This window comes from Phaseolus vulgaris, chromosome 2, assembly GCF_051622355.1.
Source record: "Phaseolus vulgaris cultivar YP4 chromosome 2, ASM5162235v1, whole genome shotgun sequence".
NCBI classification, from domain to species: domain Eukaryota; kingdom Viridiplantae; phylum Streptophyta; class Magnoliopsida; order Fabales; family Fabaceae; genus Phaseolus; species Phaseolus vulgaris.
Genome location: NC_143499.1, coordinates 11,847,961 through 11,920,049, shown reverse-complemented (window position 1 = coordinate 11,920,049; position 72,089 = coordinate 11,847,961). Strand labels below are relative to the sequence as shown.

General features: G+C 33.3%; 2 protein-coding genes and 1 long non-coding RNA gene across 3 annotated transcripts; 1 reads left to right on the top strand and 2 right to left on the bottom strand.

The window, feature by feature from the left end:
- Nucleotides 1–45,482: 45,482 nt before the first annotated feature.
- LOC150028997 (uncharacterized) lies at nucleotides 45,483–46,142 on the bottom strand. Its single transcript, XM_090297842.1, has one exon. It carries the CDS (start codon nucleotides 46,140–46,142, stop codon nucleotides 45,483–45,485), a length of 660 nt encoding a protein of 219 aa, XP_090153968.1.
- Nucleotides 46,143–50,473: 4,331 nt separating this feature from the next.
- On the bottom strand, nucleotides 50,474–51,711 carry LOC137809615 (uncharacterized). The gene is made up of 3 exons (XR_011080789.2): nucleotides 51,559–51,711; nucleotides 51,333–51,407; nucleotides 50,474–50,555 (listed from the first exon to the last, which is right to left on the bottom strand). It is a non-coding gene; the product is annotated as an uncharacterized LOC137809615 (long non-coding RNA).
- An 8,986-nt stretch (nucleotides 51,712–60,697) lies between these two features.
- On the top strand, nucleotides 60,698–64,367 carry CYCD1;1 (CYCLIN D1;1). The gene is made up of 6 exons (XM_068612051.2): nucleotides 60,698–61,136; nucleotides 61,270–61,356; nucleotides 62,169–62,267; nucleotides 62,453–62,654; nucleotides 62,936–63,066; nucleotides 63,153–64,367. The coding sequence occupies exons 1-6, from the start codon at nucleotides 60,882–60,884 to the stop codon at nucleotides 63,381–63,383; spliced, it is 1,005 nt and encodes a 334-aa protein (XP_068468152.1). The 5' UTR covers nucleotides 60,698–60,881; the 3' UTR covers nucleotides 63,384–64,367.
- The last annotated feature ends 7,722 nt before the right edge of the window (nucleotides 64,368–72,089 follow it).

Below are 72,089 nucleotides of genomic sequence, written 5' to 3'. Positions count from 1 at the left end.
GGGATCTTTCGCTACATGATGCGTAGCACCGTTGTCTGGATACCAAAGCAGATCCTCAGTAGTGGATTGAATTCCCAGAAGAGAAGCATCGTTGGTTTTTGTATCTAAGATTGAAAGCTGGGAAAGATTAGCACGAGAAGGTGGACTGGGTTGATGTTCATACCATTTCAACACTGAAGAACATCATGACCATATTTGTCGCAAACTTGACACACTGATCTAGAAGAATTCCAAGAACCACGAGCTTAGGAACGAGAACCATGAGAGAAATTTTGTGAGCGGGAAAACCCACAACCACCACGAGTACCATGAAACCTGGATTGACCTTTTCATGAGTGGAATGCGAAGGCGTCTAAGATGTGAAGGGTACAATTGCAGGAAAACTGAAAGGATCGAGTTGATGATGACGTTTAAGAAGTTCTTCTTGCACAAGAAGAATAGCTTTTATCTCTCCAACCTTATAAGGACCAGTTCTAGGAAAAATGGATGCAACAAAAGAATCAAAATCGACTAGAAGACCATCAAGGATGGTTTCGATATGATCCTCCACAAATATAGGAGTGTCTACAACAACAAGCGCATCCACAATGAGTTTGATATCCAAAACATATTTGGAGATAGAACGATCTTTCTTTGGATTCTTTAAAAGAAGTTTTAATTTATTTATCTACGCACGAGTATCAGATGAAAAATGAGTGTAATGTATTCTGGATCTGAGCTACAGAACTAAGACCCACCATTTTGGTTAAAAGAGGAATGGTCATGGGTGCCAGAGGTCATGCAACCACCAAATTATTTTGTTGCTTGTAAGAGATGAAGGAAAGATTGTCACTTATAGTAGGCAACATAAAGACAGTGTGGAGGAACATGAGTCCCATCAAGAAACAAAGAAAGCATCAAACCATTAATAGTGGAAAGAACCTGATGTTTCCACAACAACAAAATTTCGTCATCCAATTTTAGCGAAATAGAAGTAGTAAAATGATGCAAAGAGGATCTCTTGGTGGAGAGGTCCTGGGTGGAAGAAGATGATTGTGGAGAGGAAGCAAAGGAAGCCATGAAAGAAATGAAAAAGAAAAAAAAAACTTTCTAGCTCATGATACCATGTGATAAAGATGAGAGAGAAGAGAAAAGGTTTTCATAGAAAACTGATATTATTGCATACTTCTAAGAGAGTACTCTACTCACCTATATATACACAAAGTACCATAAATAATATATACATGACTACATATGGATACCCTTAACAAGAAGAAGATGAGAGAGTTGTTTTAGAAATCTTATTTTAGAAGTTATCATTTACTTTATAAAAAGTTTATTCTATAATTTTTTTTTTAAAAAAAACCGTTTTAAAACATACTTCATGTATTCTGAAAAAAATTGTTCTAAAAAAGTCATTTTAAAAAACTCTTTCTAAAATGTATATATGTTTTAGAAAACTTGTTATAAAAATTCTCTTTTAAAAAAATCGTTCTAAAATGCATTTCACGAATTTTGTTCTAAAAAATTCCATAACAGATAATCCAAAAGTGAATCGTATGGAAAGTGAAATGGTTGTTTTTAGAAATTATGGGGTGAAGTTATAAAATATGGGGGTGGAGGAAGAAAAAGGCGTTATAACATTGAATGTGGACTGGGTCATATTTTCATGAAATTGGTAGGGGTGGGCTTGCGATGAGATCTAGATGAATCTCACACAAACATAAACATTTGAGCAGAAAGCAGGGTTTTGGTTTAGGGTCGTTTGAGTGATAGCAGCAGAAATGATTTGAACCAACACACACACACACACCCTTCATTCGATCAACTTGGAAATGATAAGGTCGTTGATGATTTCACCCCATGTCTTTCTGAGTGCTCCCAATAACCCCCATCTTGACTTTTCCCAACATCATAGCCTACCCCTTTTGGTCACATGCTCATTACCACACTCTCTCTTCATGTGTGTGTCCATTTGCACATGTCTGCATTTCACCATTTTCTGATTATACCCTCTCAGAACATTTCATCACTACTTAACAGCCATGCATCTGTGTCGGCTGATACCATACGATTTCACTAACATTTTTCTGCTCCCTACCAAACACTATGCATCCTGCTCCATGTCTCATCTCTTGCTTCAACTATTAATAATGAACCCTCCCTTATCTTCCTTTCATTCATCAAACACTGCCCAAGTAATAATTCTTCACGCCTGTCATCATCTTAGGAAACCTAAACACATAACTCAAAATCAATAACAACTTTCACTCCTAACCTTTCCTCACGTTAAACAGCGACAACCATACGTGACACCATATATACACTCAAACTCTGCACGTTTGTGGGGGCGTTCCAACTATTATTATTCATCTATTCTATTACACTTCACTTAGGTGGAGTTTTCCATCAACTGTTTGATAAAATGAAAATATGTGTTGCATAATATGGATCAATGGTAGATATGTAAAGAACACTAGTAGACAAATCCATGAACCTTCCTGCAAAACCCCAACCCTTTACTCAAATTCTTGATCATGCAACCTTTGAATTTATTACCTTAGTTACCTTATCCATCCACCTTGTTTAATTATGCTTCATGTGTGTCATATATGATATTATTGTTTTTCTAATAAATCAATCATGATTCCATATCTTCAAAATTCACACATCACTTATATATATTGACAAAACTCTCAAAAAACACTATATGTAGAAAGAAAAAATATAAAAATAACACTCAAACCACATTTATTTATTTATTTAACTTACACTACAAGAAAATCATGAAATAGAAACCAATTTTTGGAGACCAAAATAATTAGTTGCAATAGTAATTAAATTAGAGACCATTTTAGAAACTAAAATAAAATTTGATTTTTAAATTAGTTTTTATTATTGTTAAATAGTTTCTAAATTGGTATCTAATTAACCACCAATGTTTTTGTTACCAAATTTAGAAACTAAATAATTGGTAGTTAAAACTTTGGTTGTTAATTAGATACCAATTTAAATAATAGAAACTAATTTAAAAACCAATTTTTTTTAGTTTATAAAATAATGGTATCTAATTTAGTTATCATTACAACTAATTATTTTGGTCTCTAAAAATTGGTTTCTATTTCATGATTTTTTTGTAGTGCGTAAAATTTGTTAAAATATATCTATAGGAAAAGTGTAAAATTACTTGAGTTTTATTTTAAACAAAATCTAAACAATTGTATATATACTTCTTGATAAAGTATGGTGTAGGATATTCATTTCAGAGTAATTAGTAATTATAATTTTTATCAATTATGTTTATGGTTTTTAACACACTTATAAATAAACTATAACATTTTATGTACTTTTGTAGACAGATTATTTGCGCATACTAAATATCTTTTATCTTATGTTTCATTAGCTTTTTATGATAATATCTTCGCATCTAAATTAAAAAATAGCTTTATATTTTTTATATTTTTCAATTTAATTTTACATACAACATGAAAATAATATTACTTATATCACCCTTTTAAGTGGTTTAATATGGAGAATAAAAATTGTTCTTGGATTGCCTTATACATGTTTTATTAAGAAGTCATGTAAAAAAAAATTATATTTAATTATTTAAAATTAAGTTTACTCTATTTCAAAACAAAATAGATACTAGGATTGTTGATTCATGCCAGTTGTAACTATATATGGGAGGATCAGAAAGGTACAAACAAATATGATGACCAAATCATAATCTATCATTCGTGTCTTCCATATATAAAAGAAACTTATTCGAGTTAAATAGATCTAAAACAAGTGATAATAATATTTCAAAATTATTTAATACATTTAAATATTTAAGATTTAAATTAAAAATCATTAATTAAACTAAAATAATTACTAACTCAATGCTATACAATAATATTAGACTTTGGGAGCTATAGGAGAAGCACCAAACTCGGACACTTATCTTAAATGACATGTCCGTGTCGTACACACGTATCGGTGTCAACACTCGTATGACACTTATAGGTAAAGTGTTCAATTCAAAATATATTTGTTGGATTTCTGACAATTCTAGCATGGTTCTAACACAATTTTAAAAAGGATAAATACAATAATTTTCTAAAAACTCAAATTTATTGTATAAAATTTTATTATGATTATAAAAATAAGAAACAATTTTTTTGAACAAGTCATAAAAAAACATCTTTTTCTCCAAAAAAAATCTGAAACATACTTGTGAACATAAATATTTATTGTCAATTTATAAAATTTATAATTATATAATATATAGATTCATGTTCACGTGTCCTACATTTTAGAGATTATACGTGTTTCCGTATTCATATCCGTATCATGTCAATGTCCATATTTGTGTTTGTCGTAAATAGATCTAAAGCCTAAATCAAACCTTAAATTGGAATTCATGTATCTGGCCTCATTGAAATGTGTATATGTAGTGACAAAATAGAACATTATTTATTGAAACTTCCATAATTTCATATGACCAAACCTTAAATGGTGCTAGAGAAAATCATAACATTCATTAGCCTAGTAATGCCTAAATTACTCTTAGCCTTAGATTTATAATTATATATACACAATTAATTAAACCCCACAAACTCATTATCTAGCATATAGATTATTAGAATTAACTATGAGAGATGGCTGAAAAAGAGTATTGTCTCTATCCTAAGTCGCCCCCTCACTTTAAAGCACACAATGGGACCTATATTGATATTTTTTTTCAAGCTTCTTAGCTAGAAACTAGTATCATAATCCTTAGCACTTATTTTGAGACTCAATTGCACTCCTCTTAATTTGTTATAAAATAATTGCACTCACCTTAAGCTGATTTTTTTATTGTCAGCAATCAAAAGGTATATAATCGATTCAGTCGAAGAATGGAAAAAAGGAAAGATATAGAAGTAATTATCCTTCAGTAAAACAAAATATAAAAGGAGTACACTACCAACCCACATGACCCACTAGCTTAAAAACACAGCTGGTAGGAAAAACACATCATTCATAAAACCTGTTATTTCTAAAATCAACTTTTAGGATTACTATCTCAAATTGCCATTCTTACGGCTTTCAAGAATTATTTTAATCCCATGAAGCTTATTATCTATGAACCATTTTTTTATTCTATCTTAGAATAATTTTATAAAATTAAATTAGACTTAAATCCCAAGTCTCGATATCTTAGAAATCTCACGTTAATTATAAATAAAAGTATTTTATAATTAAGTAAGTAAATTTACACTTTTTAATATATTCTTATTATTCCAAATACTTTTAATAATATTATTTTTTATTCTACAAACTTAATTCCTCCATTCCCGGGATTATTATGTCTTCGATGAAAATTTTGTATGACATTACAAATGAAAAACAATACTTATTTCCACTCATTTGTAGCAAAAAATCAAACACCATAAGATTTTTTACATATAAAAAACTATGTTCATTTTATTTCCAAAGGCTTAACATGATAAAGGAGATCGGTTTCAATTTTAAAACTTCTAAATTCATCTGCTTAGACAAGGAAAGAAAAGGAAAAAAAGAAAGAATAATAAAGGTATAAATAATAGAGCGTTGCTGCCTGGGATATCCATATGTGTGACGTGAAAGTGTGCAATAAAAATAAAACAGAAAAGAAGAAAACCGTGTTGAAAATGATGTTCCCACTTAGTAAATTTAGGCCCCAAAGAAAAGCAAATCTTCATGTTTGCAAGGAAAATGTGAAAACCAATACAATAAATTTTAAAAAACATGGAAATTAAAAAAAAATTGCATTCAGAACTTTCTTTAAATTTTTTAAAGAAAGTTTACACACATATATATATATATTTATGTAATTAATTAGTTATAATTTACTTTCTTACTCTTTTATTTTAAACTAAAATTCTTATAATTTTTTATTTAAAATAGAATTTCAATTTTAATATAAAAATATAATCAAAATTATAAAAAAATAATAATTATAAAATAACATAATTAATCATATTATATATAATAAATTATAAATAAAATTAAAATTAAAAATATTTTAATAATAAAGAAATAAATTTATATAATAATTATATTAATTAAAAAAGTAAAAATAAAAATAATATTATTATTTAATATAAAAATAAGTTTTTATCAAATATTTTAATAATATTAAAAATAGTTATAATTTATAAATAAATCAATCAAATTAATTTTTTAACAAATTTTAAACATAAAAATAAATTTATAAACTTATATTTTTATCAATAAAAAATATAATTTTAATTACTTAATCTAATCTATATCTTGAGTACTTATTTCAAACAAAGCTTATTACTGAGATTACTATGAGAAAGATAGAAACAGTGTAAAGTGCAAAGAAATTAGCATCCATGTGAGAGTTGTTGGATTGGAACATATCCCAATTCTCAACCCGAATAATAGGCTTGTGTTATTAGGGGAGCATTCACACTGTACATTTATTAAATGCTTCATCAAAATTTATTAAAACATTTTCAAAACCCACAAATTAATAAATCACAAAAGAAAAGGAGAGAAAAAAAAAAACCATGACATCACCTTCACGCATTTATTATATATACAAGAAAGCCTATGGTTTTCTATTTATTTTATTATTATTTTTCCCAGTAAAATTGGTCTGACATCTCATGATGAGATTTGAGAATTTTGTAGTTAAAATCATGACAATGTTTATATTTAATGTTATAGGTTAAATAATAGCTAGTAGATTGCATAGTGTCACCTATGAAGTATTAATAACACATTTAATTTCCATATTATTTAATCATATGAAACTTTTTTTCTTCTTATCTTTGTTTAATTACTAGATGCTCTAGTGAATCACAAAAGAAAAGGAATCCGTTATTAATAAAATAAATACGTGATAAAATTGATGATATGTAATGACATTATAAAATAATCTGACTTTACATTGTTGTACAATTATAAGTATGTATAATAAATTTGTTAATTTTTATACTGGTTTATTCTTAAATAATAATATAAAACGATTTTATTATGTTTTACAATCTAAATGTAAATGTTTTTAGATTGTGGTTTATAAATTATTAAACGTACCTTCTTTTTCAATGTGATGGTACGGAGGTAATAATTCAAATAAATATTTATTCACTTTTAGAAGATATAAAATAGTAATAGTACATAAATTAACCATACATAGTTATATTTTGAAATCTTAATATTTTTATATACATTATACTTTTTTAAAATTGATTTCTTATATTGATATATAAGTATTTTAATTTTTTTAACTATTTCTTAGAGTATAAGGGTGGGAAAAAATCTAATTTTCTACTGCTCAACTTTTTCACTGCTTTGATCAATTGAAAATCTATTTATTTAAATATAATTTTGTTTATATAAATTTTAAAAATTGAATAATCCAAATTTTAGAAGTAATTTCTATTTCCAGTGTCTCTACCGAAATCACTTTTTTATACTCTTTTATTTGTCGTCCCCTCTTTCTCTCTCGTGCACCTCTCTCCAACAACTCTTACTCACTTTTTGAAATTTTATTTGTTCTCTCACACATGAAGCAATCAAGTTTTATACATTTTCTTTAGAATTTTATTTGCTCTAATATTTTATTTATTCTAATACTTTATACATAATAAATGGATATAATATTTTAAAAGTTTAATTTTTTTATTAAATTATAATTTTATTATATTTTCTTAATATTTATATAATATTCAACTTTTTTTTACATATTATTATATTAATATTATGTTTAGAAAACATGGATTTTGATTTAAAATACAATTCACTTTTTTTTTCTAAAAATATGGATTTTGATTTAAAATTTAATCCAAACATCTGGATTTAGATTTTTAAATTGGTTTTATAAAAAATAAGGATTTGAATTATAAATTTGATCCAAATATTTGGATTTGGATTATCCAAAATCCAATCCATAAACACCCTTAATATTTAGTATAACATCTTATTTTGAAATCATGGGTCTCTCAATAATACATAAAATATAAGATGTCATTATTTTTTTTTCTCTTAGTATCTAAATAACTTTTAGTAGATTCTATTAGAGACTTCACAAATTAATTTTCATTTAAAACTTAATTTTAAAATTTTAATTAATTAATTAAATTTTAACAACTAAAATATAAAAATATCAAACTAGAAATATTAGTAATGGATGTTTTAATCTATAATAACAATGATTATGAAAATAGAAACATTAGTCTTTACCAACTTAAAATATAATAGCTCGCAACTAAACTTTTTTGTTATACATATGAAGGGCTTTGGTTAGATGTCATTATGACGTTTAACATCTTAGTTATATTGTACCTCAGTTAGACTCACATCTCAGTTAGACTAACATCCCAAAGTTTACCAATCATATGACTTGCAATTAAACTTCTTTGTAATACAATTATATATTAAACACGTGTATAATTTACATTAATTTACAAGTGTACTGGCAGCAAAAGAGGGTTTCATGACGTGTATAGGCATTGATTTAAGCATGAATGTCATTTACAAAAATGCGGTTGCAATTTTGAAAATAAGATCAACATATAGAATACGATTTTAATTATAACCTTCGTATATTTGAAAACAACGCATATAGACTACGATTTGGTGGGCAACCGTTGCCTATAATGACCACTATAGACTATGGTTTTTTAGGCAACTGTCACCTATACCTGTGTCTACCATATAAAATATGATTATTAGGTCATAATCGTCATCTATATGTTTTTTAATTTTCCATTCCGAGCCTTTTCATCTTCATGCTTTTTTCTTTGTTACTCTCACTATTGTCTTCTCTGCAACCTTTCCTTATTGTTATTTCTCTCATTCCTTGTAATGTGTCTTCCTTATTGTTTTTTATGTTGTTTTTCATACTTTTTGTGCTTTCTTGATGGATTTTTCTCCATTTTTAGTGTTGAATTGGTGGGTTCCCAAGTTCGAAACTACTACTTGTGTTCTCCTCATCATTGTTGTTATGCGTCACCATTGAAACTCTTGAGCTCCTTTACAACCTTTGTTCCTTTACCACAACCTCTTTCCACCATCTTGAGTTTCCACAACCCAAAGTCGTTCACTCTCGAAAATTTCTTGACATCAAACTTGGTGGCCATTTCTTTATCTTCTTGACTTTCTTTTCTTGTCCCCACAAATGGTACCAATTGTTGGGTTATCAACAATAACAAAGTAAGAAAATATTTTTGAAGAAAACATTTTAGGGTCTCCTATGCTATAGGCAACGATTATGTACATGATTTTTGCCTATAATGGTCTAATAGTCTACGATTGTGTGTTAATATATTTAATTTTCTAATTTAAATTATTGGGCTTTGTTTGTTTGCCCAACTTTCCTTTTCTGTTTCAGCTAGGTCTTAAGCTTTTTCTTATATATACACCATGTATTTTACTCTCTAATATACAAGTGAATAAAAGTTTCTTTTATATTTATTTTTCTCTACAATTAGGGTTAATCAAAACCTCTCTTTCTTCATTACGATTACGTGCGATTACGTACGCTACATTAAAGCATCACATCAGACAAGGAATATTCATCTTCATTTACTGTAATATGGTATCAGAGCTCTTCGAATGAAGAGTTCTGCTGCGCTTCTCTCTGATTTTTATTTCCCTCTTTTCTGTTCTTGGTTATTTTTTTCTGTTTTCTTTCAAAATCTTGATTGGTTTTAAAAATCTTTTAGGCAATGTTTAATGAAAACCTTAGTCTTCATAGTCTTAATAGTAGTCACACTATTACATGCAATTTTTGTGGTAAATATGGTCATACTGAGGCTGTTTGTTTTCGCAAAGTGGGTTTTCCTTCTGGTAATGTTAAAACCTCAAAGTTTTCTTTTACTAGAAAAGTCTGCACTTTTTGTAATCGTCTTGGCCACACTATCGACACATGTTATAAAAAGCATGGGTTCCCTCCTGGCTACAAATTCACCAATTGGACATCCCAAGCCAATAATATGATTACTACTGACACTTTTTCTGAGCTTTTTCCTAAAGAACAGGATGTAAAGGGGATTCAACTTACATCACAACAGTGTCAATTCCTTACCAACATTTTGCGTCAGCAAAACCTTGAGGATCTTGCCCCTCACACTCAAATTAATCAAGTCGGCACCATCTCTACGGATGAAATCCCCAATACTGAGCATTCTTCAACAGGTAAGTTTCTCTCTTCACTATCTTCTATAAAAGAATCTTGGATTATTGATTCTGGTGCCACTGATCATGTTTATCACAATTTGAACGTTTTTACTACTTATACTAAAATTAAACCTGTCTTAATTAGTCTTCCAAATGGCCAAACTGTTTATGCCACATATTATGGTTTAGTACGTTTTTTTGATAAGTTTTATTTGTCTGATGTGTTATACGTGCCTCATTTTCAATTAAACTTAATATCTGTTTCTAAACTCACACACCAACTTAAATGCACTTTAACTTTCACTTCAACCCACTGCATTATACAAGACAATCTCACCCAAGAGAGGATTGGTACAGTTAAAGTCACTGTTGGCTTGTACCTTGTCACTACCTTGCCTACTTCTAGTCGTTCTAAACCGCATTGTTTTGCTCCTTTTATTAATTGTAATATCACAGACAAAACACTATGGCATTATAGACTAGGACACCCTTCACTTGAAAGATTACATGTCTTAAGCAAACAATACTCTTTTATTACTGTTGATACTCATCATGTATGTGACACTTGTAGTCGTGCAAAACAGAGAAAACTTCCTTTCACTTTAAGTAATACTGTTACCTCTGCTATTTTTGTTGTACACTTTGATATTTGGGGACCATGTTCCATAATTTCTATGCAAGATTTTCGTTATTTCTTGACTATTGTTGATGATTACTCGCGTTATACTTGGGTTATTCTGTTGCATAACAAATCTAAAGTGCGTCAGCACATCATTAACTTCACTGTTTTCGTTTAAAATCATTTCAAAACTAATATCAAAACGATTCGTACTGACTATGGTGTTGAGTTTGCTATGTCAAATTTTTATGCTTCAAAGGGAATTATACATAAAAAATCTTGTGTTGAAACACCACAACAAAATGGCATTGTAGAACGTAAACATCAACACATACTAAATGTAACCCCGACTTTACTTTTTCAAGCAAATCTTCCTCCTATTTTTTGGGAATTTGCTGTAAATCATGTTGTTTTCTTAATAAATGCTATTCCTACTCCATTACTTAATAACATCACTCCTCATGAAAAGTTGTTTGGAAAACCATATGACATTTCCTTTCTAAAAGTGTTTGGTTGTCTCTGTTATGCTAGTAGCATTGCTGCACATCGGAAAAAAATTAGATGATAGATCTATCAAAGGTATTTTTCTTGGCTTCTCGCAAAATACAAAAGGTTATATTATCTTAAATTTAAAGTTTCATAGCATAGAGATATCAATACATGTAATCTTTCATGAAAACCACTTTCCATATAAATTGGACAGTGACTTGCCTAAGGACCCTAACACTTTATCTCTCCCTATTTCTAATGCATATAATTCTTCTTTTGATTTTTTTTTTTTTGATACTGTACCTCCTGTCGAACCATGTGCCTCTACTCCTGCACCCAATACTGTCCCTCCACCAGCCTCATTATCCTATGATCTTCCAACAAATAGTGTCTCTGCTCCTGCATCCAACATTGCACCTCCATCAGAATTATCACCGTCTACATCTCCAGGAAGCATCTCACCCCAATTTCCAAGAAGATCAGCTCGTCCTCATCGACAACCTGCCTATCTTGCAAATTTCCACACTGCAACCAACACTGTAAGTAGTAGATATCCTATTCATAATTACTTGTCTTACAATTCCTTATCTTCCAATTTTAGAAATGTTATTTCCTCTATCAATTCCCATCCTGAACCTCGGACATATAACGAAGCCTCCAAACATGCTTCTTGGCAATCTGCCATGCAAGATGAGCTTCAAGCTCTTGCTGCTAACAATACTTGGTAACTTACTCCTCTCCCTCCAGGAAAGAAAACTATTGGTTGTAAATGGGTATATAAAATCAAATACCATTCTGATGGCACTGTTGAGCGCCACAAGGCTAGAGTTGTTGCCAAAGGGTTCACCCAACTTGAAGGACTTGATTTCTTAGACACTTTTGCACCTGTTGCTAAACTCACTACCCTCCGCCTTCTCCTTGCTATTGCCACTACCAAAAATTGGATTTTAAAATAACTTGATGTCAATAATGCATTTTTTCATGGTGATCTCCATGAAGAAGTATACATGACCCCCCACCTGGCCTCTCTCTTCATTCTCCCCAGCATGTTTGCAAGCTTCAACAGTCTTTATATGGCCTTCGTCAAGCTGGTCGCCAATGGTACGCCAAACTTTCTACTTTTCTTTTATCAAATAATTACTCTATTTCTGTTGCTGATCACTCTCTTTTTCTTAAATATAATAATGATAAACGCACTGTTATTCTTGTTTATGTTGATGACTTGGTCTTAACTGGTGATGACACGGAGGAAATCAATACAATTACTGCATCCCTTCACCATCACTTCAAGATAAAAAATTTAGGTAATCTCACTTACTTTTTGGGACTGGAAATTGCTCGCAACAGTACTGGTCTTCATTTAAGTCAACGCAAGTATATGATTGATCTCCTTCAAGAAACTGACATGCTTGACTCTGCACCTGTGGCCACTCCTATGACTCACACCTCCCGTCTCTCTCCCGACCAAGGCTCACCTCTCGATGCAGATGCCACTTCCCAATACAGAAGACTCCTTGGACGTCTAATTTACTTAACCAACACGCGACCAGACATCGCCTTCGCTGTCCATAATTTAAGCCAATTCATATCTACACCCACAACTCATCATCAGCAAGCTGTCTCACGTCTTTTGCGTTACCTCAAGGGCACCCCTGATGAAGGACTATATTTTTCTCACACTAGTTCACTTCACCTCTGTGGTTTTAGTGACTCTGACTGGGCAAAATGTCCTACCACACGCAAATCTATCACTGGATATTCCATCTACTTAGGAGACTCCCTAATATCATGAAAATCAAAGAAGCAGCCAACTATCTCCCGCAGCTCCTCTGAAGCCGAGTATAGAGCCCTTGCCACCACCACATGTGAGTTACAATCGTTATCTTACCTCCTTCAGGATTTACATCTTCCTCTCTCCCAGCCTGCAACCCTGTACCGTGACAACAAATCTGCCCTTCAAATAGCTTCCAATCAAGTTTTTCATGAACGAACCAAGCACATCGAAATTGATTGTCACCTAGTTCGTGAAAAACTTAACTCTGGTCTCCTCAAACTACTGCCCATTACTTCTGCAATGCAAGTTGCTGACATATTCACCAAGCCCCTTGCTTCCGCGCAATTCTCTACTCTAAAATCCAAGCTGGGCCTGACAAATATCTACTCCCCAGCTTGAGGGGGGGTGTTAATATATTTAATTTTCTATTTTAAATTATTGGGCTTTGTTTGTTTGACCCAACTTTCCTTTTCTGTTTCAGCTAGGTCTTAATATTTTTCTTATATATACACCATGTATTTTACTCTCTTATTAAGAAGTGGACTTTAAGCCTAACTCAACCCCATAAAACCGGCTCATAGGGTTGAGGTTTGCACCCACTTATATACAATGAAAGGCTCTAATCTCTAGTCGATGTGGGAACACCCCCCTCACGCCGAGACTGCCAACTCGTGCGTGAGACTATATATTTTGGGTGGTCCGATAGCGGCCCGATAGCGGGTGGCACGATAGGCTCAACACAAACACTCGCTAGGATAGGCTCGAAAATGGCTCTGATACCATATTAAGAAGTGGACTTTAAGCCTAACTCAACCCCATAAAACCGACTCATAGGGTTGAGGTTTGCACCCACTTATATACAATGAAAGGCTCTAATCTCTAGTCGATGTGGGATCTCCAACATTGTGTGATAATCATTTATAATTCAAAACTATCATGCATAGATTATGACTTTAAAACCATCGCCTAAGGCCTAATCGTTGTATAAAGATATTTTTACAGTAGTGGTAGTTTCATGTTTCTTGTATTAATATTTATTCATCTCTAATGTAACATTCATTATAATTTTGTATAATGTCATTATGTTATTCTTCTTTTTTTGTATTTTTCTAATTCTTTTTGTTAATAATATTTGGTATTTAAGATCCAGTTTAAGATGTTAAGAATATGTTCTTAATTATGATGTTTCTTGTTTTGAAAATTCATATCCAAAAACTTCTCATAGTGTACTTATTTAGAAGGTCAATATTTTATGACAGTTTATCTAGAATGTTATGTTGGTATAGAAGTTTGAAGTTTAAAGATTTGATTATTGTAGGCTTGAATATTTTATGCTTCTAACTACAACATGCAATGTTGATGATGATGCAAGTGTTAAAGATGTTGATTTGTGTATGATCTTGTGTGAGTTGTAATTTGTTGTTTTACTAATGTCGTAAGTGTTTTTTCAACTTTGATTTAATTATTTGCTAAGTTGGAAAATTCTTAGAAGTGTTATGAAATCCTTGTAGATTTTACTTATATGTGAAGAATTCATGGGAAAGAAATGGAGAGAGGAATGTTATATATAAGAATGGAACACCATGTAGCATAACACACTGCAAGGAAGTGCAAAATTGCGATCATGTCATTCTACTTAAGGCATAGTAACATAATTCTCTCAAACCTGCATGATCTCTAACTCACCGTGTTCACTTCAAAGGAAATCTTGTAAGTACAATGTTACCAAATGTCCAAGACATGACTTCTAATCAAGGATTATTTCCAATTCAAGCATTTGATTTTCACTTCTCATAAAGGCACCATTAGGTATGGACCAACAACAGGAACCTAATATTTGCTAAAGGATTCTCACACGAAACATATTATGCATAAATAGACATCTATAAGAAACCTCCTCACCATTTCCTTCTAACCACCCCTTCTCGACATCTCCCCCTATCAAACTCCATGCATCCATCCTACCATCAAAACATAATAGTTCACACCACACCACCCAACCCTAAACCCTATATTATTTAAGACAATTTCATAAACACTTACAAATTGTTATCTATTGTAGAGTCAAATGCAGTCATCACGTCACCTTAGGACCACCCAACCTAGGGCTTTGAAAATTGGGGGTTTTTAAACCTTCCAATGCAAACTCCAAAAAAACAATTACGAGAGGATTTAGAATGTGACACAATGAATTTCATGAACAAGAACATATTGTGTAAACAAAAACCAAGATAAAGAAATAGAGCAAACTGACCTAACTATGCAACCACATCCCTCTAAACAAGCATTCACATTAGGATTCACTGTTTAGGTCATCGGTCGAGCTTCATTGTCTTTGTCTCAACTCACTTAATGATTGAGCTTAGGACACACTACTGTTTCAAGTTATGCCACGCCACACTGCACTTCACGCTAAGGTGACCAAGATTTTGGGGAAAGTAAGATTAGAGGGCAATGACTTACATTTACAGCTTGGAGATAATGGTTAGTCTTTGAAAGTAGATAAGGGTTTAGGGGCTTTTCTGAAAGTAGATAATGGCTTATCTGGGTGATTTGCAAAATCTTTGGACAATGCGTTGGGATTTTACCAAACAAATGGCAGAGCTTTGCAAATTTGTTTTATTAATAAATAATTTATAAAAATTTGTATGTAACATCGTATGTAATGGATGTTTTTTTTTCTACACACAGATGAAGTTAATATTACATACGGATTTCAACCTTAAAAAATTTTGTTGTCTCAACGCGCCAACCTTACATACAGATTTTTTATATGGATAACTTGCACAACATTTATTTACTTTTACCTACGAAAAATCGATATACGTATAAACAATTTTAGGGTTTAGAGTTTAGGGTTTATAGGAATCTAAATTCGTATGTAAGATCCGTATGTAGCTCAATACTTACCTACGAATATAAATTCGTACGTAATTATCAATAGATAATGAGAAAATTTCTTGTAGTATTATGTTTTAATGAAAATATATTTTAATACGTTAATATTCTTAAATTTGCTGGAAAAGCAAAGGACATTTTAATTGATAAAACCAAATGATTAAATAATGGTTTAATTCATTACAATCACTTAAAATTCAAAACTATCAATATGGCTCTGTTTTAATAAACTAAAATAAGTTTTTAATAGATTAAAATTAGTTAAATGTCAAGTCTTTTTTTTCTATTTTAATTGATTAACATGATTTTTTATTCAATTAAAACCCTAAAAGCTTAATTTTAAGTTTTATTTTAATGGATTAAAACTTTCTATATATCTTTCTTATTTCAAAAGAAAATTACACAAAATTAGTTTCATTCATTTAGAGAAAAAATTACTTTGACTTGAGATTATCAACACTTCTTAGAGTTTTTTTTTTAATCAAATCCTTGATTCAGGAAGTTCATTTTTTAATCATCTTTGTGTAATTTCTTCTATTGTGCTCAATTTTTTTCAATTGATCTTGTTTTTATTCACTAATGTTTCTAGAGTATTTGATCTTGAGTTGTCAAGAGCCTTGCTTGTGAGAAGGTTTCACAAGTGGTTGTAGAAAATTTCACTTGTAGAAAATTTGTTAGGATTCAAGATCTTGTTGAATATGTTATATTTTGTTGTTTTCTTAAGAAATTCTTGTAAAACGTAGAATAATATAATAAATTAGTTTAATTAGGATAATTAGACAACTCCATGTAAGTTTTATAATAAAGTGAAACAATATAAATATTATATCTGTCTACATCAATCTATTTTCTTTGAAAAAAAAAGTGCTTATTATTTTACTATATTATTTGCTTATTAAATAATATCATTCAATTTAAATCTTTATCCGTTCTAAAATGGATTTATTACATTTTTATCAAGCAATTATTTAAGAATGGTTCATCTCTTGTAAAAAAAAATCATATTTCAATTCCCAAGGTTGAATTTACCTATTAATCTAACATATTACAAATAATAAATATTATACCCAAAAAAATTATAATGATACATATTTAAAGTAGATATACTTTCTAAGGTTATTTATACCCAATAATAAATTTTATACCCATTTTTTTAATGTTACTTATTTAAAAGACTAGTAATCTTTGATATCTATTTTCTATGTTACATATGATGAATTTATCAACTTTTACCTACATTAATTTAAGATTTATTTTATCTTATTTTTTTATTAGTTAAATGTATAATTTTGAATGTATAGAAAATAGTTTTTAATGCATATGAAGAAAAAGATAATTACATACTCTTCTTAATGTGAAGTGTATTACCTAATATAATCTTATAATATTTGTATTAAGCGAAAAATGCATTTCCATCCCCTAAAATTGTAACATTTCAAGAATTTGAAACTAATACAAATACTATAAAGTTATGTACAAAGTTTAGAGTTCTTCTCAAAATATTATTAATACATGGTTAAAATTTATATAATTACAATCTTATACATAATAAGAAAAGACCTCAACATAATATCTATGACCTTCTAGATACTCATGCACCTATATCAACATTTGTTTGTGCACGTAGTACAATCATCATAGTTCACAACACAACAAGAAAAGTAAGAGTAAGCTAATGAAAAGAAATTTCATAACTTTCTTAATAGATGCAAAAAAAATCAATCAAATTAGTCATTCATAAGAATTTGTTAAGCGTCTGCCTTAAACGAGTAGTCATTCGGTCGGTAAGGGCTTCTAGTTGTTAAGCGGCTACCTTAACCGAGTAGTTGTACATTTAGTAAGGGCTGCTAGTTGTGATATGATTCCAATAGCAAAGTATAGATGATTCTTTGACATTTTATGGAATAAACTTGAGTTGGAGATAGAATAGTCACTTTTAATAGAATTGGATCAATGTTTTATGTTTCAAGAACTCACCAAAACTTGCACCAAACACCAAACTCACATGGAAGATCCATTTCTTGCCAATTGAACCGATTAAAAGAGATAAGAATACAAAAGCACCGATTAAAAAGCTTGAAAACTGAATTGCACCGAACAAATTAAGAGGAAATGAAGAAGAAACACTTGAATCCAGCAAAAGAGAGCAAGAACCGAACACTATATGAATTTGAACTCAAAAACACCGAATAGAAGGAACCTAGACATGTTTTTGAATTTGTATGAAAATGGAAATGAAATGAAAAGATGAAGAAGAGAGGAAGTTATGAGAATGAAGAGCTTGGTTGATGGTTACGCCACTTGAAGTGTTAAGGCTCCAAGATAAGTGAGCAATGCCGCCACTTGAGAGAACCAAGGCACTCAAAATGAGACAAGGAAGAGGAGAAGACAAGTTCTCACACACTCTATCACCAATTTGGGAGAGTTTTGCTATAACAATTTCTCAAATCTCCATTATGAAGGACCTAAGCCCTCCTTTTATAGGAGCAAGGGCCGGTCATTTACAACGCTTATTCTAGAAGCTACCCAAAAGACTCCTACCTCACGCCCCCTACTAAGCTCACTCCCCAAACTAAAGCCTAAAGATGCTTTTACAAAAGAGGTGTCTAATGTTTCCCTTTAAGCACCTTTTGAAACAAAAGATATTATAAAAAGAGAAAACAACCTTCCACTATTTCCTAATTCATTGAACTTGCTCCTTGTATGCCTATGAGGTGGGCTAATGACTCTTTGAGCGTCTACAACTTGGGCCTCTACCTCTTCTTGTCCTTGAATATTGGCTTCTATTTCTTCTCTATCTTGATCTCCATCAAGTTGTTAAGTGGTTGCCTCAACCGAGTAGTCATTCGGTTGGTAAGGGTTGCTAGTTGTTAAGCAGTTGCCTCAACTGAGTAGTCATTATATCGATAAGAGCTGCTAGTTGTTAAGCGGCTGCCTTAATCGAGTAGGTATATGGTTAATAAGGGCAACAAGTTGTTAAGTGGATGCCTTAACGAACCGGACCTCCACTTGTGGTGGAAGAATCAAAGTGGTGTATGTCAATAAAAAATAATAACAAATGAACTTTAAAGTGTCTCGTTAAAATCTTCTCTGTCGAAAACCATGCTTAGGGATAAAATAATCGAGCGAGGAAAGAGTACATTATACTCAACAAGCCATCTGTCGATGAATTGTCGACCGTTATTAGCGATGATGACGTGAGGTATCCCGAAACGACAAATGATATTTCTCCATACGAAATTTTGAACATTCTGTGTTGTTATGACCGCTAATGGTTCGACTTCTATCCACTTAGTGAAGTAATCAATTCCAACCATTAGAAACTTACACTGTCCTTTGCCTGGGTTGAAGGGTCCAAAGATATCCATTCCCCATTTTGCAAAGGGCCATGGAGAAAGAATATAGTGTAGACTCTTGGGCTTCTAGTGGGATAAGGTGTTTTATTCTTGAGTTTTTAAGCATTTTTTAACAAATTTTGTACAATCACCTTGTATGATCGGCCAATTATCTTGCCCTTAACACCTTAGCAACCATTATTCTTGCTCCTAAGTGAGTTCCACATACCCCCTCGTGTATTTCTCGCATGACATAGTCGACATGGTCTTGTGAAATACATTTTAGTAATGGTCGAGTGTATCCTTGGTGGCAGAGGTCGGGACCAATGAGGATAAACCGAGCGACTTGTTGCCTCATTGTTTTTTCCTCCAGAATCACTACTTTCTAGAAATTGTTTGGTAGGTGTCATCCACTTCATTGTTTCCTTAGTCTTCATGCATTTATTTGTGCTAACAATGGGATTCTTGAGGTTGACGTGGATGACCGACCTTTGAAGCCCTTTCTTTTTAATTGTGGCTAGTAGCGAAAGCATGTCGACTCGGGTGTTATGTTCTCGGGGGGATATGTTCAATTTGAACATTTTTAAATTTAGATATCAAATTCTGAACGAGATGCTAATACCATTGTAACAGAGACTTTTTGACTTCAAACTCTCCCTTAAGTTGTCCAATGACAAGCTAAGTGTCACTTTTACAAATAAGCTATTGAGCCTTCATGCCATGTGCTAGATTATAGATATTATGGCCTCCTATTCGGCTTGATTGTTTGATGTTTTAAAATCGAACTTTAATGTTTGCTCAAGGAAAATATAGCCCAGGCCCTCAAGCACTACTCCTATCTCACATGACTTACTGTTGGAAGACCCATCTACAAGTAAGGTCGACTAGGGTGTATCAGCCTCGGTTGGACAAGGGTTAAGTTATGTTGTAAAATCAACCAAACCAAAGCTTTGGACTTAATTGCCCTCATTGATTGATATTGGATATGATATTTGGACAATTTTACAGCTCATTCAATCATTTGGTCGGTCAAATCCGGCTATGCCAAAATTTCATGATCAGGTAGTCACTCTTGACTGTTATGCGATGATTTTGAAAATACATTTGCATTCTTCGTGTGGTGACCACCAGCACCAGGGCTACTTTTTCAATCATCTGGTAACGTACCCCAGCGCCATGTAGTACTCTGCTGACAAAATAGATTGGTCGTTCTTCTTTTTCAACTTCTTGTACTAAAGTTGCAATGATTGCCTCCTCCGATACCACGAGGTACATTATTATTGGTCCTTGAGTATCCAGCTTTTGAATGATCAGGGGGGATGCCAAGAAAACTTTTAGGTGAAGAAATATTTCTTCGCACTCGTTTGTCTATTTGAACTTGGTTGCCTTGCGCAGAATCTGGACTATGGGTTTAGTTTTTTTTGCTAACTTTAGCACAAATCGGGAGACAAATGTAGTCGGTCGATCAATTTCTTTCACATATTCGAGGCTTCACATTTCAGTGATGGCCCTACATTTTTTATGGATTTGCTTTTTATGGCACGATGAGTGAACATAAAATCCAAAAAAAAATCATTTTCTACCTTGAACGCACACTTGTCAGGGTTAAGCCGCATGCCATAGTCTCGAAGAGCTTTAAAGACCTCTTTGAGATCTAGGACATGTTGTAGACATGAGTTAGATTTAACCACGATGCTGTTTACATAAACCTCGATGTTTCGACTTGTTGAACCAAGTGGTGTTCAATGTTTTGAAGAATCCAAATCCTTTGAAGGATGATGTAACTATGCTTTGCTTGATGCTGCTGTGCTGGTTTAAGCTTTGTTTTGGGGTAGTTTAATGTTGTAATCAACCCTTGGATTAAATCTCAAAGCAATTAGCATCTCATTTTTAACAAAGTAAAATGTTTTTCAAACTAAGTTGAAACAACCGATTGTTTTGTTGAAACAACCGATTGTTTACACTTAGGTGTTTTGAGAAAGTTTGAAAACTGTTTTTGAATGGTGAATTTTGTTAAGTAACAAAACAACCGATTGATTCGAGGAAACAATCGATTGTTTGTTTTGAAACCATAACAGAAAAACTGTTTTCTTTGACTGAGCTTTAAATGCTTTAACTGAATACGCTCCAGTCATTAAATGCTTTGACCAATCTGTTTTAATGCAATTAAGAGTTTGTTAAGATTTAATAACAAACTATATTCTTAGATATATTCTGAAAAACTGTTTTATGTTTTAAAAATCTTGAAACAAAGTTTTGATCTAAGAGTTTTTAAAAAGAGTTCTGAGATTGCTTAAGAGTTGAGAGATTGATCAAGGTGCTGAATAGGATTCTACTTGTATTGATTTCAGAGTTTCATCTGTAACAAGTGTAATCTTTGTAAACTGCTAACAATTTGATTGTGTGTTTTTGCTGAGATTGGTTGTGTGTTCTTGAGGTTTTCAAGATCAACAATCTTAGTGTTGGCCAATGAGAGTGTGTTTCTTGAGGTGTTCAAGGTCATTCTATTGGTTGTGGTGTAAGTGATCAAGTGGTGATTGCTTAGTGGATATCCTCAGGGTTTCTGAGAAGACTGGATGTAGCTCTAGTTTGGAGTGAACCAGTATAAACAACTGTGTACAATCTCTCTATCCCTAACTCTTTAATTTCAGTTTGTTTGTTGTTTGCTGGTATAAACAACCGATTGTTTTTTCTAGTATTACAGTTTTGCTTGCTGTTTTGGCTAACTGAATTGCTGAATCAATTGGTTTCTGAAATAAGTTCATTCTAGATTTGAAAAGTTTGCGAAAACCCCTTTAAACAATTCACCCCCCCCCCCCTCTAGTTTAAAGCCATCTTTTCTAACAATTGGCATCAAGAGCTTGGTTCTTGAAAGTCATTCAAGTTGATCCTAAAATCTTTCAAAATGGCTGATAGACTACCGTTTGGGGAAGGTGCCTCAATAAACAGACCACCCCTGTTTTGTGGTTTGAATTACCAGTTTTGGAAAGTTAGAATGAAAATATTTATGGAATCTCTTGACAAAGGAATTTGGGATGCAATTGAAAATGGCCCTTTTATCCCAAAGTTTGAAAAAGATGGTTCTGTCATTGAGAAGCCATGGTCTAAATGGACTGATGCAGAAAGTAAAAAGGCCAAATTCGATTGCATTGCCAAAAATATTATAACCTCTGCTTTAAATTCTGATGAGTTTTTCAGGGTGTCACAATGCAAATCATCAAAAGAAATGTGGGATACTTTGGAAGTCACTCATGAAGGAACAAATGAGGTGAAAAGAGCTAGAAAGCATGCTCTCATCCAAGAATATGAGATGTTTAGAATGCTTAAAGGTGAAACCATAGCTGAAGTGCAGAAAAGGTTTACACACATCATCAATCACCTTATGAGCCTAGACAAGACGTTTGATAAAGAAGAGCTGAACATCAAGATCTTGAAATGTCTTGATAGAGCATGGCAACCAAAGGTAACTGCTATTTCCGAATCTAAAGATCTAACATCATTAAGTGTTGCCTCTTTTTTTGGAAAGCTTAGGGAACATGAGCTAGAGATGAATAGACTCAATGTTCAAGAGAGTGAAGATAAGCACACAAGGAGCATAGCCTTGAAAGCATCCAAACATAAGGGAAAGCAAGATTCAAGTGATGATAGTGATGAGGAAAATCTTAGTTTGCTGTCAAGAAAATTCATCAAATTCCTAAAAAGAAACCGCAACAAAGACAACAAAAGGATAGGTATGGAAACAAGAAACCCAATGAATTTAATTCAAATAACTATACTTGTTTTGGTTGTGGTGAGCAAGGTCACATAAAGGCAGATTGTCCCAACAAGAGCAAAGAGAAAAAGACAAGCTACAAGGAGAAGAAAGGCAAGACAAAAAGAGCCTACATAGCTTGAGATGAAAATGAGGTGTCATCATCAAGTTCTTCATCAAGTGAAGATGAAAAGGCCAACATATGCTTAGTTGCTGAGGATGATGATGATGATTCTTGCAGTTCAAGTGAGGTAAGTTCATGTACTTCGTTAAATGAACAAAACTATAGTGAATTGCTTGAAGCTTTTCAAGAAACACATGATGAAGCTAATAGATTGGTTCTTTCAAACAACCGATTGAAAGATCTTAACAATGGGCTTGAAAAGAAAGTTAAATCACTTGAAGAGGAACTGAGAAAAGCAAAAAGTGATTTTGAAAAATTGGAAAATCATTTCAAAAATGCCTCTTGCAAGTGTGATACTCTCAATTGCACAAATTGTGAAAAACTTGAGAAAAAGGTTCACTATCTTGTTGAAACTGTGGACAAGCTTTCAAAAGGGAAGTCAAACTTTGAGAATGTCCTAGCATCTCAAAGCTGTGTTTTTGGAAAGGCTGGTTTAGGCTCCAATCCATAGAACAAGCAAGATAGGTTTTCAAAAAGCTTTTTAAGAAAATCTGAAAAACAACCGATTGTTAAGACGAAACAACTGGTTGTTACATGCTTTAACTACATGAAGAAAGGCCACTCTGTTAGATTCTGCAAAATTAGAAAATATTATGTTCCTAAAGGTTTTATGAAATGGATTCCTAAGGGATGGGATGTTTCTAACAGCAAAGAAAAGCCAAATGGACCCAAATTTGTAAGGGGACCAAATCTTGCAACTTGAATTTGTTTATGCAAGAAAAATGAAGAGAAAAGGAAGAATTGAGCCTTCTGATCAAGCTGTTGAAGAAAAAGACAGTCATTGAAGCTGAATCAATGCTATGCAAAAGGTCAAATCAGTGAAAAGAAGTTTTCTTGATCAACAAGCAATTGGCTCATTGAAGAAACAACACAAGGATAAGACCTTCATTTTATTTGTTCTCAATTTCTGTTTCAAAGTTCTTTCTTATGATTAATTGTCTTTTAATCAATGTCATGTACTTTAATCTGTTTCTGTTTATGGTTAAAAATTACAAAATCAAGTTTTTAACTGCTGCAAAAAAACAACCGATTGTTTCTTCGAAACAACCGATTGTTTTGAGTCTGACAGCACTGTGAAGAAATTGATTTAACTGCTTTTTGAATTTCTAGCCGTTGCAGATATTTTTCAAAGGGAGAATCTTGGTCAAAGGATCTGTGTTGAAAGTTGAGCATGATCAGAAAGAATTTACAACAGTCATAAAGGAATATATTCCAAAATCTTGGAGATTCAAGAGCCTTAATGACTAGTCAAAGATCACATGTGAAGACCATGTGATTTTCAGCTTTTTCTGACTTTTTCAGTGCAGAACAGAGTCAAGTCCTCTCTCTGAAAAATCAGGTACCCATTGAATGAAATTAAATTCAAATTGATTCTCTTTCTACTATAAAATCAGGTGCATATTTCTTCCATCAAGAACAACCAATTGCAACATCTCTTGCAATATCTCTTGCTCCAACTCTTGCAAAATTTCTGTGAAGTGAGTTTTCGTCTCTGCTGTCATGGAATCAACCCCTCCCACCTCTAAAAGAGTCAAAACCAGAGCTGTAAGGTCTGGAGAAAGACTTGAAAGCTGGTTTTCTGGTGACACCGATCTCATTGAGAAGTATAGGTATGAAACAAGTGTCAAGAAGATAAACAACCCCAAGGTTGTGTGCTTTGATTGGCTGAAAAGTCAAAAGCTTGACAAAGTGAGGAGGCTTCTCAAGGACCAATCACTCAGAAAATTTTTGGAGCTAAAAGGGAACATATATCCAGATTTGGTGAGGGTATTCTACACCAACTTGAAGTTTGAGGGAAACAACTTAGTCTCTCATGTGAAAGGTGTGGAGATGGAGATAACCCATGAGGTTTGGGCAGTTGTTGCTGGGCTTAAGTTCTCTGGATTAAGAATCAATAAAGGAAACCTTGGTGTGGTGGAAGATTTCAACAAAATCCAGTTCTACAAAAGTTGCTTGAAGAACAATCAATCTCAAGTTAGCACATGCTCGGTTGGAGGTTTGAAGCTTGATGAGAGGTTGCTTGCTCTCATTGTAACTTGGATTCTAACTCCAAGGGGGAGTAACCACTCTGTGTTGACTGAAGAAGATCTGGTTTACATCTTCTGCATCACCAAGAAAGTGAAGATCAATTGGATTCACATAATCAAAGAACATATACAAAAAGCCATGAGGTTAGGCGATTACCACTATCCCTATGCTGTTTTAATATCTAAGTTTCTACTCTATTTTGAAGTTAATCTTGAAGATGAAACTTCTGAGCTGGTCAAGTCAACTCAAGAGTTGAACAATGGATCACTAAGTAAGATGGGCTTTACAAAAGTAGGTGGAAAGTGGATAAGCAAGGATGGTAATCATGGTGCCTCATCTAGTGGTGCTGCTCATCTTGAACAAGATGAACCTGCTGACATGGATGTTCAACATGAAGATCCAGCTGAAGATTTTCAAGATGCAGGTCCTAGTGCTGATGTTGAACATCAAGGAGAAAGAACGCAAACCATGTCTCCTTTTGAAAGACTCATGGTGAATAGGCTAGATATCTTTGCTGAAAATCAAAGGAGCCTTCATGATCTGTGTGTTAGTAACTTTCAGAGGATTGACACCAGGTTTGACAACATGGATGCAAGGTTTATGACTCTGGACGAACAGATTGAAGTTGTCCAGAATCAAATCTTTGATCTTCAGTTTGCTGATGAAGAAGATTGAAAGAAAAACAACCGATTGGTCATCAAAACAATCGATTGTTTTTGGCTGTTCTCTTTTCTGGTTTTAAAATTTCTTTCCTTCTGCTGTTGCTGGTTTATTCTGATGTAATGGGAACAATGGTTTTTTTTTATCTCTTATCTTTGTCTATTTGTGAAGACAAATAGGGGGAGATATATGCTGTGTTTCCAATTTGTTTTAAGTTTCTGTTTTTCAAGTTGTTAAAAACAGTTTGGGTGATATTATTTGGTTCTGATATTAGATGTTTTAAGCTTTAATTGTTTATCTGTATACTAACAGAATATCAGAAGTTCAATGTATTGCTCAAAGTTCTATTGCGGGAATTGCTTCAGATTTAATCAAAAACAACACAAGCATCAGGGATTTGTCTTCATCAAATATGGGAAGATTGTTGAACCAAGTGGTCTTCAATGTTTTGAAGAATCCAAATCCTTTGAAGGATGATGTAGCTCTGCTTTGCTTGATGCTGTTGTGCTGGTTTAAGCTTTGTTCTGAGGTAGTTTAATGTTGTAATCAACCCTTGGATTAAATCTCAAAGCAATTAGCATCTCATTTTTAACAAAGTAAAATGTTTTTCAAACTAAGTTGAAACAACCGATTGTTTTGTCGAAACAACCGATTGTTTACACTTAGGTGTTTTGAGAAAGTTTGAAAACTGTTTTTGAATGGTGAATTTTGTTAAGTAACAAAACAACCGATTGATTCGAGGAAACAATCGATTGTTTGTTTTGAAACCATAACAGAAAAACTGTTTTCTTTGACTGAGCTTTAAATGCTTTAACTGAATGCACTCCAGTTATTAAATGCTTTGACCAATCTGTTTTAAATTCAATTAAGAGTTTGTTAAGATTTAATAACAAACTATATTCTTAGATATATTCTGAAAAACTGTTTTATGTTTTAAGAATCTTGAAACAAAGTTTTGATCTAAGAGTTTTTAAAAAGAGTTCTGAGAAGACTGGATGTAGCTCTAGTTTGGAGTGAACCAGTATAAACAACTGTGTACAATCTCTCTATCCCTAACTCTTTAATTTCAGTTTGTTTGTTGTTTGCTGGTATAAACAACCGATTGTTTCGAAGAAACAACCGATTGTTTTTTCTAGTATTACAGTTTTGCTTGCTGTTTTGGCTAACTGAATTGCTGAATCAATTGGTTTCTGAAATAAGTTCATTCTAGCTTTGAAAAGTTTGCGAAAACCTCTTGAAACAATTCACCCCCCCTCTAGTTTAAAGCCATTTTTTTTAACACGACTGAGGATCTCTTTGAAGACGTAATCCATCAACCTCTGGTAAGTCGCACCAACATTTTTTAGGTCGAACGACATGGCCCCATAATAGAAGTTTACACAGTCGGTCATGAACGCTATTTTTTCCTTGTCTGTTGGGTGTATCTGGATTTGATTATATCCTGAGTATGCATCCAGAAAACCCAAAGTATGGTGACCGGCTGCCCCATCCACTAAGCGATCAATGCTTGGTAAAGAATAAGAATCCTTCGGACAAGCTTTATTGAGTTTAGTGTAGTCAGTACACATTCTCCACTTTCCATTTGATTTCTTAATCATGACTACATTGGATAACCAGGTGTAGTGCCCTCTCTTGATAAAACCGGCTTTGACTAATTTTCCAGCTTCTTTACATGCAACATCATGTTTTTCTTTACCCATTTTTCGTTTCTTCTTGGTGAACAATTTTGCTTCTTTGTACACCGAAAGACGATGTGTAATGATGTCCGGGCTCCCTCCGGACATATATGAAGTTGTCCAAGCAAACAAATTAACATTGTCAATTAATGTTTGACTCACCAATTTGTCGTTGATTGGTTTTAAAGAAGTCCCTATATGTGTTGCATGTTCTTCATCATGTAGGGGTAACGGGTAAACATCTTTGCTTGGTTCAATGCGATCCTCATTTAGTCGAGGGTCGAGTTCGACTAAAACAATCATATGCTCTCTTCTTTGGGACTTTATCTCTTGGGACTGATCTCTAGTCGGCCCTCTAGATCCTAGTGAACATCCTTTTCTCTCAGTTGACCTTCCGCTTGGTGATGCTCTGTAAATTCGATTGGTTCGTTCGACTTTCAAGCCTGCAACATAGCATTCGCGAGCTATCTTTTGATCAACATGATTGGTAACTATATCACCTACCGCTGAGGGAAACTACATGGCAACGTGTGGTGTAGACATTATTGTTATAAGGCGATTAATGGATGACCGACTGAGCAATATATTATAGGCGGTATTTGCATTAATCTCCGAATGTTGTGTACAAATCGATGTACCCTCGCATGTCCACTCGTTCTATCGAAAAACCTACAATTCGATCATCATAAGGTTGGATTTCTAACTCTAGAATCCTCATTTTTTGAACGTTTTCCAGTATAAAATGTTGATCGAGTTGTCTTGATCTACTGAAACCTTGGTGATGGAAAATTTATCAATTTCTACAGTGATGCCGTAGGATTGTTTTGAGTCAGATCAATAGTAGTAAAATCATCATTTATAAAAATAATTGGAGGGATCCTCTATTGATCCCTAATAGTAGCTTAGTGTACTGATTGAATAGCTCGAATGTGTTTCTTGCGAGCGAAACTAGAACATCCTCTGAATGCAAATCCTCCCGCTATGGTATTTATTTCTCCACCGATATGTTGTCCCGAATGGTATCTGAGACTTTTACTTCGTCGTGATCGCCCTTCCTTTTGGTTGTAACCATCTAACGGGAATCCTCCGACGATTGTGTTTATGACTTCACGTACATCGTGTCTTGAATGGTCATCCCATCGGGGACTTTAACTTTGAGGTCGACCACCTTGTTTAAGGCTTTCTTTGTTGTTTCGTTGGACGTCAATCGTTCTCAGAACATCGTGATCTGTCTTGACCATGCTGAGGGTATTTTTCTTTAGATGGATACCTTTCTCTTAGTGGAGATCGATACGAGCTTTTCTTTGTTGTTTGAACAAACCTATACAGGTTACCAATTTGAACAAGTTCTTTTATCTTATCCTTTAACGCCTGACACTCTTCGGTGGTCTGTTCGAAATTGCGATGATATTGGCATTGTTTGGACATGTCTGCATCTCTCGAGCTCTATAATTTCTTCAGTGCACGGATTAGGTCGGCATGCAAAGCTTCATCCATGATTTTACCCCTACCAGAATTTAATGGGGGTATAAGTTTGAAACCGAGGGCCTTGGATTTCTCTAAATTTTTCCACCCGATTGGGTATGTTTCGGACTCCTCGGTCCTTTATTTTTCCTTGTCTCCTCCATTATTGGCTCAGGAATTCTTATGAAAACCACGTAGCTTTTCAATTTGCATGAATTTAGTCGCTCGATTCCGCAATTCATCCATATTTTTGGCTCGTTTCTTTATCAAGCTATAAGTAAATTGGCTAGGTCAGAGAGCCGAGATCAAATGATGCATGGCTATCTCCAGCATGAGGTTTCTGACGCTTAGAGATATTTTGCTAAACCTCTCCATGTATACTCGTAGGGGATCCCCCCTTCTCTTTTCTGATATTGATAAGAGTTATGGATGAAACATGGTGTGATCGGCTCGTTGCATACTGAGTGTTGAACTTTGTCGAGAGATCTTTGAAACTATCCACCGAGTTAGGAGGGAGTTGAGTAAACCAACTGAGCGCCCCCTCTTTGAGAGAAGTGGGGAAGACCTTGCACCATACCGCCTTATTCGTGGTGTGGAAATTCATCTATGTTTTGTAGAGGTTCATGTGCTCGTCCAAATCTGTAGAACCATCATAAAGTTTGATACTGAGTCTCTTCCATTTGGAAGAAAGTTATTCCTCCATGATCTCATTAGTGAAAGGGTGTCCTTTTGGATCATCATCATCATCCTCGACTATGTGAGTCCGTTCGAATTGTTGTCAGGACGCTTGTTGATTGGGTGCCTGACCGGTTGCTGATTTCTCCTGGTTGTGGGTATGATTATTTGAAGGAGGTTGCTCTCCTCATTCAGATTCGTCCAGTTTTCGCTTTAACTCCTCATTTTGTTGTTTGAGGATGCGCACTTTTTCTTCATTCCTTTTCTGATCCTCGATGCCTTTCTGACGCATCTCCTCCATTTTCTTTTGGATTGTTTGAAACATGGCAATCTGCTCTTCATTGGTTGTATTTCTTGTTGAAACCATTGTTGCTTGGTGAATTCTATCTCAGCCCCACGGTGGACGCAATTGTACTTGTATAAACAATGTGGGCCTAGATAATACCTGAAGCTAGTTGTACAATTGTTGATGTGTCGATTGCCGCCTCGCCCTTTGCTCCAAGTCCTCTTCTTAAATTGTTGGTGCTCAGTCGGGGTTGATATGAAAAAAGGTACTCCGACGATAGTACTTTGCGTTAAAAGTATATATAGTGAAAATTGATTAAAGCGTACCTTACACCTCTGTAGAATGTTTATTTATAATGTTTAGTCATGGGTCTCTGTTTTAATGGACTGAATCTGTCAAATATCAGTGTTAATTGATTCCTAGTAATATTCTCAAATTTATAGAAAGGTATATTTGGAAAACATCTTAATAAATCAATATTTTTCACTAAACCAGTGTTAATTGATTTTTTGAAAGTGTCACCTAGATTTGAAGGAACATGGTCATAAGTGTCATTGTTGACATTTATTGAACTCCTTAAATACATTTTGATGCGGTCGGTCACCGAAACCAAGTGAGAGACTCATTTGATACCAATCGGAAGAAAACTATTTTTTACACTTCTATAATAATCAAATTTTAAAAGAGATAAAGTATAAGAGAAAGAAAATAGAGAGCATAACAAAAGAAATGGGAGGAAGAAAAAGGAGAGAGAGAAAAGAATAGAAGAAAAAAAAAAGAAAGAAATGAAAGAGGTGCGGGATTTACAAATAAAATTATTTATAAAAACTCATTTTCTTTTTTACTCTCTTCTAATTTTTAGTAATATATATTTTATTATATATATATATATATATGTGTGTGTGCGATTTTGATTTACAATAAATTTTTGGTCCCTGAAATGACAGCTGTTGAACGACAGAACGATACCCACGATTTTTATATTACAATTAGATTAACTTGCTTACGCGTAATAATTAAATTCAGCCCTTCAAAATAAATTCTATAAAAAAATACTTTTACCTAAATATATTCAAAAGGTTCGAAATAGATTTACTGTAAATTCAATTGCTTACTTACTAGTCAAGGTTGGTGGCTTAACCACGAATTCAATTTATACTTCACTTACTCACGTTTAATCCTTGTGAGAACATATTATAAATCTACGAAAATTAATTACTCCAACATTTTATTTGTGCAAAAATTAATAATATAGATCAATTTTTATCGATAAATCTCATTTATTAGTAATATGTTTGAGTAACATCTTAAATTTGTGACATTATTTATTCATCTTCTTTTCAGCTACTAGCATGAATTTTTTTATTATTATTATTATGAATTGTGTTGTGTGGCCACACATTCATTATCTTAGAGAAATCAAACACGGTTCTTGGCCTACCCATATGCCAATTTGCACCATGTTTCATAGTTAATTGTGTGAAAAATTCATTGCATAAATCAAGGTGGTGCTTAATATAATTTATCTATGTTAAGTTTTTTTAAGTGAGACATTGACAAAATTTGACGAAAATAAATTATAACGAAATTTATTAAAAAAATTAAAATATCACTTTCAAACTAAAAATTACAAGATAATAAGATTCTGAGTATTTTTACTTTTAGAAAACAATACATCATTTTCAACTACAAATTATATCATAATAAAATTTTAACTATTTTAATTTATATATAGTTTGTTTTACTGAATTAGTCAACATGAAAATTTCCTCTCATATTAATATCCTAACAATCTACTTATCAATTGTGATATTTTTTTATGTGCTTGGTAGGTGTGGAATAAATAATTAGTCACTAACTTGAATAAAAGAAAGGTAGTTTATTATATTGTTAATTTTGTTAGGTTGTTAAACAAGATCACAACTCTATGAAATAGCATGTATCTCTCCTATGAGATCCTATAATTATCCTTCACCATTATCAATTGATAGTGCAATTCTACTTAATGTTTTCTTACATTATTATTTACAATTATTATATTTGTTGTCATAATTATAATTAACCTTAGAAGCACCATCAAAAGCTTTATCAAACACTGCATTTCTGGACATATGTTCCATTATTGAATCAATTATTTCCATAAAAAACTAATGAGATGTTTTCATTTTAGTGGATTTCCAAAGATGTTATTAAGCAGTTAAAGTTTTAGGAAAGGGTTTACCAACCCATCAAACAAACAAACAAAAAGGACAACCAGATTCTAGTAATATAAACGCTATAAGACGAGCAACATAAATTAGGGAAAAGGCAGAACAACGCGTAATGGATCACTAACATTTTGACAAAATTGGGACGAGAAGTTAGTGATGCTCAGACCCATGCTTCACACTCACCAATCTTTCTCCACTCATCAATGCCAAAGATCACCAATTAGCATCAACTATAAAGTGTATAAAGCAAATACGAATTTAACCACTTTTTATTTTTTATCTAATTTCTCCAAAACTTTAATTTAATGTAAAGGTTTTGAATATCAAACAAACAATAAATAAAATTAATATTATCTTATCTTATAAATTAATTTTTTAAAATTTACTTATAGTATAATAGTAAATCAATCAATTTAATCTTGTGTACTAATTCACGGTTTTTCAAAACTTTAGGAGAATTTCTGGTCGCACTACAAGAAAATCATGAAATAGAAACCAATTTTTAGAGACTAAAAATAATTAGTTACTATAATGACTAAATTAGATATCATTTTATAGATTAAAAAATTTTTGATTTTTAAATTAGTTTCTATTATTATTAAATGGTTTCTAAATTGGTATCTAATTAGCAACCAAGATTTTTGCTACTAAAATTAAAAACTAAAAAATTGGTAGCTAATTAGATACCAATTTAAAAATTATTTAATAATAATAAAAAATAATTTAAAAATATTTTTTTAGTTTTTAAAATATCTCTAATTTAATTATTATATCAACTAATTATTTTTTTATTTAAAATTGATTTCTATTTTATATTGTTTCAGTGTTGTCATCTTCAAATAAGTATTTATGCTATAAGTGACTCGCAAATAAATAAGCAACTACCAGTCAACATAAAAAGAGACAAAACAATAAATACTTCTAGCCAATTGGGCGGGTATGAGTAGCAATCTACTTCTGTTTGTGCAAAGAAAATAATGATAAAGTAAAATTATATTAAAAGTAAGTCATTTTAGAACATACCACCATTTTACTAAATACAGTTCACATTTTTCTGTCATCAAATAATTTAAATAACTTACTTTAGGGGTTGTTGTGACAAAACAAAAAAAATAAATTAGCTGTTAGTTGATAAAATATTTCTTATAAATTAGTTGTTAAGGGATAAATTCTGAGTTGATAAGATCATACTATAAGAGTTTCAAGTTCATAAATTAGTTTGTTAAATTAGAACTATTTAATGAAGTTATTGATAAAATAGTAAAACGGTATAAAAAGATGTAACTATAATTATGCAATTTTTATTATATAAATGAAATTTGTGTTTAGTTATAATTTTAGAACATTTAAATAATTAAATTATTGTAAAAAAGATAATTAAATATAAATTAATTTTAGAAAAAAAATAAATTAGTAACTATACTAACTAAATTAGATATTATTTTATAAATTAAAAAAATATTAGTATTTAAAATAGTTTTTATTATTATTAGAAAATTATGACCTAGTTTCTAAATTATATCTAACCTTAACTATAAATTTCAGTTATTAATTATTTTATATTCTAACTTAATTATTAAATTTATAGTTAAATATTAATTTAGAATATAAAGTAATTAATAATTTAAATTTTGATAGTTAATATTAAATATAATATAAAAACTATTTTAAAAATTTGTATTAATAATAAAAATTATTTTAGATATCAAATAATATTTTATAATTTATAAGATAATATCTAATTTAGTTTTTTTCACTAAATTAGTTGTTATTTAATTTGTTTTTGAAATTTTATTAAATTTTTGTATTTCTATTTTTCTTAAAACTGTATAGTTGTTTATTTGGACATGTCATTTTATTTAAATAAATGTTTATCCAAAAAATCAAATTTAATTTTTATTCAATTTAAATAAATTTTTATCTAAAAATATTTATTTTTGGTTTCTCGATTTAGTTCTATATATTATTGTATGTAATTTTTATAGAAATATTATTTATTTCAATTTATTATGTTAATTTTTTTCAATTTAAACTACATAAAAAAAAGTTAAAATATAACCCAACTAACTTTAAAAGTAGTACAATAATTAACTATTTTTTTTTAAATTGAAATAAATAATAATAACTAAAAATATATTAAAATAAAAAATAAAAAATAAAAAAATTAAATAAGTTAAAATATAATCTACAAACTATAAACTAACTCGAATAATTCGTAACTTACAAACTAAAATTTCCTAAAATAACTAATTTAAAATGTTTTTCTTTATATTAATTAAATTACTTTATAAACTACTACATAACTAAGTTATTAAATTATTGGAAACATTTAAAGTTATGTATATTTGAAATCTGACTCTTTTTTTTACCATGATATGTAGGTACTGATTTGAATATTCATCCTCTTAAATAATATCGACTAAAACATTATCTTTTGTCATTACTTTCGTCCTGCTAATAAATATATATTATAAAAAGAAAAGTCATTTGTTGTAATTCTTTCTATTTCTACTCCTAATTTTATGAATAGACTCTCCTTTCCATTTTTTATCCTCGTAAATATCTTTATACCAAATATATTATCTATATAAATACAAACTTTATTTTATACACCGTGTTATTTTCTAAACCATTCTTGTATATTTTATTTCCCTTCTTTGTTTTCTCAATATTCCTCGAATTTTATTTTAATCTTGTTTCGTTCAACTCTTTATCATACCAAATTGGTTTTTATTTATAATTTACATTTTAAATATTTTAAATATTTGTAATAAGAAAATTATTGGAATTGATCTTTATTAGTGTGTGTTTTACTTAATCAATGAATTTCCAATGTAGTTTGTATTATAATATTATAACATTCACGTCACAAGAAATATTTTAATATCCTAATCCACATTATAAATTCTTTTGTCGTGTAAAAAAAACTAGCAATGAGTCACTCTAATAGTTTTCTTACTACAAGTATTCAGGAGGTTTAAAATTTGAACTAGAAACGAAAATCAATTTTACGTGAAAGTATAGGGACGGAAAACAGGTTTAGTCCTTATTTTCATGTTCTGAAAATAGTTGATATTATGGTAACTTCTTTTTTTTTCAACTTTAATAATTGTTTTTCATAATAATTTTTCTCGAACGAGGTTGGAACCAAGAGAACTATTGGAACTCCTTCTTGGTCGATCCGTCAAGTCTTCACTCCTCCCTCTCAAAATGGGCTCCTCCCTCTCCTTTTGTTGCTCTAACTCTAGGTCTCCACAAAATCCAAGCTCGGATGACACCTGCAAAAGACACTTCGACGCTTAAGTCAAAATTAAGTATTCCACACTCGGTACTCTGAGCACTGTATAATGACGTACCTGATTCTTGGATTTTGAGCCTATTTATATAGTTATTATGGGCATTTTCTTATTGTGCCAGATTATGGAGTTGGGTCATGTTTAGAAGTGCATTACCTAACTCTTGATCGCTGATTAGCCTCGCTAACCCTGCTTAGGCATAATGGTCTTTGTGACAATGGGCCGAACCCCTGACACTCAGTGCATTTCTTCACATACTCTGCACAATGGTTTTGAACGGTTGGCCAATAGTAGCCAGCCTTGAGGACTTTGGCGGCCATCGTTCTTCCGCTCGAATGATTCTGACATTCTCCCTTATAGATTTCTCGGAGGACATATTGTGCCTTCTCCTTAGTGATAAACTTTGCACATTGCATATTGTTGAACATGGTGAACCTTGCACATTGTTGTCTCGTCGCCTTCTCTTTTCTGGTTTGCATGTGCGAGCTTCAGGTATTGAATGATTAGGGTCATCCAAGTATTGGCTTCGGTTATGGCCTGACATTCGGCTTCTCCCACGTTGGGTCTTTTCAAGTGGATCTACACCACAAATTTGTGGTGACTCTTCTTTTTGGTTGTGGCAAGCCGAGACAATGCGTCGACCCTGATGACTTTTTACGACAAGTGCACCGCGTTTTTCAGAAGTAATAATTGTCCCTAAGGACGGATATAGATCCCACAAGGAACAATGAATTATCGAGTACAATATTCGGTAAATATAACAACAAAACAATAAAAAGAGTTGAAGTGATTATGTTGGCACTGATCAATAAGAAAACAAACAGAGAATTAGTTGCTTCAATTGGAAAAATAGGGATTAGGTTTCATCTCTCTCACTCTCATGTATTTTGATTAGCATGTCAATATTAAGTTATTTGATTGAAATTGATGCCTGTAGAAAATTCATTTATATCGATCTCTCACATACTTATAAAAACAACTTAGAAATCACAATCAAACGTTAATGGCAATTAACATTTCAAGTCTGTCTCTAGCACTCAAATATGCTAAGTATTGATGTTTAGGTCTGAACCCTAAAAATACCTCTCGGTCATATTTAATATTCTCAATTTGTCACGGAAAGTTAAAAGTAAAACAACAATACCAATAATCAATCAAGAACTGAATATAAATATATAAAATATCATCTCAATACATAAGAGTTTGAGCATATTACTCCCAATCCCAAAGGGTAGAATTAGCCACGCATACGTCTAGCACCTTCCATCCTCCCAATTGAGTTACAATTCACTCTATGGTGTTTTCCTCTCAATCTGGCACACTAGGGTTGTGCCTCTAGCCCTCTATTTATCCTAGTTTTCTAGGGTTAGGTTGCTTCCTGTGTCGCGCTAATGGGTTAAATGATAAAACATAAAAAGGCCCAATCTTTCTTTACATATTTTTCCATTCTGGGACCTTCCAGGTTTCTCTTTTTAGCTCAAATTATTCTCCTTTACTCCAAATCTTCAATCCTCCCTAGAAATCTGCAATTAACACCAAATTTGGGAATAAAATGCTCTTATTCAAATAAAGCTCATAAAAAATGTAAAAATATATAAATTCATAAATTAAGGATTATTTTATATGTAAATTAGCAATAAATCCTCATAAGTGCCTATATTTTAATATGAAATATTACGAAAATTAGACACTTATCAGACCCTCGTGTTGTTCTCTCAACGGATGTGCTCCACCGTTACCCTCTTGACCCGGGCGATGAGGTTGGAGATCGTGTGGTAGTACCTTTGCAGGAAAGGCTCCTTCACCTTGAACTCTCCTTTTATCTGACCGACCACCAACTGGAGTCACTTTGGCATGTTACTTCGCAAGTTCCCATGTCGTAAGCTAAGTGTAGGCCGATCAGGATGGTCTCGTACTCGGCTTGGTTGTTTGTGGGCTTGAAAGTGCTTGGTTCAAGAGGAGGTCACCTGGTCCTTCGAGAACAACTCCAGCTCCACATGTCGCCTTGTTGGACGACCCATCATCATATACTGCCCATCTGGTCGAGAGGTCCTGTTAGCTCAATCGAGAAGTCAGCTAAGCATTGGGATTTGATTACACCTCTCGGTTCATAGCGGATGTCGAACTCTGAGAGCTCCACCGACCATCCTATCATGTGTCCTGCAAGATCTGGATTAGATAAAATTTTGAAGATTGGGTAGTCAATTCTTACCATGATGGTGTGGTTTTGAAAGTAAGGTCCCATACACTTGGCGGTTAGGACAAGGACGAACACAACCTTTTCTATCGTTCGGTACCTCATCTTGGCCGCATGGAGTGTCCGACTAACGAAGTACACGGGGCGCTCTTCCTTCTCCACCTCCTGCACGAGTACTGCACTCGGTGCCTCCTCCGAGACCGACAAATAGACAATTATTGGTTGGTCGGGTCTCGACTTCTGAATCACTGCCAGTGAGGATAAAAACTCTTTCAACTACTGGAAGATTTTTTCGCATTTCACATCCCAGCTGAACTTTGCTACTTTTCGGAGCAGTTACACCATAGGTCTTGTGTGGTCGGCCAGGCGTTGGACAAACCTAGAAAGGGCAGTAAGACGTCCGATGAGTTGCTACACCTCCTTCACGTTTTGAGGGCTTCTCATCTCGATTATCGTCCGACACTTATTTGAATTTGGTCGTGCAGACCCTACCAGTACAATAATATTATCACTATTTTGAAGAAAAAAATAGATTGTTTGTTTCTATTAACATTTTCTAAAACTGTTTTTTAGGTTGAAAAAAATATAAGGTATTGGATTAAGTTGCATCCATCTCATCCCAGACCATAATCACAAAGATGAAAACTACTAGACATTAAAGTCTCTTCTCACACTTCTTTAGCTCTACCAAACCAAACAAATTTAGGTTCATATTGATGTAACCATTGCACACTTGTCATTATCATGCTTAATCGTAGTAAACTAATACCCTAGTGGCACTACCCAACCAACCCTTTTGAAAGTTGAATCATCTTCCCATTTTCTTTTCATTTTACCTTAATTTTTTGGTTTCATAATTCAATTAACTTTTGGGCTAATCTAATTAAATATTGAACCTACATAATTTTCAAGGTCTTGGACTACTAAGGCTTCCAAAAAATAGTTTGAAAAATAGTGATAAATTTTATGCTTTTTCTTCTCGAGTTGTTGGGCTGCATATAACTCTCAGGTCCACTTTTTTTCTTTTTACACCTCTGCTATATATTCTCTTTCTTATACTCAATTTTAGAATAAGATGAATAAAATTTTCCTCTCTCTTCGTTCAACTTTGTTTTTCCTCTGCTTCAGTTCTCTTACGTTCATTCTTTTTCTTGGGTTTCTATTCATTTTTTTTTTACTATTTCTTCTGCAATTGTGCTTTATTTTTCAACTGCATTGGGCTAATTTCTAAGCTGCAGGAAGAATCCTTGCACCACATCATCATCGACGCATCTCACAGGAAGTGTTTCTCTTTTCCGCTCTGTTGTTTTTTATCTCTTCCAATATGGTATCAGAGCTCTTCGTTTGAAGAGATCTGTTGTGCTCTCTGATATCTCCTTTATTCTTATTCATTTTTTTTCTTGATTCTGATTTTTCGTTTTTCGTGTCATCTTGTTCAAATTTTCTTTCCCAACAGGCATGGCAAAAGCGACAAAAGAAACGTCTGATCAATCCACATCTGATCATACTTATTTGTCTCTGCATCTTAACGAGAATCCTGGAATCTGTTTGGTATCACCAGTTCTTGAGTCGACGAATTACCATTCCCGGAGTAGATCAGTCATGACAACTTTGAGTGCGAAAAATAAACTTGAATTTGTCCTTGGCACACATCCCTGCCCAACGAAGGATCATCCTACTTATGCCGCATGGAATCGCTGTAACAACATGGTGGTGTCGTGGTTAGTGCATTCAGTCTCTGTTCCGATAAGGAAGAGCATCATTTGGATGGATTTGGTTGTTGATGTGTGGAACGACCTCAAAACTAGATATTTCCAAGGTAATCTTTCTAGAATTTCTGATCTGCAAATGGAAGTTGCTACCCTATGTCAGGGAGATCAATCTGTTACCGATTATTTTACTAAGCTCCGTATTATTTAGGATGAAATTGAAAATTTTAGACCTAACCCGACTTGTGCCTGTAAGACAAATTGCTCTTGTTATTGTGCTGTTATGACTCTTCTCAATCATAGAAAGTTTGAAGATCAGGCAACGCAGTTTCTTCGTGGGCTAAATGAAAAATATCATAACATCAAGTCTCATGTTCTTTTGATGGAACCTATTCCTCCCATATCGAAGATCTTTTCTTTGGTGGTACAACAAGAACATCAGTCGGTTAGTAATACCTTGGTCACCAATATTAACAATGTTGTTAGTAATATTAGTGTTAATCGCCACCCTAGTTCTGTTTCTATTACTTGTAACTTTTGTGGTAAGATTGGTCACACAGAAAAAGTTTGTTTTCGAAAAAATGGCTTTCCCAATAAGGACAATAAGACATACAAAAATAACAATAATAAAAAAATCTGCACTCATTGTGGTATAAATGGTCATACGATTGAGAATTGTTACTAGAAGCATGGTTACCCACCTAGATATAAATTTTTCAATGGTGGAAAACCCAGTCAGATCAATAGTATTGTGTCTATTGATGATGTTTCTTTTGAAAAATGTCAAAAAGGTCAAGAAGAGGGCAACATTACCCTCACTCCTTTGCAGTACCAGATTCTTTCAGACATTTTCAAGCAAAGTAGAAGTAGTACTGATGACAGCAACGTGGTTAATCCAACACAAGTGAATCAGGTGGGATCTTTCTCCACACATTCAACTCACCAACTAAATGATCAACCTTCAACAGGTAATCTTTCTATCAAAACTAATTCTTGTTGGGTTATGGATTTAGGAGCCATGATCATGTATGAGTTTCTTTATAAAATTTTATCTCATATAAACCTATTAAACTTGTTCATATAAATCTGCCGAATGGTCATCATGTTCTATATGAATATTCTAGCACTGTTGTCTTAATTTTTTTTTATTATCTTAGCAATGTTCTGTATGTACCAAACTTTGCCTTTAATTTGATATCTATCTCGAAAATTACTACAGATTTTGATTACAAATTAATTTTCTCTTCAAACAAATGTGATATACAGGACAACGTTACCAACGAGAGGATTGGTACAGTTAAGACCACAGACGACTTGTATATTCTTGATTCTACTATTTTTTGTAATTCTAGTTTCAATACTGTTGCTTCTTCTTACAGTACTACTGATAAGAACCATAATCTGTGGCACAATAGAATAGGTCATATTTCTGATGAAAGATTATCTGTTTTGAGAACTCAATTTCCTTTTATTACTACAAATAAAACTCATGTGTGTGATACTTGCCATAGAGCCAAGCAAAAGAAATTTCCTTTTAATTTGAGTAGTTCTCATACCAATTGCTATTTTGAATTACTTCATACTAATATTTGGGGTCCTTGTTCAGTCTCTTCGATGTATGGTCATAAGTATTTTTTAACTATTGTTGATGACTTTTCACGTTTTACTTGGCTTATACCCATGGTCACTAAATCTGAAACAAGAATTCATATTGAGAATTTTATTGCATATGTTAAAAATCAGTTTGAAAAAAGTGTTAAAATCATTCGTACGGGGCAGAATTTGCCATGAAAACCTTTTTCTCTTCTAAAGGAATTATTCATCAAACTACTTGTGTTGAGACGCCTGAACAAAATGGTATTGCTGAAAGAAAACATCAACATATCTCAAATGTCTCGTGCTCTCATTTTTCAAGCAAACTTACCTCCTTTATTTTGGAACTTTGTTGTTTTACATGTTGCTGTTTTTTTGATAAACTGCACCCCAACTCCTTTATTAGACAATAACTCTCCCTATGAAAAACTGCACACTAAATCTTATGATCTAACCATTCTTCGTGTTTTTGGATGCCTATGTTATTCTAGCACTATCACAGCTAATAGAAAAAAGTTTGATGCTCGTGCTGTATTTGGTGTTTTCTTGGATTTTCAACCTCACACCAAAGGCTATATTTTCTTAAATCTCAAAAATCACAAAGTTGAGGTCTCAAGGCATGTAATTTTTCATGAACACCAATTTTCTTATATTGAATGTTGATAATAATGAAAGACCCAACAATTTATCTCTTCCTATTCCCCAAAATTATGCCTTTACTAATGACTTTATTCATGATAATACTCCTGGTAGCATTCTTCATAATGCTGAAAAGAATCTTGTGACTGGTAATACTGATTTTACTGGCAATAATGATGTTATATTCAATCTGGTGAACTTAGTGAATCTGGTGTACTTGATGATCATGCTAATGAGGCACAATCTACTGTTCCTAAAGAACAACCTAACACCATTCTCAGGAGATCAACTCGTCACAGGAAAATGCCCATATATCTACATGATTTCCATACTTCATCCATACACACAAATCATGTAAGTACAAAATATCCTATATCTAACTTTGTCTCTTATAAATCCCTATCCACAGACTTTAAAAAGTTTGTTTTTTCTATCTCATCACATATGGATTTGCAATCTTATGAGGAAGCATCAAAGTATCCATGCTGGCAGCAAGCTATGAAGGAAGAACTAGATGCTTTGGAAGCCAATCACACATGGGTAACTACTTTTCTCCATCCAGGTAAAACTTCTATTGGCTGCAGATGGATATACAAAATAAAAAGAAAATCTGATGGCACCATAGAGAGATACAAAGCCCATTGTTGCTAAGGGCTACACACAGCTGGAAGGACTCGACTTCCTGGATACCTTTGCGCCTGTTGTAAAGCTCATCACACTTCGCTTATTACTTGCTCTTGCTGCGACACAAAACTGAGTCTTAAAGCAACTTGTCCTACTACAAAAAAATCCATTACTGGGTTTTCAATCTTTCTAGGCAATTCACTCATCACGTGGAAATCCAAAAAGTAGCAAACAATCTCAAAAAGCTCCTCAGAAGCAGAGTATAGAGCCATGGCAGCTACTACATGTGAAATCCAGTGGTTAATATATCTTCTCCAAGACTTTCGGGTTCCCTATGTTCAGCCTGCCATCCTTTATTGCGACAATCAATCTACTATTCAAATAGCCAACAATCATGTCTTCCATGAACGTACCAAGCATATAGAAATTGACTGTCACATTGTTCGTGAAAAGGTTGCTGCTGGGCTTCTCAAAGTTCTCCCTATTTCCTCCTCCATGCAAGTTGCTGACATTTTCACCAAACCCCTTCCTCCCAACACTTTCACCTTAATACATTCCAAGCTGGGAATGAAAAACATTTATTCCCAGCTTGAGGGGGCTGATAAATTTTATGCTTTTTCTTCTTGAGCTGTTGGGCTGCATGTAGCTCTCAGGCCCACTTTTTTCTTTTTACACCTTTGATATATATTCTCTTTCTTGTACTCAATTTCAGAATAAGATGAATAAATTTTTTCTCTCTCTTCGTTCAACTTTGTTTTTCCTCTGCTTCAATTCTCTTACGTTCATTCTTTTTCTAGGGTTTCTATTCCCTTTTTTGTTTACTATTTCTTCTGCAATTGTGCTTTATTTTTCAATTGCATTGGGCTGATTTCTGAGCTGCAGGAAGAATCCTTGCACCACATCATCATCGAGGACGCATCTCACAGGAAACGCTTCTCTTTTCTGCTCTGAGGTTTTTTATCTCTTCCAATAAATAGCGAGAAGAGAAACAAGACGGGTAGTGCATTGAAATGTGATGACAGGAATGATTTTCGGAGTGATTATTTTAGATTAAAAACGAGAGTGAGAAAAAGTATAATATAAATTGGAAAATAGATAGATGCAAATACAAGAAACCCTTTATCATTAGTTACTCAGATATACTACCTTTATCATATGCATGATCACATACAAATTGTTAACTCTTCATCATCAAAATATTCACATAAAGAATCTTTGATCAACACAGTCTATTAAAAATATAGTATATTTTTATTATTTCAAAATACACATTTAGTTAATAGATGATGAAGTAAATTAAATAATATGTATATTACTATTATTATTTTTAATATTATTTAATAATTTTGATCATATTGAGTTGAGTCTTAAATTTAACATACAAAACCTATCACGTTAAAAAAATTCAATCTAATTTTGTTTGAGCTAAATTAAATTGAATTTGGTTATTCGGTCGAATAAATACACCTAAATAACGATGGAAGGCAAACAATAAATAAATATATATATATATATAAAGTTTTTATGTTTGATATTATTATGTAACTGACACCTCAAGTAACAACAATCATCTGCCCTCACATAAAAAAAAATATTATTAAAAGTAAAAGAAAAAAGAAAGAAAATATAAAAAATGGGGGGATTAGACCAAAACTTATATGTTAACAAAAACGGGACATAGGTAGATTATACTTATTCATAAAGAATTCTAAAAACAAATTAAAATGAACCTATTATACAAATAAAATGATTCTCTATAAATAATATAAGATTCTTAAATATGATTATATAAAGATTTAATGATATGTTATAACATCCAAATATTTCCTACACATTATACTATAAATTCATTAAAGGGTACGTACAAATGTTATTATAATCCAAAATATAAACTTAAACACTCACATCATATATGTATAAATACGAATATTTAGAAAAGGAAGATCAAAAATAAAAATTTCTACTTTTTTCATATGTCAACTTCTACACATGTACATATATATACTCGTGTACATAGTATAATCATTGTAGTTCATAATACAAACAAACACATACAAGATTAAATTATTAAAATAAATTTCTAACATACAAAAATATATATATAAATAAAAGCAATTAGAATAATAATTCATAAATAATCAAGTTTCTTTTTCAATCAAACATTAGCATATAAAACTTATGTATCAACCACAATAATCCAATTTCATTCTAATATCAATATACAAAAACCATATAGACCACACATGGGTCTATACACCAAGGATATTCAACATGCGGAATATCAAACGACACCTTCTGAAAGACCCATATTAAGTATGTCGTCTCAGAGACTAACATCATATCCAATGCAGTACTTAAATTTACAAGTGAATCCAAAAAATCATGATATCAGGGTAAGTTCAATACAATCCAGGTTGTGTGACTTAAATCATCAGTGAAGCTCGGAGATCTCTGTTACCACATAGGCATCAATACTTAATACACATCAAACATCAGTCCATACATTATCCCAAATGTATGAATTCAATTCCACACCATTTCATCATACAATATCATTCAAAAATTGATCCACAATATTCAAAAGTCTATTTGACATGAAAAAAATAACACTTTAATACTAAATCATCAAAATATAATATTTTTACAAATTTAAATAATATACAAACAAACAACCCAATATATAAACACACAACATTCCTCCAAGAGAAATTGAATATTGGGACCACGTCCCTTCCGCATTCAGATCTTCTATCCTAGGGTGCTATTAAAAAATAATTTTAGCTTCCCTTATCTCAATTGCTTGCTTTCCAAGCAACTTTTAGAATTTTATTCCCCACCGTTTGGATAAGCTTCAAGATTTACGGGCCTAATGCAAATTATCCAAACAGAACAAAATTTCAGTATATAATAGAATAAGTTGAGAGGATTAAACTTCTCAACTGACCCCACCAAGATTGATGACTAAATCCTAAGGAAAAACAGAGAACAAAGGATATTTAGAGTAAAAATGAACTTACTCTGTTTGAAAATCTGATCGGGTAGAAATGTTCCTTAACTCCTCTGCTACAGCGTGGTATGATCAGATTCTAAAATAGATGAGGTATGAAGTGAGAAATTAAGAGAGAAGGGAGAGGAGAGAAGTTGGTAGAGAGAGAAAGTGATTTGGAAGAATGAAGAAGAAAGTGATAGTGTGGGCACGCTGTTTCTGCTTTTTTTTTAAAAAAAAAGTGTCGTTACATTATCTCCAACTACAAAAATTTTCGTCCTCGAATATGAACTTACCAAGAAAGAGATTAGGGTATGATGCTCGTCTCACCTCTTCAATTTCCCAAGTGGAATCTCCAGAGGTGAGATCCCACAATACTTTCACCATGGGAATACTTCTTCCACGAAGTTGTTTCACTAGTGAATCTAAAATTCTGATTGGCTTCACTTCAAACGACAAATTTTCTTTGACCTGGATGGAATCAGACTCTAGAATGTGGCTAGGATCAGGTACATACTTTCTTAGCTGGGATACATGGAAAATATTGTGAATGTTAGCTAAAGAAGGACGCAAAGCAATTTCATAAGCCACAAGGCCTATTCTCCTGAGAATTTGATAAGGTCCTATGAACTTAGGAGTCAATTTCTTGGATTTTAGTGCTCTTCCTACACCAGTGAATGGTGTAACTCTTAAAAAGACATGTTCACCCGCAGAGAATTCTAAAGGTCTTCTTCTTTGATCTGCATAAGATTTTTGCCTGCTGAGAGATGTTTTCAATCTTTCTTGAATCATTTTGACTTTCTCATTGGTTTGTTGTATTAATTCTGGTCCAATTAACACAATTTCACCATCCTGAAACCAGCACAGAGGTGTCCTGCACTTTCTTCCATACAATGCCTCGAAAGGAGCCATTCCTATGCTAGCTTGGTAACTGTTATTGTAAGTGAACTCTACCAAAGGTAGAATTTCATCCCAACTGCCCAAATGATCTAACATACAAGTCCTAAGAAAATCCTCTAACGACTGGATAGTTCTCTCTGATTGTCCATCAGTCTGAGGATGATATGCTGAACTAAGTCTGAGTTTAGTCCCCAAAACTTCTTGAAGCGTTTGCCAGAATCTGGAGGTGAATCTGGGATCTCTATCTGAAACTATGCTAGAGGGTACACCATGAAATCTGACTATTTCATCTATGTAAATCTGGGCCAACTTCCGCATAGAGATTCTCAAGTCTATAGGTAGGAAGTGTGTCGTCTTTGTCAACCTGTCCACTATGACCCAAACAGAGTCATGCTTCCTCAAAGTACGTGGTAAGTGGGTAACAAAATCCATTGAGATACTATCCCACTTCCACACTGGAATGTCTAACTGAGTTAACATGCCTCCAGGTCGTTGATGTTCAATCTTTGATTTCTGTCAAGTCAAGCAAGCAGCTACAAACTTAGCTACATCATTCTTCAGGCCATGCCACCAATAAGACTTCTTGAGATCTTGATACATCTTGGTAATTCCTGGATGTAAACTGAGTTTGTTTTTATGACCTTCGGATAACACTGTTTGCTTTAGTTCATTATCCTCTGGTATGCATATTCTATTTTTGAATCTCAAAATACCATCCACTCCTAAAGAGAAGTCTTTAGCTTTGTTAGTATTTAATAAGCCCATGAAGTTCTTCAATTTTGAATCTTCCAACTGCTTCTCCTTCACCTTCTCCAGAAATTCATTAGTTATAACAAGGGTATTACAACTAATGCAATTTGAAGACATGGAAACCTCCAAATTCATACCCCTGAAATCTTCAATCAATGCTAACTCTCTAATCATAAGCGAAGACATTTGTATCTTTTTACGACTCAACGCATCTGCAACAACATTTGCCTTCCCAATATGATATATTAGCTGGAAATCATAGTCTTTTAAAAATTCAATTCATCTCCTCTGCCTCATATTTAACTCCTTCTGATCAAACAAATACTTCAAGCTTTTATGATCACTAAACACATTAAAACTAACTCCGTAAAGAAAATGTCTCCATATTTTTAAAGCAAAGACAACTGCGGTCAATTCTAGATCATGAGTTGGATAATTTCTTTCATGCACCTTTAACTGACGAGAAGCGTAGGCAACAACTTTCTTATTCTGCATCAGAACACAACCTAATCCCTGATAGGAAGCATCACAAAAAACTTCAAAAGACTAATTGGTATTAGGGATTGTCAATACAGGAGCATTAGTCAACCTTCTTTTCAACTCTTTAAAGCTTTTCTCACATTGTTCAGTCCATGCAAAAGGATGATCCTTTCTAGTCAATTGGGTCAAAAGAGCCACTATTTTAGAAAAACCTTCTATAAATCTCCTGTAATATCCTGCTAACCCGACAAAGCTTCTAATTTCTGTAACTGTTTTAGGACGTTCCCACTGAAGTACAACCTCCACTTTAGAAGGATCTACTGATATTCCCTGTGCAGAGATGACATGTCCTAAAAATTGTATTTCTGACATCCAAAAGTCACATTTTGAAAGTTTAGCATATAACTGTTTTTCTCTCAAAATGTTCAGGACGGTTCTAAGATGTTCTGCATGTTCTTCCCTTGTACGAGAATAGATCAAGATATCATCTATGAACACTACCACAAACTTATCAAGAAAATGTCTGAATATCCGATTCATATAATCCATGAAAATAGCTGGAGCATTAGTCACCCCAAATGGCATAACCAGAAATTCATAGTGACCATACCTTGATCTAAAAGCAGTCTTCTGAACATCTTCCGCTTTCACTGAAATTTGGTGATAACCTGAGCGCAAATCTATCTTAGAAAAGACAATTGCCCCATGCAACTGATCCATCAAGTCATCAATTCTAGGAAGAGGATATTTATTCTTTATTGTCAACTTGTTTAATTGTCTGTAATCTATGCATAGACGTGACGAACCATCTTTCTTCTTCACTAATAGCACTGGAGCTCCCAATGGAGAAACACTAGGTCGAATGAATTGCTTTTCCAATAAGTCTTCTAGTTGTTTCTTCAATTCAGCTAACTCCGCTGGTGCCATCCGATATGGAGAAATTGACACAGGGCCTGCTCTGGGAATCAAGTCTATTGCAAACTCTATCTCTCTTTTAAGTGGAAGTCCAGGAATCTCATCAGGAAATACATCCATAAACTCCTGAACTACAAATATATCTTTTTGTACTTTATCAGTAAATATAGAACAAGTCAAGAGCATAAAACATTATGCACCTTCTTGTATCTCTCTCTCAAACTGATGAGCTGAGATAACCTGTATTCCTTCTAATTTAGGGAAAATTAACTTCTTCCGACCACAATCTATAAGGATATGATTAGTAGACAACCAATTCATTCCCAATATAACCTCCAAATCTTTTAGAGGTATACAAATCATGTTGATCTTGTATCTCTGCCCATCTATAATTACTGGACATTCAGCACACATGGAAGAAGTTACTATAATACCTTCTGTTGGTGTAGATACCACCAACTCAAATTCTAATTCTCGGACTGGCAACTTAAGTTTCTTAGAACAATCAAAAGATATAAAAGAATGGGTTGCCCCAGAATCAAACAATACAGATAACTGTGTTCCAAGGATAGAACAAATACCTCTAACAAGGCTATCAGACTGTGAAGCTTCAGCTCCACTAATAGCAAAAACTCTGCCAGCAGCTTTGGGTTTTTTATTACTATTTTGTTGTACTTGTTGCACTCCGCCAGAATTTGGAGCTCCCAATTTGACACGACAGTCTTTTGTTGCATGACCATACTTGTGACATCTATCACATGTCACATTTGACACTGGATGAGGGAAAAATCTAACAACATGTGGCCCACCGCATCGAAAACATCTGAAACTAGGTGGTGATTGAGAACTGGGTCTTCCACTGCTATAAGATTGAGGTCTGAAATAAGGTTTCTTTCTATCTTCATATTTAGGCATGCTTTTAGAAGGTCCTCCCACTTGAGGCTTAGCAAGTCTGCTACCACTTTTCAAACTCTCCACTACTTTTGCTTTCTCCACTAGAGCAGGGAAATCTCTAATGGACATAGGAATCACCACTACTTTAAGTTCTTGCTTCAACCCAAACTCAAATTTTCTACATCTCCAAGCCTCAGTCATGGTCTGGGTGTAGAATCTAGCTAGGTGTTTGAACCTAGTAGCATATTCAGTGACTGAAAGATTTCCTTGTTCCAACTGCATGAATTCAATTTCTTTTGCATACCTGACACTATCAGGAAAATACTCCTCCAGGAATCTTACTTTGAAGTTCTCCCAAGTGGCATCTTCTCCTTTGTCTTCCATCATTTGCTTCATGCCTATCCACCAAAACTCAGCTTCTTCAATAAGCATATAGATGGCATAAGATAATTTTCTCTCTTCAGGGCATTGAGTAGCTTCAAAGATTCTTTCTATGTCTCTCACCAACTGGTCTGCTCCATCTGGATTTACCTTGCCATTAAATCTGGGTGGATTATGTCTTAGAAAATCCTCCAGACTAAAAGTATGGAGTTGTTGATGAAGTTGAGATGCTTCTGCTGCTAATCTAGTTGTTTCTAATTGATGAAGGGCAGCCTGATGCTGTTGTGCCATAGTAGCACTCTATTGTTGCAAGGCTGTTGCCATCATCTCTATTGCCCGAGCTAAGTTGGGCATATCTACTGGTGGAGGAGGAGTAGGTGGTCTACGTGCCATCTACTAAGCACATAAAGAATTGGGTTAGAAATTACTAAAATTTCCAACTACATCTTTAAGACAAATTAACTTCAAAGAAATAATCATACGAAACAGGTAAAAACCAATCAAAACTTATCTCTAAAATGTACTCTAGCTACTTAGAATTAAGATAGAAAACAATCTCGATCTAGTCATGAGTGTGTGCACCCTCACCACTCTATCAAGATTCTTTTCATTCTTAATACTTTCATCTTTATTCATAACAATTAACTTGACTCGAACACAAACAAGATTTCAAGAAAAACAACTTTGTCAAACATCTTATTAGAAACTTTTAACTAAGTCTTGAGGCTAGACTTAGACAAAAATCTACACGCAAGAGAAACAAAATAAACCCACTACCCTCAGGTTATCCTAAGGATGAACCGCTCTGATACCATTAAATGTAACACCCCATAATTTACATATAACTATTACAATACCGATTCTACATATTTCTATACAAGCTTACAGTTTTTCAAAACATTCTTAATACGTGATTTGGACATATAGAAATACAAATATTTACAATATAAGTTTCAAAATCAACGCCTTAAAACTCTTATGATCCTCAGACACCTGTAAGATCATCTGCTCGTGTACGTAGTACAGTCATCGCAGTTCAAACACAACGAGAAAAGCAAGGGTAAGCTAATGAAAATAGAATTTTATAATATAAGCAATTAAATCAAAAGAGAAAACCAAGTTACATGATCAATTTCTCAAATTATACAATCTTCTTCAAATCCCAACATTAAAACAATCACATAGATCTCACATGGATCTACACATCCAAGATATTCAACAAACAACGTCTTCCGGAAGACCCGTATTAAGTAAGTCCTACCAGAGACTAACACCTAATCCAAAGATTACTAGTGAATCCAACAGAAAGGATCAGGGTAAGTTCAATACAACCCAAGCCGTGCATCTCATATGTCACGGTGTGCATGAACTCCCCCATCAGCTTCTCACCACCTGATATCTTAGTCTATGTGACTTAGATCATTAGTGAAGCTCAGAGATCTCTGTTACCACATAGGCATCAATACTTAATACACATCAAACATCAGTCCATACATTATCCCAAATGTATGAATTCAATTCCACACCATTTCATCATACAATATCATTCAAAAATTGATCCACAATATTCAAAAGTCTATTTGACATGAAAAAAATAACACTTTAATACTAAATCATCAAAATATAATATTTTTACAAATTTAAATAATATACAAACAAACAACCCAATATATAAACACACAACATTCCTGCAAGAGAAATTGAATATTGGGACCACGTCCCTTCCGCATTCAAATCTTCTATCATAGGGTGTTATTAAAAATTAAATTTAGCTTCCCTTACCTCAATTGCTTGCTTTTCAAGCAACTTTTAGAATTTTATTCCCCACCGTTTGGATAAGCTTCAAGATTTACGGGCCTAATGCAAATTATCCAAACAGAACAAAATTTCAGTATATAATAGAATAAGTTGAGAGGATTAAACTTCTCAACTGACCCCACCAAGATTGATGACTAAATCCTAAGGAAAAACAGAGAACAAAGGATATTTAGAGTAAAAATGAACTTACTCTGTTTGAAAATCTGATCGGGTAGAAATGTTCCTTAACTCCTCTGCTACAGCGTGGTATGATCAGATTCTAAAATAGATGAGGTATGAAGTGAGAAATTAAGAGAGAAGGGAGAGGAGAGAAGTTGGTAGAGAGAGAAAGTGATTTGGAAGAATGAAGAAGAAAGTGATAGTGTGGGCACGCTGTTTCTGCTTTTTTTTTTTTTAAAAAAGTGTCGTTACAACCTCACATAGAACATCAAGAAATGTAACCACATCATTCTCTAATCTATATTATTTGTGCTAAGGTTTTACCAAAAACATAATTAGCTCCCTTTACCTAAAATTCCTTCTTCCAAAGAAAAATTCAGCTTAAATAAGAGAATCACTCAAAATCTAGAAACATAGAACAAAGTATATAAACATGATCAAATGTTAGTATGAGGTTAACCAAGATGAGATGATCAATTTCTCAATTGTACCATGATTGATAAAATCATAAAAAATAAAGATAATAGAAAATATTTGGAGTAAAAATAATTCCTAACTTCACAGTTATGTAATTGTGTGATTAGATTCTAAAATATGAAGAAAGAAAAATAGATAGAAGTGAGATTGTGTGATTAGATTCTAAAATATGAAGAAAGAAAAATAGATAGAAGTGAGATAAGAGAGTAGAGAAAGAAAAAAAAAATGAGAAAAGAATGGGGGTGTGAAAGGTTAAACATATTTTATATATATAATTATTTTAATAATTACGGTGGAGTCTTTATTTAAAAATATATCATCTTTATAAATTAAATTTAATTGTTGATTTAGTAATGAGAATGGAGTGTTGTAAATGTTATTAAGTTATCCAAAATAAGTTCTTTGAACTTTATCTTTGGATACCAGAAAGTGTAAACTTAAATAATTTTTAAAAAAATAGCTTAAAAATAAATATATTTTATTTTACTAATATATATCTAAAACAATTTACATATTATCATTAAGTTAAGGTATTATTTGGATTTTAAAATGTGAAAACTTTGGGATAAGAAACTATATGGGACAAAAGGTATTTTTTTTTGTACCAAACTCTTATTCTAATTAAAAAATAACATGATATTTACAGAATTGTATTTATTTTTTTCAAATAAAAGATATTGTGAGCATTGCTTTCAGTTTCACGATCCCAAGATGGCTTGGATGCATTGAGACTTGGTACGATTGGGAAAGATTCACGCATGTGACTCCACATAGATAATTGTGCTACAAACCCCCAAAACGATTTTGTCCACCATTTTCTTATCAAATGCCTCTTCCACATTTTTAAGAAGCACCGTCAAACCTTTTTAAATATAAGTTATTATGATTTTTTTAAAAATAAATTGTTAATAAAGTAATATTTAAGTAAATATAAATTGCAGATAGCAGCATAATAATTTTTTTTCAAAAACAACTATGGTCCAATATCAACCAAATTTCATAATCTACATGTATTAATCTGTAATCTAAATAATTTATATCTTATTAACCGAATAAATCAAAAAAATAAATAAGGTTATTAAAATATTAAATTTAGGTTAAACTTGATAAGTCAGATTGGGTTTTAATTTAATCCAACTTGGTTGTTACTCAGGCCTACATGTAATATACAATCTTGTTCAATATCAAAGAAAATTTTGTTTAAATTATCCACCAATACTTATTTATGTATTTGTTTTCTATCTAGGAGTGAAATGTAGATATTTAAATCTAATATTTTTATTCCAAATTTTACTTCCTTTGTCTCAAATAGTTAATATGTGTGTGAGAGATATATAGAAAGAAGGTGTTAATTATAGTTTTTTTATTAAATGGTCTCATGATGTATGTGGATGTTGATATTTCCATGTTTACTCTAAATTTTTTATTTTATTTTAAATAAAAATATAATTTTTAAAATAAAAATTATAATAAAAAATATCTTTTCTCACGGTCACAATGTGAATACTTCAGCTTTAGAAAACGTTTGGTGAAAGGAAATTTTTTTAATTTTTTTTGTGAATTTAAGTTAGAATAATATATTTCTCATAGTTTCCCCTATTTTTAAAAATTCCTAAGATTGTATGTTTCTTATAAGAATATTATGGAGGAAGGTAACAATCTAACTCTCCATGGTTAAAAACAATTTACTGAAAAAGATGCTATTTTTATTAAATTATTTGATTTTTAGTAATTTTCTTCTCAATTAAAAAAATTAATTAGTTTTTAAAAATTATGATTTCCGTTATGACTCCGCATATTAACATTTAAAAAAATGATTGATTACTCTATACTCAATATTTGGAGGCAAACTTTGTAACAAAAATGTTTTTGTATGCAAAGAATAATGTAAAGTATATGCTTAGCCATACCAGCAAGAAATAAGAGAAAAACTATTGAAGTAAAAAATGTAAGAAAATTCATATAACGAATTTCTAAGTTTAAGTATTCATGATATAATATTAAAAAAGTGAAAAAATAATGAATTTCTCACTCGTAAGGCATAAACTAAATGGTTAAAATAGAAAAATATGAGTAAATCGTAATCACAAAGAACTTATTTCTACTAAATGATTAAAATGGAGAAATATATTAAAAAGTTGATGATATAGGTAAAAATGTTAATATTATCAATAAATTAAATATTAGTTAAACATTCAAGCTAACTCTTTCATGCATTTTTATATTCAGGTTTATTTAACTGAAACAATTAAAGGAATGTACAGACTAAATCGAGAGGTTGAAAGAAATAATAAAATAGTTAATACGGTATCAAGTCTAAAATATTAAAAATATATTTAGTAAGTATAAGGTGTGAAAAGTAAAAGCTCAAATAAATTAATAAATCTTAATAATTCTAATTTTATCATCGGAGTATCTTGTAGGTACATCCATCCAATCGGTAGTGAGTCCAAATTCAGTAGCCGAGAGTAAGCATATGTCCAGCAGTTGAGAGTGAACCCAAGCCCATATAACCGAAAGATAATCCAAGTCAACCAATCCAATAATTAGAAGCCTAAGTTATTAGCTAAAGACCGAAAGGCCGTGAAGAGGAAAAAAAGAAAATTTATTTACTTCAAAGTCCTGTAAGAACAATACATACTTCAATATTAAAAAATTATTCTTTAAAAAAAAATACATATGGATAAAAATGGTGTTTAATTGATGGAGGTTATGGTTAGATTTAAAATAAAAAAATCATTTTAAGATTTTGATTGGTGTAAACAATAACTAATTTTAAACTGAATTATGAAAGACATACATATGTAAGCATTTATATTATTCGTTAGGATTTTCTTATTTAAGAGACATCTACTTGTTTAATTGCATGTTGCATATAATAACTATTACAAGTTATCAAATCAAATATTTGTTGTGTGAATTGTTGTACTTGCAATGTTGCATGATTTGTTGTAGTTGCAATTGCATTTATTTTAAAAAATGATGGAAATAAATCTATCTGTTTTGTTCTTTATGTAAATGTCTTAAAAAAGATAAGAAAATGTTTTTCGCACCAAAACCTTAAAGTTCCAATTTTATTAAATTCAAAACATACCAACAAGCATGCTCTATAGAAAAAATGCCTAATGTTGTATTTTATTAAAATCAACATTTTGATGTGTAGTAAAGTGCTAATACATGAAACACCTTTCATCCAAAAACTTCTCATCATCTTTTGGATACATTGTCTCCTTTTTCTTTTTGATCTCCTTCGTCAAACCTTCTCAACATCTTTTGGTTATTCTCTCTCTTGATCTCCATCTCTAACCTTCTCCCCTACGGACATATTTTTCATTTTAAATTCACTATCAATTTCTAATGTTAGCTTACTAATCTTTATCTCATCTTAAGATGTTATAAACATGTAGTGTAGTTACAACAATAGATAGATGAACTCAACATTCTCTACCCTATTATGATATACACATGGATCGTAATAAAAGTTTTATAGTACTCTTGAGAGACAATGAACAAGCTATATTGTTTAGACTCATACAAAATCAAGCAATATCTTGATAGACATGTCTTGACTACCACAGAGAATATCTCATTATAATCCAGTCTTTCTTTTAACTATAGCTCTTGGCTACTAATTGAATCTTGAACATCATAGAATCTAATGTCGAGGCTTCATCACACATTCAACCTCAAACATTCGAGAAGTAATATTCTTGTTAAAGATTCACTTGCAACCAACAATATTCCTGCCTCTAAGTGATTTAACCTATTCCTAAGTCTCATCCATTTTTCGAGACTTCATCTCTTCATGCATGACAATTATCCACTTGTTGCACTCAACATAACCAATTCACTACAAGAAAATCATTAAATAGAAACTAGTTTTAGAGATAAAAAAAATAGTTACCATAAAGACTAATTTAAAATCTAAAATAGTTAGTAACTAAAACCTTGGTAGCTAATGTTAGATATCAATTTAGAAACTCGTTTATTATTTTTTATTAATAATAGAAACTACTTTAGATATAAATAGTTTTTTGTTTAAAAAATAGTATATAACTTAGTCAATATAACAACTAATTATTTTTTGTCTCTAAAATTTGTTGCTATTTAATGATTTTCTTGTAGTGATTACATCAACCTTTATTGGTGTACCCCCTTTCATATGTAGTTTGAAGAATCTATCTTTAACAACTTGTTATTGTAACTTTTTCATGAAGAAATTCTCCAATTTTAGTTACAATATTGCTAAGTACTTTCTACATGCAACCTCATAAAGAATCTCATCTGATAGAGAAAGAAGAATCATGAAATGAACATTTTCTTCTGGCATGTTTAGAATATTTTTATATGTATGTGATATATTCCTCGAGAGTGGTGTCTACGTGCCTTACTCCTTGAGCAACTTTGCCTTGATTCTCCATAGGTTGAAATTGTTCTTCCCATTAAACTTCTCGATCTTGGAATTGATACCCTTCTTCTTGTCAGAGTTTATCACCAAGAAATGCATTAAGAGATTGAGTTGACTCTAATACTAGTTGATTATGTACCTAGTGTAGAATTGAACCCTTATAATGAAAGAATTATGCAAATAATTTTGAATCACAACAAATGAAGACCAAGAAAAAATATGAATTACAAAGCTAGAAATGAATACAAGCTCCTTACACTAACATAATACAATTATCAACATTGTGTTACATGGAAAAAAATAAAACTAACCCTTATAAGGGGGAACTCATTGTTGAGGTAAAAGTTTAAAACCCTGCAATTTTGAATAAGTGCCTAAATCAACAAAGCATGAAGTCGCGTCTGATAAGAAGAAGATTAGATCATACTAGCACATAGTTTGTTAGACAATAGAAAATTGTTTATCAACAAATTCGTTAGGATTTTTTTGTTAAAGACGTCTTTTGAAATAATGCTTGGAAAAGGTGAATGTGGCTATGAAGAAGTTCTCAAAACCAATATCATCAAGTGGTCTAACAAATACTCAATCTACACTAACATCTAAACAAACACAGTATGTACATCAACTCACAAACAACCTAAACTCTTTTGAGCATCAACCACAACCCAATAAACCCCACAAATACCACCCACCAAACCAGTTAGAACTTTTGGGCCAAAAGGTATCTAACAAAAAGTACAAATCTCATGTAGATGCACCACTTACCAAAGGTCTACCACATCATCCATGCACTTGTATCGTTTGAAGGTGAAACCATTCAGATAGAAGAGAAAACTCTCCTCTCTAATCTTGAAGCTTAACAAGCTCAACGAAGAAAAGAAACAAATGAAGCATAGTTGTTGCTTCTAAGAGAAGTGTCAATGAGGCCAAGCTTGAACAAAGGATTACAAATGCCACTAACCAAACAAAACAAATACAACTTCAAGAAGTTGTAGTTTATAATAGGGAGGAGAAATACATTTCCATTGAGGAATTTTTCACTTGGGATATATGTGAGGGTCTTAATGAAAAATCAAGAGTAGATACACCAATTACCAAAAGGTCTACCATATCATCCATGTACTTGTATTGTTTGAGGGTGAAGCCATTCAGATAAAAGAAGAAACTTGTCTCTCTAATCTTGAAGCTTAGAAAACTCAACAAAGAAAAGAAACAAGTGAAGCATAATTGTTGCTTCTAAGAGAAGTGTCGATGAGGCAAAGCTTGAACAAAGGATGGCAAATGCCACTAATGAAACAACACAAATACAACTTCAAGAAGTGGTAGTTTCAAATGAGGAGGAGAAAGACATTTCCGCCGAGGAATTTGCCACTTGGGACATATGTGAGGCTCTTAAAGAAAAATCAAGAATAGAAGTGAAAGGTAGTTTTTTTTAGATCGAAGAAACACCTATTCCACAACTAGGATTATGAATGTGACTCATGCCCAATTATCACAATATATAAACAACAACTACTAGAAAATTATTAAATAGAAACCAATTTTAGAGATCATATAAAATTAGTTGTTATATTGACCAAATTAAATATTGTTTTAGAAACTAAAAATATTATTGGTATCTAAATTAGTTTCTATTATTGATAAATAGTTTATAAATTGGTATCTAATTAGCTAGCTATCAAGGTTTTAGCTACTAATTACTTAGATTTTAAAGTTGATAACCCATTTGAGAAATACCTAGCTCGGCCTGGGATGAATATGAGCCCAATGACATGTCATGAGGTCAACCCAGATAATTGGCGGTCTATATTGAAAAGATAATTAAAAGCAAAACCACACAGTGAATAACTGAAGTAGTTAAGCGTATATATATTTTTAATGTAAATGAAAGTTGTTAGGAATAATGTTGCATTGTACCCGAAAAATAAAGATACACATTAGCGAAATATTCTTGCCATTGAGATTATATTCTTGTTGTTGAAATTATATTCTTGTTGATAAACTTGTTGAAGGAATGTCTATAAAAGGGTTTAAAACCGTGAGTAAGATAAGTTTTTGGTTTAAAACCCTGAGTAAAGATAAGTTTTTTTGAGAATTCTACACTGATACAAATTTTATAGTTTGAATACTCTCACTGACTTGATTGTCGAAGTGTGATAATAGGTGGAGCCCCCTTCGTCACAAAGCGCCTTCATCTCAGTTCTATAACACCAAGCAAAGTCGCTTCAACTTGAAGTCCACTTCCAAGTCCACAGGCGAGAACAATAATAATTAATATAAACATAACAACAAATTAAATAAAAACAGAAATTCAAGTAATTTCTTAAAATATTAAACATATATTATGTGTTGAACCAAGTGGTGTTCAATGTTTTGAAGAATCCAAATCCTTTGAAGGATGTTGAAGCCTCTGCTTTGCTTGATGTTGTTGTGCTGGTTTAAGCTTTGTTCTGGGGTAGTTTATATGTTGTAATCCACCCTTTGATTAAATCTCAAACAATTAGCATCTCAATCCTTATCAAAGTAAAATGTTTTTCAAACTAAGTTGAAACAACCGATTGTTTTGTCGAAACAACCGATTGTTTATACTTAGGTGTTTTGAGAAAGATTGAAAACTGTTTTTGAATGGTTGAAACTGTTAAGTACCAAAACAACCGATTGATTCGAGGAAACAACCGATTGTTTGTTTTGGGACCATAACAGAAAAACTGTTTTCTTTGACTGAGCTTTAAATGCTTTAACTGTATACACTCCAGTCATTAAATGCTTTGACCAATCTTTTAAAGCAATTTAAGAGTTTGTTAAGATTTGATAACAAACTATATCTTTGTATAAATTCAGAAAAACAGATTTGAAAAAAAAAGAATCTTTTTTTAAAGTTTTTCTAAGAGTTTTTCAAAGAGCTGAGATTGCTAAGAGTTTTGTGATTAATCAAGGTGCTGGAATAGGATTCTACTTGTATTGATTTCAGATATGCATCTGTAACAAGAGTAATCTTTGTAATCTGTTGAACAATTTGTTTCTGTGTTTTGCTGAGATTGGTTGTGTGTTCTTGAGGTGTTCAAGATCAGCAATCTTAGTGTTGGCCAAGGAGAGTGTGTTTCTTGAGGTGTTCAAGGTCATTCTCTTGGTTGTTGTGTAAGTGATCAAGGTGTGGTTGCTTAGTGGATATCCTCAGGGTTTCTGAGAAGACTGGATGTAGCCCTGGTTTGGAGTGAACCAGTATAAACAATTGTGTACAATCTCTCTATCTCTAACTCTTTAAATTCAGTTTATTTGTTGTTTGCTAGTATAAACAACCGATTGTTTTTTCTGGTACTACAGCTTTTGCTTGCTGTTTTGGCTAACTGAATTGCTGAATCAATTGGTTTCTGAGATAAATTCATTCTAGTTTTGAAAAGTTTGCGAAAACCCTTTTAAACAATTCAACCCCCCCCCCCACTCTAGTTTAAAGTCATCTTTTCTAACATTATGAATTAGAAAATAAACCACATCTTATATAAATAAATATAATACTTTTTCATATAAAATACCTTACAGTAAAGGTAAATAAAAAATACTATAATAATAGAATAAATGAGGATAAATTCGGAAATAATACATGCTAAGGTGATTTTCCTTCTACATCTCTTGATTTTGGATGGAGATGATATTTACTGTTCACATGTATATCTATCTTCTGATTATCTTTCGCACAAAATCCTGAATCCAAATAGTTAATATCCCCTCATTTATTATTTACCTGTGTGAACATTACATTTAAAAAAAAAAAAAAACAGATGCTTAGTCTAACAGAACACATGCTAAATAACTTTTCTTTTGAGAATTTAGTTTTTAACCAATATAAAAAATAATGTTGGTGGGTAATGACACCAATTGGATAAGACTTTTCTTATTGCTCTATTATTATTTGAAACTTGTCTAACTTTTACTTTTGGTAAAATTTTATATTGAGATTTTAATGCTTAAAAAATTATTGAGAATTAAAATTTACAGATGATATAAATGAAATAGATTTATTTTAAAATAAAAAACAAAAATAAACTATTTTATCTAAATAGGATATTTAAGAAAGAAACGGCAATGCATTTCAAATTTCTTACAATTTGGAAATTTTAACCGAGTTCTTCTATACATAAAAATAATAATTAAAGAGAACTACACATGTTTGTCCATATGCTATTATTTAATTTAAAAAAGAATAATTTAAAAACATAACACAAAAAATCTCAAAAGTTTTATCTTATAAAAGAAACTGCAATTGAGAAAAAAAAAAAATTGACCCAGGCATCGCATATTTATACTTAAACAAACAAACATATGAAGAGCGTGCCTGTATCTTTCATCAACAGATACACTCTCTCCCTAAACTCTCCACCACAACTTCCACTTCCGGCGACTTCTCCGATCGTTTGCCGGCGACACCTCATCGGAAGCCATGGCCACGGAATGAGTATCCGCCGATCGCCATGTCGGTCTCCTGCTCCAACTGCCTCCCAGATTCCTTACTTCTCTGCGGCGAGGACTCCTCCGGAGTCTTGTCAGGAGAATCGCCGGGATGTTCATCCGACCTCGATTCCTCGCCGCCGTCGGAGGAGGATTCCATCGCCGGATTCATCGAAGACGAACGACACTTCGTTCCCGGATTCGAATACCTCAACAGGTTCCAATCTCGCTCTCTCGACGCCTCCGCCAGAGAAGAATCCGTTGCATGGATTCTCAAGGTAACTAACTCTCCGGCCTGACACGCTGTTGCGTTCTTATACCAAACCAATGCGCCGCACGCAACTGTCTTTGGAAAATGGCGGTTTGAGTTAAAGATCTATTTTTTTATCGGTTTTAATATGGTGTATGCAGGTCCAGGCTTGTTACGCTTTTCAACCGCTCACGGCTTATCTTTCCGTTAATTACATGGATCGATTCTTGAATTCTAGAACGTTGCCGGTGAGTTAGATACTTGAAGTTCATTTCAGAGAATTTAAAGATTAATAAAAATTGGAAATGAAGATTTATTGGAAGCTAAATGATGAATCTGTGAATTTGGGTGATAGTTATTAGTTTCACTCATGTGCATGAAAAGAAAATAATTCTACGCTAAGTATTGACTTTTCAAAGCGAGAGTGTCACGGGGCATTATCACAAGAAAAAACTTTTTTAAAAAGAGTAAAAAGGTTGGTTACTGTGTAAATAATTATAGACTTTCGTTCAATCACAAACTTTTATGAATAATGTGTAATAGTAAATCAACATTCTACTTTTAATTTAAATATGTATATTCGGACAGTGTTATACGAACTACATATATGGTACAGTACTTTTATTAATTTAGTTATGTTGTTGGTTTTTATGTGCCTATATATTACTATGTCCAACAATTTTAATTCATTTAGGATTATTGGATCATAGTAATTTTCTTGTGCAAATAAAAATAAATATTAACGACATAACTTTTATGCCTTTTAATATAGTTTTGTTATTGAGCAAAGTTCCATGATATCACGTAAATCTTACTTCCGGTGAATTTTGTAAATCTTATTAATAATTAATAACAAATATTTAAAAATATGTTGTTAATATTGTTTTTTTATTATAGCTTGCTAAAGCTTCTTGTAATCTAAAACTCTTTCTATCTACGTGCATTGAACTTGGTAGTATGTGAAAAAAGTTTGATTATTAGTGTACTCGCAATGATAAACTGATAATTATGATTAGCTTTTTTTTAATTTACTGTTTGATATTTATAAATATGTTTACAGCAAACCAATGGGTGGCCATTCCAACTTCTATCAGTTGCGTGCTTGTCTTTGGCGGCAAAGATGGAGGAACCTCTAGTTCCGTCACTGTTGGACCTTCAGGTATGTGTCACAACCATGATTCAGTGTGAGAAAACGATATCAAAGACGCATTCGTGAATAAAAAATGTGGATACATTGATTAAAATATTAACTCATGTACTTAACTCTGTGGTCGTCTCAATTATCGCGAGTTATGTACATCATAGTACATGACAAATACATCATTCCTAATTTAATGTATGCAGGCAGAAGGTGCCAAATACCTATTTGAGCCCAGAACAATTAGAAGAATGGAGCTGCTTGTTCTGAGCGTTTTGGATTGGAGGCTAAGATCGGTTACTCCATTTAGCTTCCTCGATTTCTTTGCGTGCAAGTTAGATTCAACTGGAACTTTTACCGGGTTCCTCATTTCACGTGCTACGCAAATTATCTTATCCAATATCCAAGGTATGCATTCATCTTGTAGACATGTGTAGAAGCAAAAATGTATTTTGGTATATTTGTGAAAAAACAACTGCTTTACAATTTCATTTTAATAATATAATAATATACATTATTTTACTTTTTAATTTTAAATAAGTTAAAATATTAATATAATAAGTTGTTAAATAATTATTTTATTTTTTATGACACATATCAAGTATCAATGAGAAATTTAAGTTTCATTAAAAAGTATCGGAAAATGATTAAGGCATGCTTTCTGTAGTAACTTTATTCTGTTTTTCCAGAGGCTAGTTTTCTTGCCTATTGGCCATCATGCATTGCTGTAGCGGCCATTCTCCATGCAGCTAACGAAATTCCTAATTGGTCTCTCGTTAGACCCGAGGATGCCGAGTCGTGGTGCGAGGGGCTAATAAAGGTAAGCAAGTTCAAAGAGTTGGTTGAGAGTTTTTAAGTGAAAAATATGGATCAGGTTGCCAAAATACGTTTATCTGATTGTTGCAGGAGAAAATTATAGGATGCTACCAATTAATGCAAGAACTTGTGATTGACAATAACCGGAGGAAACCACCTAAAGTGTTACCGCAGCTGCGAGTGACATCTCAGCCCCTTCTAAGATCTAGTGTGTCGTCATTCTCAGCATCATCCTCTTCTCCTTCATCCTCATTGTCTTGTAAAAGGAGGAAATTAAATAACTGTTTATGGGTAGATGATGACAAAGGAAACTCCCAGTGAAGAGAAAAGAGCAGTAATAAAGGAGGAGAAAAAAAGAATGAAATAAGGTGGTGGTCCAAGTTGTCCAGAGGGTATTTTTGAGTTTAAAATTGACCAGAGTCACGGTGTACATTATAATAGTATAGACTATTTTATGAGAGTTGTGAAACTTTATTATTGTTATTATTGTTTTGTTGGTGGGTGTTGCATTCATCAATGGCTTTGCAGATTCCCTAGGAAAGGGGATTTTGCAACATAAATATATTGTTGTGGAAAAGTGTGTGTGTATGTGAGAGAGGGAAAATATAGAAAGATGCATTTAATGTTTTGGTCGATCAAAGTGTGGAAGAAAGAAGTGGGGAGTTTGGAATTCAAAGATGCGCTGGTTATTGGTGAAAGAGGTGGGACAATGGTTCAGAGCTGGTATGAAAAAAGCAGAGTCGCAGAGCAGAGAAATAAATTGGGTCGGCAAATCTTAGGGTATTGAAACTTTGAAGTTATGGCTGTTTCTTATAATGGGATCTCTAAGTCAAGCTTCTCATCTTGACCAGCATCTTCGCTTCTTCAGTTTACACGTTACTTTTGAAACTGTCACTAGAGTACAAAAACCTAATAGCAATAAGTTGAAGCTTGCCACATTTTGTGGACTTTTTTCTTCTGATACGCGTGAGACTCCTCTGGTGCGTGTCTCGCACGTGTGTATGTGTGATTTTATTTTTTTTATGTTTTAGTTATGGCGGGAATTGTTTTTTATTTCCTTTTCTTTTCGGCTTGAGCTTTGGCCTAACTATACAGGATCCATTGCCTGGTGTCAACGCGTGATGGAAACACGTGTCTACAGTTTTACCTTCGTCTTGGATTTTTTCATTTGTTTTCCAGAGAGGAGAACCCTCTTCTTTTCTAGTGCCTAAATGGCTTTGCAAGAAATGGGAGTAAAGGTCTCTGGGGCCTTCTCCTGCGTGCTTTGTATTGAATTCATTAATATTAACATGTTCTTTTCACTCATTCTTCCATTCTAATGACCTTGAATCATGCATTGTTCAGCTGACTTTTATCTAATGACCTTGATCCATCCAAGAACGTGACAAATGATTCGCAATTAGATACCATGTAGATTTGCCATTTGTTCTTATTACTGCATGAAAAGAAAGTTTAAGGCCCTCTGTGGAATCTAGTGAGGCATAACTCTGAATACACGGCCCCCCTAGCAATAAAGAGGGTTTAATCAGTGACTATGACTACTCAATTAACCAGTGTCTGCTCGTGACCATTTCCAGACTGTTCTATATCATTGTATTATTAACCATACATACATACAACCAACCACTAACCCACTGAAATTTCAGACAGTCCTTGCCTTACACTCATGTGTTCATTCACTCAGACATAGATCTTCATATCAGAATAATTTATTTTAGGAACCTAAAGGTCTCAAAATTTACATCACACACTTTTTGGCTACGAAGTGGAGGATGGGTAGCTAGCAACTACCTAAGCGAGCTAGCTTTTGAACACATATTTTGATGAAATTCATAAATTGAAAGCATATAACAATAAAAATAAATAAACAAATAAAAGCAACAGATGTTTAAAAAGCTACTTTAGTATAATTTGTTCTGTAGAAATACTAAATTAAAAGGCCCGAGTCGCAGTGAAGTTGTCATTTAGCCCCATATACCCGACACAAGGTATATTATTTTTGCATGCAGTAACATACACCACAATGGCTTTATTCCCATGTCTTGGCAGAAAAAGTAAGTATGCATGTTAGGCATTTGTCTCGCAATCTTATCAACACTTCCTTTGCATGACACCCATATGGCCACTTATTGAATCAACATCCTATTCTCTCCATCTCATCCATGCATTTCTGTTTAAACCCATGTTCATCAAACTATGCCACTTCATAGATGGACCATAGTGAAGAAAAATATGGCAACGTAGTGACAATCCAAGCTCAGTACCTGTTTCTCTCATTGCTCTTGGATCCTTGCTCTCTGTAATTGATCATGCCATGGAGCAAGGACTACTCATTGGACCACCTAATTTATTTATTATATATTGCATACACACCAGGAATTTTCTTTAATATTCCACCTGAATTATTTTTTATCTTTTATCAAGCGCATAGCAATTCATACTTTGAACTAAAATATCAGGGGCCATCCTCATTGATAACAGGCATCATCTCTTTCCTATATAGTACATACTATACTATCCCTGCTTTATGAATTGCTTCAGGATAGTGCCACCATTGTGGATCCCCCAATCAACTCTATCTTCTATATTTCACTTGTCAATTTATTAAGACCTGCATTTCATTAAAGGTAAATGGCAGTTTGCTTAACTAATTAATGCAATGTTGCAATAGGTCAACTTGGTGGGAGCCATACAAATTTGTATTAAGTACTAATTAATCAGATCAAACAATTGCAGGGCAGCTGGTAGATTGTGACGAAAATGGATCCGCTCCTATTCCATTTTAACAAGATAAGTCATGGTAAAATTCATACCTATTTCTCTCTTGATAGATTGATTTAATTCATATCCTATTCAGTAGAAACTAATTAAAAGAAATAATAAAATTATTTAATTGATATCTTTATTTTGATCTACTTTAATAATATATATATAATAAAATAAAATTATAATTACTGAAAACTATAAAATAAAAATACTAACAACAACTCATTAAAATTATCATTAATGTAATATTAACGGTAGATAATTTAACACTAATAAAAACTAATTAATGTGAAAGAGATAGAGAAAGGATTTTAATATAATCACCTATATGAAGTAATCATATCTTTGCCCCCGTAATCAACACAATGATAAATCTAGAGAGCCTTTGTGCAATAAAATCCAAACATTAATCAAAAGCCTGCTTCTTAATAGTATTAATGGTAGGACAAGCCATGGACAAAAAGACAATATTAGCATTAAAACTTTGATTACTTGGTCCCTTCCAAATTCTTCTATCAATTAAAACAATGCACGTGTGAAAGAGAATTAATTTATTTAATTATTTAACCCAAATGCAAAATCTAATTTATAAACCAACCCCGAGACTGTTGAAGTAAGAAGAGAACATGCATATATAGCTTGTGTCAAAAAAAGGTCACTAAGTATTACTAATAGCCAATCAAAGTGGAGTAATTATTAAATTCTTTAAACATCTTTACTGATTTCTCTTCACTTAAAAAAAGATTAATCTTTAATTGTCCCTAGTGCAAGAAAAAGGATTTGATATATTAGTATATATTACAATATCTAAATCTATGAGAACGAACACAATGAGTAAACTTTGCGGAGAAAGAAATAAGATTTATAATCTATATTTTTTCACATCCTTAATTAACGAATGAGATTTATGTTAGGTGCATGTGCGTGGGGTTGTTTTTATTACTACCAAACATATGAAGTTTTATTTTGTAATTTTCTTTATCATAAACAATGGGTGCTAATAATTCTTTAAAAGTGAGAGCTATTTTCTCAATTAAATATATTTTTGTATATTGATGTGAAGTATTATCCCTTTCTCTCAGTTATATTTTTTGTCCATAAAATTGAAATCTAAAACACTGAGATTTAAATTCAGTCTCAACACCAACCACATGCTAATTCTCAATTAAATATATGAAGAATGATAAATTATTATTAGCGAATTATATTTGGCCCTTATGATTTCAAAGGAATATATTGATTGGTCAGTGAGATTTTCAACGTCCTTTGTGGGATCTATTAGCATATATACTAAGTGGACTTTCCTCTCCCAACAAGATTTTCTCCATATACACCAATCAGATTCAAATTTCTATCCTCATTACATTATCACAACTGGTACCTCCGATTTCTTTTATCACATTTATAATTTTTTATAAATAAAAAATAATATATGTGTTTTTGTTTTTCTTACATATAAAAATAAATAAATTAAATTTATTATTTATTATACATTATATTAGAGTTATGTTATAAAAAAACACTTCCCACTTTTTTAATTTATGTGTAAGAGTCATTTTTCGTTATTTGTTAGTGTATTTTCTACTTTTTATTTTTATTTTTGTAAGCATGTTTTAATTTTTTATTTCTATTTTACATAAATGTCTTTTATTTTGAATTTTATATAGTGACTTCAGGAATTATTTATTTCTATGATTAATCTAGTTCATTTAGTGATTTAAGAAAAAACAAATCCTTAGATACTTAGATAGATTGAATAGATTACGTCATTATGGATGAATAACAATCAATCTTATCTAATTAATATATTATGCATGAAAATCAGTCTAGTTTTTTTTTTATATTCGATTTTTGTAAAGTTATTTAATTTTTTTCCCTTTATATACTAATTTTACGACTTGTACACACTAATTTAATTTAATAAAAGTAAAAATTTATATCAAGTGAAATTATCTATTATTTTTAGATAAATGAGAGAGTATTTTCAAATAATCTTTAAAATTTTAACAATAATTTTATTAATGGACTGGAAAACCATAAAAAAAGTGTTATATATATACTAGATGAAACTATATTAGTAGGGTTTGCACAGTCGAGACCATGACTCGGCATCCGATCCAAACCGACCGACACCACAAAGACTATTACGCCTAAACAGGATTAATGAGGCTAATCAACGATCAAACACTAGGTAATGCATTCCTAAGCATGATCCAACTTCCTAATCCGGCTCAATAACAAAGGGCTTGTGATAATAATATAAATAGACACAAATTTCAAGAATCAGGTACGTCAGTACACAGTATTAATAGCGTCGAGTACCGAATACTGAATTCTTACTTGAGCGTTGGAGTGCCTTTTGCAGGTACCATCCGAGCTGGACTTTGGGAGGACGAGAAGTAGAATAGTGAAAGAAGAGTGAGGGACCCGCTTTAAGAAGAAGGAAGAAAGAGTTGATCAACCGACCTATGAGTGTTTGAATCGTTCTCTTGGTTCCAACCCTGTACGAGAACAATTGGCGCCCACCGTGGGGCCAAGAGAATTAGCGTGAAGAGGAAAGTATATAGTATCAACCAGAAGCATGGTGAACAAGAAGATGTTTGATGCTGAGCATATGAAGCTTTTGATGTCTCTACAGAAAGAGATGACCAAGATGAAGAGAAGGAACGAGGAGACTAAGTGGGAGAATGATGATGAGATAATGAAGAGATGAAAAGGAAGTTCGTGGAGTGGGGTCCATCTGTCGGACCGACCAACCTTGTCGGGAGGTCCTTCACCACCCCTACCGACCCTAGGATTGTTGAGGAGCCAAAGGATAAGATCCACACCTAGGAGGTTGACGAACTATCCGAATAGGTTGGTCCCTATGACCGACACTCTGGACTCGACCCGTCGACATCCGTTCACCCACTCCATAATCAGAGTGTCGCTGCTAGATAAGGGGAAGGGCTTTAACATGGATCGTTACGACAGCACGAACGACTCTGACGAGCACATGTATTTGTACACCACACACATGAGCTTGTACACTTTGAACAACGCAGTTCTATGCCAAGTGTATCCTACATCGCTGAAAGGAGTAGCTTTGAGCTGGTTTACGAAGCTCTCTCCAAACTCTGTCGACAGCTTTGAGACATAGTTTGCCACTAGCCGACAACATCATCTGACCTTCAATGCCCTGGTCAGCATTTGCCAGGAGAAGGGAGAATCACTGAGGAATTTTGTTGATAGGTTTGGAAAAGTAGCCATGAGCATATGGAATTTGAGTCCGGACGTGGCCATGCATCACATGCCCACGGCCTTGCGATGGGGACCTTTTGCTGACAGCTTTTGCATGCATCCAACTGCAAACTTGGACGAGCTTAGACAGAGGCCGGTGGAAGAGCTGAGAGAGTTCAGGAATCAAGCCCGGGTCGAAGCAAGTGGAGACAAGGGAAAGGAGGAGCGTGAGAACCGACCAACCGCCAATCGAGGAGATAGGCGCAGAGACAACTAGGGACACTGGTTCACAAGATATACCCCCTTAAGTGCCGACAGGGGAAAGATCTTTGATGAAGCTTTGAGTGCCGAGTTGATTCCACCACCGAGGAGGGTTGCAAGTCCTGAGAACACCGACAATACTCGTAGATGTCGGTACCATAGAAACAGTGGACACACCATTGAGGAGTGGCAGGCACTGACGAATAAGATCGAGAAACTTATCCAAGTTGGACATCTCCACCGGTTTGTACAAGGGGGCCGAGGTGTGAAATGGTCTCCACAGAGGGAAGAGCCGACAAAACAAAGAGACCACACTCCTCCGGGAGCACAAGAAGATGACCGTCAACCCGAACATCGGTCGAGAAGGGAGGACCCTTCAAGAAGGGATGGAAGAAGGGGAGACCGAGAGGTCATTAACACGATTGTTGGGGATTCGATGGGGAGGTAGCTCCAACAACGTCAGGAAGAAACACCTGAGGGCAGTGCATCAAGTGAACATCATTTTGTTCCGACCGAGGATGTCACCCATCACCTTCACTGACGAAGATTTTAAGGGTGTCGACCCTTCACAGGACGACCTTATGGTGATATCAATCGACATTGACAAATTCACCATTATGAAGACGCTGGTGGATCAGGGGAGTTCAATAAACATTCTCTTCTGGAAGACGTTCAAACAAATAAGGATAGCTGAGCAAGAGATAAAGTCGTATGACGATCATGTGATCGGCTTCTCAGGTGAAAGAGTGGGCACCTGAGGGTATATCAAACTTTATACCACCTTCGACGAGGGAGAAGCGAGCAAGAATATCAAAATCCGATACTTAGTAATTGGTGCCAACACCTTTTACAACATTTTGTTGGGACGACCGTCCATCAATAGGTTGAGGGCGATCGTTTCCACACCTCATCTGGCCATGAAGTTTGCGTCGACGTTGAGAGGACATTCTCATGGTGCACGTAGATCAGAAAGTAGCATGAGAATGTTACGTAGAGAGCCCAAGGGTAGACCCTACACGTCAGGACGCATATGACAACCGATCCCCTAGGCGTAAATCCTCCTGAGGACGAAGGTCCCCTCGAGGAGAAGCTCAGTCAGTGCGCAAAGAGCACATGGTCACTTTAGTCGACCTTGATCCTTGAACGGTGGAGCCGAGACTTGAGGCTAAGGAAGAATTACGCCAAGTTCCTCTCCTTGATGAGGAACACACCACCTACGTAGGCACAACCATAACAGCAGCCGAGGCTGAGTTGATACATCAAGCATTGAAGAGAAACGTTGACCACTTCGCTTGGTTAACATTAGATATGTCGGGAGTGAGTTCGGATATCATTACCCACAAGCTCTCGGTCTATAGGGAGGTGTGTCCAATAGCCCAGAAGAAGTGTAAGCTTGGTAAGGAGAAAAGATTGGTAGCAAAGGAAGAGGCTAAGAAGCTCTTATCGGTCGGGTTCATATGTGAAGCTTGATACACTACATGATTGACTAACATAGTCATGGTTACCAAGGCTAATGGCAAATGGAGGATATGTGTGTTGATTATACGAATCTCAACAAGGCATGCCCAAAGGATTCGTACCCGCTTCCTAACATCAATCGGTTGGTAGATGGCGTGGTTGACCATAAAAATTTGAGTTTCTTGAATGCATATTCTAGCTATAACTAGATAAAAATGCATCCGAGGGATAATGAGAAGACTGCCTTCATGATGGACGGTGCAAACTATTACTACAAAGTAATGCCGTTTGGCCTGAAGAACGCTGAAGCGACCTATCAGAGACTCATGGATGAGAAATGTGAAGAAATTTTCCAGCAGCTGAAGAAGTTCTTATCCTCACCAATAGTGATTCTGAAGCCGAGATCCGACCAATCGATAATTGTCTATCTATTGGTCTCGGAGGAGGTGGTAAGTGTAGTGCTGGTACAAGAGGTAGAGAAGGAAGAACGCCCTGTGTACTTTTTTAACCAAACGCTCCACACGACCGAAACAAGGTACCAGATGATAGAGAAGGTTGCACTCACCCTCGTTTTAACTGCCAGACGGATGAGGCTGTACTTCCAGAATCACACCATAACGGTAAGAACCGACTACCCAATTTTTAAGATTTTATATAAGCCAGATCTTGCAGGGCGCATGATAGGGTGGTTGGTAGAGCTCTCGAAGTTCGACATCCGTTACGAGCCAAGAGGTGCAATCAAATCCTAGTGCTTAGCTGATTTCTCCGCCGAGCTAACTCCCCAGCAAGATCTTTCGGTTATTTGGGCGATATATGCGGATGGTTCATCCAATAAGGTTGCGTGTGGTGCAGGGGTCGTTCTAGAAGGTCCGGGCAACCTCACTCTGGAGTAAATGCTTACATTCGGGTTCAAGACCATCAATAATTAGGTTGAGTACGAGGTCATCCTAGCCGGACTAAACCTGGCCTACAACATGGGAGCTTGCGAGATAATATGCAAAAGTGACTCCCAGTTGGTGGTTGGTCAGATAAAGGGGGAGTTCAAAGTGAACAAGTCGTTGCTGCAAAGATACTACCACACAGTCTCCAACCTCATTGTCAGGTTCAAGAAGGTGACGGTAGAGCACATCCAGAGAGAAGACAATACGAGGGCTAACGCGCTATCTCGGCTTGCTACAACTAAGAAGAAGATCCACCACAAGTCTGTGGTGCAAATCCACTTGAAAAATCCCAGCGTAGGAGAGGCCGAATGCCTAGCCGTAACCGAGACCGACACTTGGATGGATCCAATCATTCAATACTTAAAGCTCAATATATGGAAGT

Excerpts from the sequence above, each read along its gene's own strand:
- LOC150028997 (XM_090297842.1), bottom strand. The coding sequence starts at position 46,142 with ATGGCTCCTTTCGAGGCATTGTATGGAAGAAAGTGCAGGACACCTCTG.